The sequence below is a fragment of the Nothoprocta perdicaria genome, unplaced genomic scaffold, assembly GCF_003342845.1.
Source record: "Nothoprocta perdicaria isolate Ctin4 unplaced genomic scaffold, notPer1 scaffold_39, whole genome shotgun sequence".
NCBI lineage: Eukaryota > Metazoa > Chordata > Aves > Tinamiformes > Tinamidae > Nothoprocta > Nothoprocta perdicaria.
In genome coordinates, this window is record NW_020455632.1 from 4,978,973 (window position 1) to 5,040,094 (window position 61,122).

General features: G+C 37.2%; 1 protein-coding gene across 1 annotated transcript; it reads right to left on the reverse strand.

Annotated features, from left to right (window-relative positions):
- Positions 1 to 40,623: 40,623 nt before the first annotated feature.
- On the reverse strand, positions 40,624 to 59,072 carry KCNS3 (potassium voltage-gated channel modifier subfamily S member 3). Its single transcript, XM_026044911.1, has 3 exons — positions 59,035 to 59,072; positions 42,990 to 43,174; positions 40,624 to 42,305 (listed from the first exon to the last, which is right to left on the reverse strand). Exon 3 carries the CDS (start codon positions 42,254 to 42,256, stop codon positions 40,772 to 40,774), a length of 1,485 nt encoding a protein of 494 aa, XP_025900696.1. The 5' UTR covers positions 42,257 to 42,305; positions 42,990 to 43,174; positions 59,035 to 59,072; the 3' UTR covers positions 40,624 to 40,771.
- Positions 59,073 to 61,122: the final 2,050 nt, after the last annotated feature.

The window sequence follows — 61,122 nt, forward strand, 5'->3', positions numbered from 1 at the left end:
GCACCATCAGGTTCATGAGCAGCCTGTTGACTGTAGGACTGATCGCCTTCAAAATAAGATTTGAGTTCACAAATAGCATGATTATTCAAATGCCTTTAGAGAATAGGTTTCAGATGTCAGTACAGAAAATTCTCTGCTGCAGTGTAGGGTTCTTAGCTAGCTCTAAGGTACAAATGCACAATCATCATTCACCCCAGAAGATGGGAGAGGGCTTTCTACCTCGAGGAGTCTCCTCAGGTGGCGTCCTGACCTGAAGGGAGGAAACGAGTTCAGCCTGTCAACTAATTCAGAAGTTACAATGGAATCTTCCCTGTCTCCTCTTTCCTCTTCCCTTTTCCTTCCTCCCTCCTCCTTCTATAGCTCTCCTTAGTTCACCTTTTTTATACTTTCTTTCACATTTAGGTGGAGCTTGAGTGACTCAAGTCATACATATTTTCGTTATTGATTGATTTAAATAGCCTTTTGAGTTAATCAAAAATCTAGAGAGCATGCTCAATGAGGAGGGGTTATTCCTTGGAAGTGGGTAAATTTTGGAGTTGAGTATTGATATTATAATGAGATTAGAAAGAGGGAAAGTTTAAGCGAAGTCCATCAGAAGAGAYTGATCTACCACCATTGGTGGCCCAGCACCAGACATGCTATCATATGACCAGGTTGCCACCTCTGCAGGGGGTACAACAGAGTTTGACCATGGTGTCTTCCCTCCCTCCACCAACAGGAAATCCAACAAAGTTTGCCCATYGTGTCTCCATTTTGCTCTTGCTCCATTTTTTTACTCTTATTAGTGTGTGCTAGCAGAGCAGATTGTGTTGCCAAGGAAATGGCGGAGAAGTAGATTCTGCAATACCAACTATCCTGGAAGTGGTWACTGTCTCTCATCTCAAGCAAACCTCTTTAATGCCATAACTTCTGTTGGGTCATAGTTTTTCTCTAATATCTCTTCTCTTGAGTAATTTTCTCACACTAAAATTCATGCATTCTTACAAGTCCTAGATCAAAGGTGCTCCATAACGTAGTTTACTATCCCAAAGAATGAAAATGAAGTTCACAGAATTCTTTTCTTTCCCCACAAGTCTTCTCATTTAAAACACTGATCAAGTAGCAAACTCTTTCAAGTATTCTTGCAATGAATGTTTGAACAGGCTGCCCACAGAGGTTGTGGACTATCCTTCTTTGGAGATCTTCCAAACCTGCCTGGATGCCAGCCTGTGCTGTAGGTGTCCCTGCTGGAGCAGTGAGGTTGGACTAGATGATATATAGAGGGCCCTTCCAATCTCAACCATTCTGTAATTCTTTGCCTCTGTGTAATGCATATGTATCTCCCCAAATTCATCTTCTAGCATGCTCTGTCACTGTTTTTAAAAAGTCACTATTCTAGCTGCAACCATTTTTTTTTAATTTTTAAGAATGTTAAGTATGAGATGCATAGTTCGGTGAATTTGAATCAGTGAAAATAGATTTAAACTTGAGGTATTTAGATCGCAGTGTTAAATTTTGAAGGAGATAGCATAGGCTATTGAACTGGAATCCTAGACTTCAAAATTTTGAAATAATTTCTGTGTGAAGGCTGAATATCCTCCAAGAAGCCCCTAGTATAAACTGGTGTTAYTCCATGGATGACAGCTCTATATTATGCGTCAGTCTGAAAAAGTTACTAGTTTTCTATTTTTGATAGAAAATTATTCCTTTATTCCACTGAAAATTCTTTATGATGAAACCTTCAAGCAACCTTGATGTATGTCTCCTTGTAAGTATGGTCAATCCTAAGTGGTATGGCTGGGGCACTTGAAGTGATTATTACTTGTAGGAGTCCAGAAGCTATTTTTAAAACGTTTTTGGTAAGAAAGGCCAGTCATTTCCGGAAAAAAATGTCAGAGGCAGCATTCTCTTCCTTGGGGTTCTCTCAGGCTCTCTGGCAATGCTGGAACTGAAACAGAAGCTTAGTAGATGACTCCATATTTTTGACAGATGTAGTCATTTAGTATCTTTAAGAATATTTTAGGTATGATAATMTAAGGCATTGGTGTCAAATTGTTATAATTTATTATTGATAATTGCATAGTCTTGCCTGCAGTCTGGAAGTGTGCCCTGGCACATAGAAAGATAAGAATCATAGAACAGTGTTTGACCTCTGATCTGTCTTTAGCTTGGACCTTTTTCTAAAGATGTTTTATCATTAAAATGTCAGTTCATCTCCACTGTTACAGCAAGATGAGGAGCTTTGAATAGGATTCCTTCTGCCTACCTCAGCTACCCAAAGCTAGGCATCTAATCTGCTCCAGGTTTTCTCTAGAGATAATAGAGTTACCCTGTGGAAGTGCATATATAGCTTAGAACAAACATCTAATTTGAAACAACTCTTTAACTTAAAACAACTAATTTTGAGATTATTTTTATAGTAGTGCTTTTCTGAAGTGGTGATGAAGAACACTTCGCAGTCTTTAGCCAAAAAATGYAGAGATACGGGACATAGTTCCATGAAGATACTTGCATGTTTTGTTGTGGTAACTCATTTTTGGGGAGCTTTCCCTCAAATGGGATCTATGGTCATGGTGAACACTTCTGTTTTATATTATTTTGTGTATTTTTTTAGTTAATTAATTGAAAATCTCATCATACAGGAGATGAAACTTACAAAACGGAGGGTTGTTTTTTTGCCACAGGAAGCTAGGCTACCAGCCTGGCCATTAATTCTGATGGGCTATAAAATCCATAAATTTTCAAGTATTTTATTTTGTAAAATCAGCAGTAGAAGCTGTCATTACACTATCATATTCTCCTTTTATGTTGATGCTCTCCAAAGAAACATTTCTAAAAAATGATTACTCAGAAATACTTCTCTTTTTTTTCTTTCTCTTCTAGTAGAAACAAATTTGAAATCATGTCAATTAACAGGAATTTATTTCATGCTGTTCTCTCCAAAACAAGCAGGTTTACTGTTCACTTTTATACATGTTACATGCCTTAGAATGCACTGAACAAAAAGAGCAAGCTAATTTAACCCACTCAGCCAGTGGTGAAACATTATTGACCATGTGAAAAGCCATTATTATCCTCTACCAATCCTGTTATTTAAATGGTCTTTGACCTTTTGTATCAAGAAAATTCAAGAAGAACCTATGACAGCAGTATTGGAAGTTCCTCGCAAGACCTGCAGACAGAGAACAAAATAGTAAAGAATACTTAACTGCAGTGCTAAAACAGATGTTCTGCAAAATTAAATTCCAAAAGAGATGCAAGAGAATGCAGGTGAGGTCACATGGAGTTCAACATAGTTTTACTGAGTAAAGAGCAGAKACCTTTCTGTAGAGCCCTTTTGAGGAGACTGCAATATTTATTATCTATTTCACAAGGTCATAAAATATCCAATAATTCTTCCATTCTTAAATTGGCATTTGCTCCAAAATTCCCTAAGGATGCTGTTCCTCCTGAACAACACCTCTGCATATGGTGTGTTACATATGTGCTGAAGTCTGTGCCCTATCCAGACACAAATCTGTGTCTTGGGTTCTACTGAAAAAATTATTTACCTGCAAATAAAATATCACTTCCTACTTAAGGATTTCTGAMAAGCTCAGCTGAGCAGAAAGCTGTACAAGAACTGGAAATACACTCCAAATAGTCYCTTCTTTCTAATCCTCCTATACATTATCAGCCAAAATTTCTGCAGGCTATTTAGACTGTGGAGTTAGGATTTGTGAATGGGAGCAAATTACTACAAGTCAGTCCCACTCCATGTAGTTGCAGGCATATTATGTTGAAAACAAACATCTGCCATGTCCCATGTGAATAACCATCCTGGGAGGTGTCTACCCATATGTACCCCACCATGCAAACTGCAGCTCCTATCAACCTCTCTTTCCTCCTGCATTTCTTGCATTTCTTTGACATAGCATGCCAACAGGAGGGAGTGTGGGTGGCTCATTGCAGCTAGGATTTTGATCYGCTAGTGTCTCCACACTATTTTCTACCACTTCTTTCCTTCCAATTCCTTCCTTCCTTTCCCTTGGGAAAATTGAGATAGCAAAAATGCAATGCAGCCAAAATAATCTTTCTGTAGAGCAAACAAGTTAATCAGTTACCACCTACCACCAAATATGTCAGTTTGGCATGTATAACATGTATTAGTAGGAATACAAATATGAMTCTTCTTCACATCGAGCCTCAAAAAAAAAGAAAGAAAAAGAGAACTATAATAAAAAATGGATTAAGAAAAATATATCTGGAACTTTCTGAATTACTGATCAAGTATCCTGGAATATAACATGCACTATAATACAAACGCAGGCCAAAAACAAGAGCACATGCTCCTTGAGCATATCTGTGGGCAGGGCCTCTGATAACAGCACATACATTCAAACCCAACTGACTGATACTTCTGATGCCCTAAAAGAACTTTTTGTAGACTGTAAGAGGTCCCCATACAACAGGTTGTTTAGTGTAAGGGGCATTTACATGTTTTTAATATTTGTATATATATTTATGTAGATATATAATATAGAATTCTATATTGACTATATTTAATAYTATATTATAATATGCATCATTATTAATTTAATGTATTTTATATGTTTTTCTATATAAATATATTGCATTTTAAATGCTTCATTGAGGAGCATAGGTGACAATAAAGGTCACCAGTTTTTAAACTCTTAACTACGAGCAATTACATTCAAATTTTAACGTATTTACACGTTGGAYTGTGCTCTCAGTCCAAAGGAGACCTCATACTTTGCAGGGAATGACAAGGAAGCACGTTACCATGCTTCCAGRGGGACACAGGAGATTCACATTGAAAAAAAAAAGATTGCTAGTCGTTTTATCTCCTGACCACTGTGGAAAGAAACCAAAAGAATCTGTAGTAAGTACATACACGTAGACTAAGAGAGCTCTCTTCTGAGAAGAAAAGGCATATTTCTATTATACAGTGCTCAAAACTGTAGGAGGTGATGTAGCGGAAACCATGATCTAATTATGAGCCATACTTSTGTGGCACAGTCCCATTTTGCAATGAGATATGGTATTTTTTACTAGACCATGGCTGGGAATCCATGCCAGACTAAGACATTTAAATTTATTGTCTGCCTGTGGATTTCCTCATGTCAAGAGATGTCTAAGCTCTCAGTACGGTAACCATAGGAATGTTGTCATCTAATAAGAATAAGGGAGGGATTCTGTTGTTTAAACATAGCTGGCTAGTTCATTTGAGGATATGCATGCATATCCAGAAGATACAAACCTCCTCAACATAAACCTTGAGCATACCTGCCAGCCATTAGCAGATATTTCAGATGCCCAAAGATGTCTTAAATAGTGCTAGATGCCTCAGTTTAGGCACCTTTCGTGTTTCAGATGTTCTGGACAGACTTCTGAGTTCATACTTTCTTAACATTAGCTCACAAGCAGAAACCTATATGTAAACATCTGAAGATGTGTCACCTTAAGCTAAATCTCACCCTGATTTTTGATCAATATGATAGCACAGGTCATAGCAAGAACTGTACCTCAAATTCAGTTTCAAAGAGATTGGGGTCAGTAGGGGCTATGTGATTCTGTGATTCTGTGGCTGAGCTCTTTCTGCTGAGATGCCAGCATGAGGTGGCAGCACAATTAATGTGTCACTGACTGTGTCACTGACATCATATGAGGTTCAGTTCACTGAACTAGAAGTGGAGCTGAGTTTCGGAATCCACATTTAAACTTGAACATCATCAAGGAGAACCACATTTTTTGTGACTTGCTAAGTTTTCATTTCTTGTATTCTTTCTGTGGACTGCAGGATTTTGAGAATCCCACATTCCCTTTTTTTTAATACAATAGTCCTCAGAGCCATCCTGCAAGATAATGATACTGTTGTTATTGCTATTATTTCAGTTTTTAAGATGGAAAGTGGGCCATAGAGAGGCCATATTTTTAAGGTACTGCTTTGACTATAGACTCCCATAGCCTCCTGTGAGATTTTAAAATCACCTCTGCCTCTAATTTCAGTTGAAAAATTAGACATTTTATGTATAAGTGTTTCTGCAAATCTCGAGGGTCCCGTTTGCTGGTTCATTGCCAACCTGCTTAAAAATCAGCTGTGGTTTGCTCAAGGTGACACAGGATATTTGGATGCTAGTTCTCTCCTCTCTCATACTCCTCAGTTCAAAGTGATTTTGGCCATTTGTCCAATTTCCCCCACCCTCAGTCCCAAACTCAGCCTCGTAGTCTATCCTGCACTCACACACATGGTGGGAATCTCCTATTCACCTACTCTGTTTTGCCCCTGCATGCAGCAAAATTGCAAGTTGTGCTTTGCGGAGAAACATCTCTCTCTGTCTCTCAAAGAGCTACTGCTTATAGTTCTGCATTCACCTTGAATTTTTACCATTAAAAATCTACCCACATGAYGTCTTAGTACTGTGGGCTGTTATTCCCACATATTTAAGTTAATCACTTAAACACATCCTATGAAATGGGTACCACAACCTTTCTAAGTTTTTTTGACTAGAAACAGAAGATAGAGAAAATAATTAACMGAAGATTAGAGAAAATTCAGAGAAAAACTCTGAAACTAGTTTTTACAAACATGAAAACCGCTAAGAATATTCTTTTCTTTAAAGAAAAGAAATCAATTTCCTTCTAGTTTATTTTTAATAGCAAATTTATCATTAATTAATCTGAGTATGAATTTTAACTAAGCAAAATCGGAGTTCAATCCTAACTTAGCAAAAAAGACTTCAGAGACTCCTGTCCGGATGAATTTCAAATAAGGAAGGAATATATTTGGAATATTCATCAACAAACAAGTTGTAATCTGAATTGTTAATATTAAATTGAAGTTGTGAACAAATCCTTTTATTCTCAGACARATTTAGTTTTCTGTTTGACATGGACTGACATGCACATTTAAGACAACACTAATAAGMAAGAAGTGGTTCCATCCACCAATTAGGTAAAGTTTTCCTCTGGTTATGTAAGGATAACTTGGCCAGTTGCCTTTAAACTACTTCTCAAACACCTTGCATGTCTATTGCAATATATACAGAACAACAAGGCTTTCAGAAAACAGATCTGTTCTGAATGTCAGAAGTGAATAATTTCCTTGGTATCTTGCATGATTTTCCAAAGTTATAAAGTACTATATGGGAGAATTATGTGCTGTAATTTCCCTAGCTAGTAAATTCAAACTCTATCTCTGCATTTAAGTATGTTTTATAATAGGAAAGTGAACTTCATAATTCATCATCCTTCTCTCGCTTTATATGAGTTTAAAATTCCACTCAATCTTGAGTGATGTAGATAAGCAATACTAAAGTTGAAAGTTAGAAAGGGTTTTTTTGTTATATTCATAAGAACTGTTAAATACTTAGAAGATTTAGCCAATAAAAAGTAGCTTATGCAATGTGAATAGTTTAGGAGTCACAATGTAGTGCTCATATCCAGAAGAAAAGTATAGATATAACAGCTACATCACAAATGTCTATAAAGATCTTCTAAGGCCTGTGGATCCATACTAACAGACACTAAGAAGAGTATGTCAAAAGCATAGGCAAAAACCCAGTAGTTTGAAGGACTTGGAAGAAGTTGTAGCACTGTAGTTTATGTATCTTTTACCATTATATGAGTAATCTTAGTTTACATTCTGTACAACTATTTGAGAAAAGAATCAGAGAATTTGCTTCTGGGGTATATCATTTTTCATTTCACATCAAATTAGTTGCAGATTTGATTTTTGTGTGAAAAAAGATTTTAAATCCAAAAAGACCAGGTAGACAAATCATACTTTCTGTGTTATGTTTTTATTCATTTCACTGCGGTAAATTTTGAAACGAAATATCTGATCCAATATGGTCAAAAGGCAATCCTAAAAATATTCGAAATTCAAAAAAAAAAAAAAAAAGGAACATGGAATATTGTAACATACATGGAATATTGTAACATTTAATACCAAATGTATCCCTTCTCTTTGCCATAAGACTATAGGACTTCTGTCTTAAAACTTATATTTTGTCTAATTTACTTCTGACTTAACAGGAAAATTAGTCATGAGACCACGGAGCAATGGTCACTGGCTCTGCTTCAAGGAAAACACAGTGCTACCAGAAAAGAATCATACTGTGAAATATAKATAATTGCACATTTTTTGCTAAATACTTCTTGTTTGCTTATCCCCTCTAGAATAAATGATACTTTAAAAATGGGCAGTGATAGGATAGTTTAATTTAAAGTAGAAAGCAGCAGCTTCCAGTTTCCTTAGGAAACATTTTTGTACCAGCATTTATTCCTAGTAGGAAAAGTRCAAATCAGCATTTTTAGAAGATGCCATGAATACTGGCAATAGGAAAAAGTGAGATCCAGCCGAATTAATCCTTTTGAGGGAGAAGCAGCTAAGAGAAAGGTGGTGATAGCTAAGCCTACTGGCTCCTCCAAGGTAGCAGTTATGTGCTAAACCAGCACTTCCAAGGATTTCCCATACAACAGCCTCAGCACCCGCAGCAAGCATTGCTTGGCAGAATAGCAAKATCTGTTCATGTCTGGAGTTGTATTGCTGTAGTAGACATAAACATAGACATAAATGATAGATATAGTGGAAGTGGATTTTTTTTTCACAAGTCAAAAGTTCATCTTTCRTACAGTTCATATAGTCCAAAAGAACCCAATGGGAAGTCCAGCCGCTATCTATCTGGAATATATGGCCAGAGAGCAGGTGAAGATGCAAAATGTTCTTCAGTTTAAGTCACTAAGTCCAAGTATCTCTAAAGAATTAACAAACTTTTACCTCAAGTCACATACTCACCCAGCTAATCCATGAGTCACATGTAAGCTGTATATTTCTTCCACGATATATGGAGGATATGGTAAGTTGAGATGCAAGTAGATACAGTGATAAGAGTAAGATATGCAAAGAGATGCACAAAGCTGTTAATCACTTCTGTTCCCTGACAGATGTTTTCTTCTTATACATAGGATCTAGATAAATATCAACATATCTCCAGGATTTTCCAGGCAAACTTAAGAAAGATATGTGTTATATTTGTTGTTAAAAACATCTGACAGTTCTGCAAAAAGTCARATGAACCACCTAGTTGATTCTGTGAGCATTAATATTCATTATAAGCAATAAACTGATATTGCCCTGATTTAGAGCACTGACAGAAGGCTGGTGGCAACAGTCAAAGCTGGCCCATAATAAAATATCTTACTCTAACTCATGGACAGACACACACCACCAGCTTGTGGTTCATTAGCTCCTGCTGTTGATCTAATGCTACCCAGCTGACAAAAACTAAAAAAGGGTGAATATCTGCTTTGTTCCTGATGCCAGCACACCACTACATGAAATTATGGCATGGCATGCAATAAATATGTTGCTGTATTTTAAAATGTAGCTGCCTGAAGTGCTTAAACATATACACGAATTCTAAATAAATAGCCTAATATTTTATGGTGATTTTGCATGAGGAAGCTCCAGTAATTCAGTGGACATTTGCTGTTATATTTTGGCATCTAAAGCTAGGAAATTGTCTTTCTGACCCCTTCAGAACGTTTCAATTTGGTTGTGTGAGCTGGTGAAAATCATTACTTGAGGCTCTATGAAAATGGTTTTCATGCAACCTGGAATAAGTAGAGGCCCTGAGAAGGGCTAAGCAGATCCTTTCCACTGACAGATGGAAAAAGAAGCATGTTAGGAAACAGAAGTATGATCAGTGCTACTTCTACGCATGAAACAGTTATGTGTGCAGAGACCCCCCCAAGGGAGACACAATAATGTGCATAAGGCACACAGTCTGCTTTTATGTTGTCCTCCCACTCCTCCTATCTAAGGGTTTCATCCTTCCTGAAGAGTGTCCTGCTGACCATGAGGTAGTTGCTGCACACCAATGTGTACCTGCTTGCCGTGCTGCAGGAGAGGGTAAGGAGCTGAATCCAGCACATGTGCCATGAAATGCAGAGCTATTGCCATGGAAAGGACAAGGCAGATTGCTGAGGGCCACTGCTTCTCGCCCTAGTTAGCACTTAAGGCAATACATTGACAATAACAAAATGGCAAGCTACTTCCTGGATGACTTTTAACAGGTTAATCAGCCTGTGTTGAAAAGTGTAAATTAAACAGCCCTGGAGAATGCTCCCGAGCACAGGACCTTGACTCTCTACACAGCTAAATTGCCAGAATGACCCAAATTGATGTCAGGGTCTCACCATGGTGAGATGGTTCCTGGGCACCCTTTGAAAGACAGCATAAGCCAGGGACCATTACCAACAGCCATTTTTAATGTAGGTGCCCTGCTTGAAAGGTAAAAGAGCCTAGTGGTATTGAAGAAGACCATACACTGGCAGTTGACCTCAGTGCCAGAAAACAGCTCTGGCTACACTTAATAGCAAGTACAGTATATTGGCATAAAGGAGGGCAAGTGTGGGTCTTTAGCTCTGAGTGCAAGCTATGACTTTGACCTGAGTACACAAATTTCTTATAACATTCCAGGGTAGATTTATCAGCCTGAGATATTGCCAAATTACCCATTTCTCAGCTGAGAGTCTCAGACTGCAGGGTAGAAATCATTTCTGTGTGTGAGGGTGTATTCTGAATTTCTGCTCTGCAGAAAAGGGTTTAAGATTAACTAGGCCAAAGAATGACAGTAAAATTCACTGCCTTGGAGTTAATGTCCCACATTCCAGTTCTAGTTCTGAAGCATGTTTATTTATTTTATTCAGTGACTGTTTAATATTTAATACATAAATATTGCTTAGGACAAGAACAGAAATTTGCAACACCCCCTTTTTAGGCAAAATTCCTGATAACAGGATTAAAGACTCATGCTTACTTTTGCACTTTTGACCASTCCCGTGAATCTACAGTTATTTGCTTCAGGGAAAAGGGGAAAAATCCAAAAGACACTACAATGATCTCAAGTTCAGACACTCTCCCGATGACTGGTTTTGAACTTGTTCATGGAGGATGGGTTGCCTACAAATGGGATATAAATTAAGTGATTTATCCTAGTGATTCTAGTTATCCTAATGATTAAAGTTACTTAGTTGATTAGTAAGTCTAATAAAAGTAATGCTGTTGTAGTCATTCCCACAACACATCCTAGATAATATTCTGAATTGTTGTTCTTTCTTCTTTAGTTCTTTCAAGGAAGCAGGTAGCAAAGTTAATTAAAGGATCCTGATATGAACCTAAATTTATCCATCTTAAATTCTAACTGCATCCCCTTTAAAAATTCACTTGAGGCTTCTATATGTTTAGTGATCCCGTGTTTCTCTACCTCATTTTCTTATGTGGTCTATGGGTAACAGAATTTCCTTGATCATGGAAAGGATTTTAAGTACAGCTACTGAAAACTTGGCAGTTTTTCTCTACTGTGTTAAAGATAAACTTGGATATAATTTTCTCCAAGAMCATCAAAGCCCAACACTTTGCTGGAAATTCTGATGTTGATGATATCGTTTTAATCATAAAGACCTAATGGGAGACTCAGAATGGAATTCTCTCTCAAATAGGAAAGAAGCTAGAAAATATAGCAAAAGAAGAATGTAGAAGACCACACTAAAGTTGATTATTAAAAGAAATGGTCAGCTTTGTCCTTCAGATCCCCAGAGGCATATATCTTGACTCAAATAATAGCTTATTATTTTCGTTCTTGATTTTAATAGAGGGAAAGAATGAATTTCATGCAAAACTTATCTTTTCATGGTGCTACTTAAAGTAGGGCCTTACTCTCAATTGAAAGTATAATCATGATGAATGGAAATGATACAAAATTCAAATTCCAAGATGTGCATGTGGTAAAGGTTTTGGTGAAGCTATAAAAAATAGTAGCATCCCTCTATAAGAGACCACAAAACTACTCTCACAAGATCTCAGTCTTTAGCACTGGAAATTACCTTCTGAAACAATCCGAAGAAAAATTCTTCCAACCTATTCCAGCTTGATGATCAGACAAACATTGACTGCACAGAAAGCAGATTTTACTCTTTCTTAGTAAATAACTTGAAAGTAAAAACTAGAGTTAGATCCTATCTTTAAATAAAACTTGGAAAATTTTGGACTTGGAGAAGTTAGTCCCATAAGAATAACACTTTGAAGAAAACTGATTTTCTAAACTATACGTTGAGCCTTTCAGTTTAGTTCTGTTCCAATCTTGAGTTAGACCAGTATTTTGCCTCTTTCATACCATTAAAAAGTCATCTTTTAGAAAGGTTTAGATTTCCTAAACAGTTTACCTATGGAGCTTTAAGGTTCTTCACGAAACAATGTAAATCACAGGTGTCATAAATGAAACAGGCTCCTTCAGAGCATGGTACTTGCTAATCAGACCCTCAAGCAGGCATTAAAGAGGTTAAAGCTGGACAGAAATGTTCCGCTGTTGGCAAAATTAAGACATGTGCTTTGCTGATTTACATTGCTTGCACGACTCTTTCCCCTTTTTAAGTAAGGAAGACTGGGAGACGGTCCATCTGAATTAAGTTATTTTACTGTGAATTTCTGCCATATTTTGAGCATATTCCAAGCAGCAGTTGGATATAAATAGCTGAATAAACAAACAGCTACGCAAGTAGAGTTGAAAAGTCAGAGACCCACGAGATGATCCGTTGCCTCTACAGTACTTCCAGCCTCCCCCTTGCCAAATGAAATATGTGACAAATAACCTCCAATGTTTGTSTGCAAATAATGTTTACAATAAAATAATGATGAGACAGGACTCTCTATATCATATTTGTTTATGAATACTACTCATTTGGCTGTTTTTCCTAACTAAAATCATGTAGAAATAGTCAGTCCTGCATAGTGAATATGAATAATGAGAATGTTGTTAGAATATCAGTCATTTAATGCTTTCTACAAATGCAAATAAATCTAAATGTATTTCCCGATTACTGAGTAAATACATATTTTCACCAGGTTTTGATCCGAGGTTGTCTTCTCCAAATCACAGGAGACTGCTATTTTTTTTTAAACTGAGTAATTTTTTTTCCCTCTGGCCTTTAGTCTATGTGACCAAAATATTTAGATCTGCAAAGTGTTTCAGWACTCTGGGGAGCAGGATGATTTATGAGTCTTGCCTACAGCTTKTTCAGAGACCTAAGTCACTGCTGAAACTACTGGGAAGAATCACATTCACTTTAGTGTCTTGAAATTATTCTAGAAGTCAAGTTRCTTTCATTTATTTTATGGACAGCTTCACTTCAATAGTGTATTAGCAACATTTGAATGAATCGCATTGGTATTCTGTCACAAATGTGTGAAAGAGGTTAAAGTATATTTTGAAGACTCATTACCCAGAAGTCATTTTTATGATACTCTGAAATTCTGCTTGTCTATTTTGACATTATTTATGTGTTAAAACTTATCTATCTCAGTGGAAATTGCAATTTGTCCTTTAAATCTGCCAGCTGTTTTTAAGTCTTTGTAGTTCATTTTCAAACTTAAACRTAGGTCACTGTGTGTCTGTCTGCCCTGTGCCAGGTTTTCATGTCAACAAGAAAGTGATTTTTTCTTAAGACCATAATTTTTCATTGTTGTTTTCCTGAGTGATGGTTGCATTTATGAATCCTCTAAATGTGAATGCAGACTGAAACTGGAGACAGCTAATCTAGAAAGACTGGTTCAGCTACCATTTAATTGTAGTCTCATGGGATGAAATGAGCAGAAAGTACAGAGCAGAAAGGATGCCCAATATATTTACTGTAATGGACAAGAAACTTAATATTGGCTTTCTTTTTGAGCTCTTTCCAAGTACTTGTGATGTTTGACCTATCCATTAGTCATGTCTGCACTATGATCTCTGAAGTACCTTTTCTAGGAGGTAATATAATAACTCCAAAAACATAGATAGTCAAATAGTTAAAATACATAGTATTAGGCAAGAACTGGAGAAAAACATCAGTTGCTTCCAGAACCTAGGGATATAGGTATTTGTTTYCAGTCACTGTTGGCTAAGTATAATCTCTGTTTAATTATAAAGAACATTCATCTCTAATTAGGCAACTCTACTATTGGTACTAGCAGTCATTAGAAGTAATAAGGGATTCATTTTAACTTGAATGTTTTCTAGTTATTTCACATATTTTCCATATATTTTGTATATACTAACTTGCACCATACTATTTCTATTCCATTTGCTGGAGTCAATATATCTTAAAGATGATGATTTTTATTATAATAGAATTATAATAGCATAATAGCATCTGTCCCAGGACTTTTCCTTTGTAGTCAGAGATTCAGTTAAAACTTGTAGACACAGAAGTGCTTTTTAAGTCATAAGTACTCARAAATCACTTTGTCCTCTTATTATGAATATTACGCTAGAAACAAGAAGAAATGACAGTCCTCATTCTTTAATGAAATGACCCTGTTCTGAATCAGATATTCCTAGCAATGTGAATGATCCCTGACCCTCTGATAGTTTGAATCCATTTATAAAAGTTTCCTTTAGTTTATGACAGGCACAATATGGAGGACCTGACATCCAGTGTAGATGTGACTTTTTCCTCTCTTCCACCTGCCTGAAGTTCACATATCTGTATGAGAAACAAACTTGACAATATACCTTATTAAGAAAGTAAACCTATTTTTTTTTCTCAAAATGAGAAGTATTTCATGTCTGCAAAAGAGAATTTAATGTTCCTTTATTTTCATCGTTTTAATGTCATGACATTCACAGTGATGAGCCAATTTACTTAGGGCTTTGTTTACATCGGGTGAGAAAGGGACATAATGGCTAATGTGATATCACTCCATTGAGCTCTTCAGTTATTATCTTTTCCCATCAAATGCAGATCACTAACCATATTATGATTTTCTGTCTCTCTTTTATATGCATATATTGCAGTAAATCTTCTGAGACAGTTTAAGGAATGTGAATTTTAGATTTTATTTTGTTTCACTAATCTCATGACATAAATTTGACTCAGCTTAAATCAAGTACTCAGTTTGAGTGCCTTATTTTGCATACTGATCTTCCGGTTGTCAACAACAAGCTGAATGTATAACAAAATCAGTATCTAAATATTAAAATACCTGTTATTAATAATTGCAGTAGCACCCGYAAAGCCACATAAGTATAAATGCATACTGAAAGTATATTTGGTAAGCTGCTAAAGTACTTACAATGCTACTTGGAGGCGAGCAAAAGTTAGAAGAAATGAGATGAGATTTATAGCTATTGCAGTGAAATAAATATTTAAATATCACCTATAGCTTTGACACTGGATCAAGCAAATCCTCAAAATGGAACACGGTCTGAAGAATTGTGTTTTCTTACTTCATATGGCAATCTTATCTGACTATAATTCGGCCTTAGTTGACTTGAAAATTGCTTTAGGACACCATGAAGTTCCTGCAGTTGATAATAAAGCATATGCAAATTTTGCAACATTTCTGTTACTTGATTAGATTGTTCTGCATTGTTCATCACTCTCCATTCCTAGGCGCTAACATGGTCATTTAAGTTCCTCTGAAAACACAATGTACCTTTGAAGATTATAGCATCTACTCCACAGTAGTGAAGTCAAATGGTTCTTTTTGTTGTCTTAATATATTTCAAATAAAGAACCATCTTCAGAGAAATAAGGAAGCATAGATAAAATAGGCTGTCTTCCACATCTGTCTGAATAATAAAGCTATAAAATAGCAGAATGAAACAAACAAACAAAAAAAGAGTATTGAAAAGTTGTGGAATACAGAATAATAGCTTTGTTTTTTAAAGTCAGTGAGGGGCTTGAGTGTTTAAAGTGTTTAAAGTGAAATGAGCCATAATTATTTATCATGGGCTAGCACAGAACAAATTCTAAATAGAAAGCAATTTTCAATTAACTGGTCATGCTACAGTTACCTGAGGTTATGTTGCATAATCAATCATGAAGAAATGTTATTTGCCTACTGTTTATGATCCAGATGGTTCTAGTGCTCCTTTTAAAGTTAACACACTATTTAAAAATTTGAGGGAAAATAAAAAGACAAAAACAGCCTTCCATCATAAAAAAAGTATAGAAGAAGGCTATTGACTGTTGGCATGCAATGTGTAAACATGTTGGAGAGATGGTTTATAGATAGTGGTATCTAGCATTATCTTAAGTTATGGTACTATTCTTCTAAAGTAATTCCATGGTTAATTTTATAATGAAAATTATTCAACTTTCCTATTATTACTGCAGACTGTGAAAAGGTAAACAGATAATTAAACTGGCTTCTATAAAGAAGTATGTAGATGATCTATTATTCCCTCTTTCTTTACTAAAATATGATCAAAGTCTAGAGTCTATACTGCTTATTTGATGTCTTTCAGTATGTATGTTGAAGTAGTTTCCCTCACAGAGGAACCAAAGTTGCCATCGCACATCCCCATTCCCTTTATGCCCCCTTGCAAGGGGGCTGCAAAGCCCTCCCATGCTCTGCTGTCTGTGCTGCAGCATCCACAGCTCAAACACACGCTGAACACACCAGACATGCGGAGTGGGTAACGTTGCCATTTGCTCTCATCAAACAGTGACCCATCAAAAAAGCCAGAAATATCATCCAATAGTCATTTCAACCTTTGAGCTAAATACTAAAAGTAGATTGCCACTGAAGATTGCTAATTAACAATTTAGGATTTTTTTTCACCTTCTTTAGTAGTATTTTTATTGAAACCAATGGACACTTTTCATTTATAAAGTATCCTTAGTCAAGTGTGCATTATCATATAGGGTTAATGATGGTAATATTAACAGGGGCAAGAAGTGGTACAAGGAGAACTGTATCCTGTGAAACAGAGTAGTTTTTCAAGAAGTGCTAACCAGAGAAGGTTGTAGATGCATGTTAACAAACCCTATGGTCTCCTCCTGTTAACCAATGCCTTACTAACTAAGATGCAATACCTATCTGTATACATGGCTATTATTTATCAGACATCATTTATCTAAAAACTTATGTAAAAAATTCAAAATACTTGTGAAAGGAGTAGCTGGAATATATCTAATGTAGGATGCGTATGTGAGTTGCACAGTGTGTCTCCTGGAAAATGTTAGTAGCAATGTATTCTGTTCTACTGGAGCAGCTTCTGCAATACATCAGGAAGAGATATATTCACTTTGCCCACATCTACCAAAGGTATTAGTTGAAGGGAGTAATCACCTTTGCTTACCTGGAAATCATCAATTTCTAAGTGCATGATTCTTCAGCTAGCAGGTAACAAGCAACTTATGGGTAGTGTGCCTAGTGCATCAAATCACATGATAGCAGGAGGGATGTGTCACCTACCATGACCTATTCAATCAAGACACAGGGTTACTTGACAGAAAACAGTTTTATAAGATGAGCAACAGTGTTCATTCCCCATTTGCCCTTCTCTGTGTGTCCCTATGACTACCATTAAGAAATGCTGGAAGCATTTTGGAGAAAGAAAACCTATCTCTACATTCTTGATATTCCTGAAAACACCAGACAGTCATTTGCTTATCTTCTGCCATTAGCTATCACCACAGCTCCTTCCAGGCAACTTCTCAGGAAAAAGGCAGAAAATCTGACTTGACTCATAAAGTAGCAGGTTCTTATCTCCCAGCTGCTATCTAAGGTCACAGACAGGAAACACTTGATAGGAGTTAGCCGGTAATCCTCCCAGTACCATGGATTCCCTCATAAGACTGGATATAGCTGGAGTTTCAGTGGGAGAAATTCACTCATCTTCATTCCCTTCTTATTTTACTGCCTTCCAGGAATGGGGTAATAAAAATAGTTTGGGATGTTTATAAAAGCCTTTGAACATTGCTGGGAGTCAATAGCTGATATGACCCAAGACTCTCTGGGAAGAAGATGTTTTTTGGGGTGGTGATGTTAATCAAACCCCTTTGAAAATAAAAGTTTTGGCTTATGGCCAAAGCATCTGGTTAACCAACACTGTATCAACGTTCCAGTTATGAGAAGATGATGGGCTCAGGTTTACATATCCTTTTCTTCACTCCTTTTTTAATCAAATAAGCTCTGTAAAATTAGCTCACGTTTCTTGTAAAATATTGATTAGAATATTGAGACTCCTTTGATAAATGTAAGAAACTTCTTTCTCCTCATGTCTTGAGGTATATAAACCATGACAGAAAGAATTACATGATGCATAAAACACCAGAACAGCTTAGAAAAAAATGAAGATCTATAAAACTGTTTTGGTACCTAAATATCACTATGTTCAGTTTGGACTTTACCACAAAATTCCTTTTAATTGTGTAGAAATTCCATCTCTCTTAATTCCTACTTTCCCAAACATCTCTTGTACATAACTATCAATATATTACTATCAATTAAAAAGAAAGTCAATGTCAGGCAATTTTTTTCACATTGTCTATAATTACTACTTTTTATTCCRGTATCAATAATTATTACTACTACAATAAAATGCATAGTGAATACCACATACATTAGCATTGTGAAATAAGAAGATTATGGATACAAACAATTTTTTCTATTTTTCATATTTTATCAAAGATTTTCCAAAAATTTTCTATCAAGCCATTAATATGAAACTGAAAGTAATGGAAGATGGTGCTTAAGAACAGAAGATTACTTTATGCATATATGCTAAGTCAATTAATTAAACACACAGGTACTCATTCATACATATACTTTCTAATATACATATGCAAAAGTAAGAGTGTGCTGAGTGTGAACATGTAGAATTCCACTGGTAAAAATCACTCCTTTTTTTCTTTCATCGAGGATATTTCGATCAGAATATTCTGATATGCTTCCTTTTTAACATTCTCTGCTTTCAACTCAAAGAAGAAAACTGCAATTGCATTATTTTTCATTTGCAAAACATACGCAGCATTTTTGGTTCCAGAGATTGGGTTAGTATTTTGTCTTAGCAACAATTTAGTAAAGGCTATGATACAAGAATTCAGACCAAAAATTCCCTATCAAAAATAAAATATTCCTTCTGGAACCAATATAACTACACTTCAAATTATTCTAATCTAAAWGCAGTTTGTTGGGGAAAGACAAGAAATCATATTGCCTTAAGAGTTGTTTATAATAYTAAAATTTTAGACCTCAATTGAAAGTCATATTAAGAATGTAAAAGAGCCATTAAAATGATTTATTTGCCTACACTGCATTGTAGTTGTTTGACTTGGAAACATCTACATTCCTTAAGTTTCTCTCTCTTTGATGCAAATTCCACGGGTATCTTGAAAATTCTGTCTCTGTACAAACTGGGACAATGGAAGACTCTAGGAATGAATCCAGACTGCTGAACATGCACCTAAATTTGAAATGCCTAAGAGAAAAGATAAGGCTTTAGAGCAGTAAAACAATAGAGAAATGGAAGTATTGGAAAGCTCAGAGTGTAGTCTCAGTAGGAGACTTGAGTATTCTTTGCAACATCAGTGCGAAATTAAATAAAATAATATGAATTCATGATAATATGAATTCATATATGAATTCATTACTATTACCGCACTATTTGTGTTTAATCTATCAAGACAATTGGCATATTATTAAAGTCATTGAGATTCATTCTTTAGCAGAGAAAGAATTCAAAGAATTTCCTGTTTCTGCATCATCATAGCATCTTAGAGAAACATGTGTATGTGTTATAGAGGTCACCTACAATTAATTAAAAAGTTGCTTAGGTAGCTGCTGAATGAATCATAAAATCTAGCTTATGAGAAAAAGGAAATAATTGTGTATGATCATTTCAGATTGTAGTTAAAGGAAAATGTTTTATGTTACAGATGGCCTAGCACAGAAGACCTGCACAACAGAACAGGTTTACACTAACAAAGCATACTTTCCCCAAAAAATATTTCTTTCAGTTCTTTCCATTTTTTTCCTTGATGATATACTCTACATTCTGACATAAGCTCTCAACAGATTTTGCATAAAAAACTTATTCCTGAGACTTATTCATTGAGTCCTAAGTCCATATTGCCTTCAGGAGGGAGATGCATGTTTAGGATCAAGACTACCAAGTCCCATGACTCAGGGGAGTCTACACTCCGTCACTAAGGTTGGATTTTTTGTCTCTGGTTCATGTCACTATACTTCAAAAGGCTTAAACTCAGACTCACTAGTATTTCACTATCTTTTCTTTCAAGTCTTTCTGAAGTCCCCCTAGCCTGAATCCATCTGTGAATTTTCTGCCTATTGCAGATGATGATCACTGTCTTCCAAGAAAATCTATTTAGAAAGTGCTGAAGACCTTCTTGGCATCCTTACAGAACACATCATACAGGCACAGTGACAGCTTTTGGGCCTTCATTTCTGATACACAGAAGTGGGAGCTCAGAGCTTGCAGGGCCACTTACCCACAGAATTCACAGATTGATTCCAATATGAATTTCTTGTATATGGGAGGAGGGCAGCTACGTTAAGCAAGGAACTGGTTTCCCTCCCAGGACCTTCAGATTACCCTGTCTAACATTAGAAGGTTCCTAGTGACTGGTTTGCAGGACACAGGCTTTAGGGGGATGCCAGGTGCTCCTCAGCACTGGAAAAGAACATGAGAAGCAGACTGTGAAACTACAGTAACAACAGAGACAGTAAGAAAACCATGGACAGGTCAACACAAACCAGTCTGGCATCAGCCATTTATGATAAGATTAGTTAGGACAAGATTTTCCATCCCATTTCCYGAGTTTTCTTTGGCCTCAGAGACCCTTTATCAGTCAGTAAGACACTCAGTTGAGACTCAAACAGTCAAACACTAACTGTGGAAATTAAAACAAACCAAAAAAGTGCTGAGAGATCAGTTTGGAGCCAACATCTTTTTCTTCCAACTGATCTCTGAAGGCCTTGGCGAAGGTGTCATTATTTGTATGATCATTCTGTCCTAGTAAAACTTCCCTTATTCCACTGATTTTATCACAGGTCACATGTTGTGATGCTTGCTTCTTTTTCACTTATGCTTTTATTACCTTTGATGTAAATAGCATTTGCCTGTCTAACAGCCCCAGAATCTGCCTTGATAGTCCTGTGCTAGACCAGATTGCCAAGTGACTGAACCTCAAAGAAGTGTGATTAAAGATGGAGAATTCTCTTAAAAATACAGAGAAAAAAATACACAACAAAAGATGCAATGTTAACATTTTATTGTTGCTGAGGTAGCTTGCATTATTATGAAAGTTGCACAGTTGTCTAGTGATAAATTTCACTTTTATTGAGAGTGTATATAGTAGAAGCAAGGAAAGAGCAAGCAGGARCATTTATTCACCATGATATTCCATATTATACAATGGAAACAGCAAATGTCAACAACTGTGATACGGAGCAGTCTGCAGAGTTGCACAAAACCCAGAAGGTTAGTTACAGTTAGTGTGAATCATGAGAGGATCAGAAAAATCATGACTAGAGTGGGGGACRGGGGAGCATGTCAATTAATGTCAGTCTCCTCTTGACATGAGAGAATGACGCCTGCCAGTAGTGAAAGGTGAAATGGAGGTTCTTATAGGTTCTACAGGTGAATGCATACCAGGATCAAATCTGTCACTATTGTCCCCTTTATAGCACTTGTCCATTCAGGATGTGCAAAACAGCTCTGTTGCCATTTGAATGGGAAGGTGCTGCTGTGTCCAGGCACTAGAGAAGAGTGTATTTTATTGTATTTATGGTCACGAGTAACCAGTAGGGTACAGTCCAATCACAGATGGGTATTAGACCATGGAAGATACTCGTTCCATGAGGAAGATAAACACATTCTTAAAAAGGAGGGTAGGAATAAAATGAATATATATATATATATATATATATATATATATCTCATTCAGTCATATATGACTTAGGAAAGGAGGAAAATGAAAACTAAGTGAAAAGTAAAAAAACAGATATATTTTAGTTTCTTGGGTTTTTTTTGTGTGTTTTGTGCAAAGGAAATGATGCAGCTCATGTTAATTGAGTAAAATTAGCACTGAAAATATCCAAGCAGTAGGACAAGAATACGCAATTATATTTGACTACAGAACAAGAATACACAATCATTTTTCATCTCTTTTGTATGTTAAAGAAACATCTGCAATTCTTAGTATTTTTTGCTGCCAGTGCATTTTTGCTAAATGGAAAAATAAATAAAGGGTTACAAATGAGAATTTTAAATGACTTTTTTTTTCTCCATTCTAAGTTACAGAACATAAATATTTAAGCATTATTCACCTAATTGCTGGTAGTCCTGGTCAAGACAAAACATTGGCAGTAAAGCTCAATTCAAAAATTTACCTAAAAGCATTGCTGCCACATGAGTAAAAGCTGTCTCTCTTTGCTCTTCACAAACATCTTTTTATTCATGAACATCAAAAAAGCTTGTTTGTGCATAGAAATAGTCACATCAAGCAGCTCAAGAGACAAGCATTGCAGAACAGCTAACAAGTTTTATTTGCAAACTATCAATACAGATAAAGTATTGTATTTGTACAATCTGTAAACTATCAAAACAGATAAAGACTGACTTTTAAAAAGGAAAATTAGCATTCCCCACTGCTGTTTCTGAGATAAATAAAATGATAAGAAGTGGATCAATTTCTAAAAGGTTAAGCAGCTCTGATTACATATTTGAAGATCCACACTCTGACTACTGCTTTGGAAACTGAACTAGAAATATCCCCAAAATTTGCATCAGTTACTGATTGTTCTTAAACTGGAACTAATGCAGGAGTAGCACTTTTTTGATATTTCTGAACATCTGCTTTTTATCTCTATCTGAATGAAGAAATTCTTCAGCAAGAAAACAGTGGAGCAAAGACATCACACAGCAAGAGTTTTAAATCATGTAACTTCCTCCTCTTCTTAGCATCCCCTTTATTGATTTGTTCCTTTAACCTTTAAGCACTGAGCTTAAGCACATTTTAAATTCTAGATTTAATCAGATTTAATCAATGGATTTTTCATAGAGATTATGTGAAAGAATCCCATGGAAAAGAGATTGTCAGCCTGATGGAAGATGTACTGAAAGGCTGATTAAGTTGCCATCCCTTACAAACATRTTCAGTCAGTAGAGGACAGGTGACATTTGTGCAATATTGACATTTACTTCAGATTTCAAAACCAAAAGTAGCATTTGCATCCATACTCGAATACAGCTGTTTTTATTACTTGTTTGTTTATCAACCATACTATTGAAAAAACAGCTATAGGTGATATAGCTTATAAAGCTGTTAGGGGAAAACTGTTCATAAGTGCACTGCCATCTTCTGGGAGAATCTATCTCATTTTTAAGTCAGATGAGTTAGTTATTTCATCCAATTTCTATCTCACATAGTTATGGAGATGTTGATTTCCAACTAGTTGATAGTACAGCTAAAAGCTTTGCATTTTAGTTTTTTGATATCTTGATTCATTCAGCACCAAGAAATAATCACAATCACCAGTTTAGTTATGAATACTAATACATCCAGCTACTCAAGAAAATCTCTTATGTCCATCAAAAGGAAGATACTGTGGTACAACATCATTTTCATATGAAGTGTCATTAGTTCAAAATTTTACCTGATATGAGTACAAGTCCATCTCCTATCCAGTAATCCAAAGGAYAACAAATGCTTGGGTTTCTTGTGTAGTGATAATTTTTGTTTTATTTTGTTTTGTTTTGCTTTTTTGCCTACTGATACACACTGTCCCTCTCAAGCAGGCTGCAACTAACCTGATTCAAAACATCTTTTACTTACAGATGATCACAAAATCAGCATCATAAAGTGGTGAGTTTCTGTAAAAGTAATTTAACAGTGCTATTAAAAAGCTACATGCTGCATATCAAAAGCAAACAGTCCAATCACTTCAAATTTTTGTTTTCAAAATAATTCTTTTCCATAGATAGATGTTTGGAAATAGCCCGAAATATTTTTCAGAAATTGCATTATCTGTTAGACTGAACATCAATCTGCTAATAGATATCAAGCCTCAACTACCCTTATAAAGGAAGTTTCAGAGTTTCAACCTGAAAGTCCTACAGTGTCAAGGTAAGTAAGTAGCAAAGATAATTTTATTCCACACTATATGTTTAAATGCTAATAAACCAAACAACCTATGTTTAAACTGGAACATCTGTTTCAATAAGTGTCMAAGACTCCAAATAACAAAATATTTTGCTTCTTATATTGCTAAACCATGTACATACCAATTGTGATCAACTATACCAAATACAAGCAATAAATACTACACAATTCATTCATCACTGAAGTCGTTACATCCCTTAACTTTTACTCTTTTCTACATCTCTTTATCATAGACATTTTTTTTTCAGAGTAAAGAGTGTATAAAGGATAATTTGCTAATCAGTGTGGGTCTCATATTTGATATTTATGTTAATAAGTCATTCCAAAGCTAGTTTGGCAGTTAATGCACTCTACAAAGAATTGCACTCATTAAAGCATAACTTTTTCCTGATAGATGCAGGTGAGCCCAGGACATGGTACAAAGATTTCAGATAGGTCAGTGATCCCTTCTCTGCTCCAACCTCGCCATGGTTCAGACAGTGACAAATACACAACATAGTTTGCATTTGTTTTGCTGATGTATGTGACTTTTTTTTTTTTTTTTTTTTAATWTTCTCTCCCATGGAGCTTAGCTGTGACTTTGCACTGACCATGGAGGGCAAAAATTAATTGAAAGCAATTAGGCTATAACAAGGCTGACTAATGAACTCAGCCCACTCACTGACAAATATATTTAGGCTCTGTGTTTCTAGGAATATCTGTAGTATTCAAAAGATGTTAAATAGAGGTATTTCCACTCTTTGCTTACCCTGCAACTTAATTTGATCACACTGAGAAACACTTGGGAGCGTCACAAATGTGAATATAAACTAATGAAAAATGCTGCTTGATCCAAAGTGCAAACTTGCCAATCCTCTTCCAACTCTCCTACTGCTAACCACCCAGCTAGAAGGACCTTGCAGAGAATGGCCATTACCAGGCCCAAGAGAGCTTCACTGACAATATCAGCAACAAAATGTATCTTCAGCACTTACAAGGAAAGCTTATGCATATAAATAGGAGTTCACAGAAGGAAGCAAATGTTTCCTTTTCACAGTCCTTCAGGTCTGTAAGTATCATTTGGAAAAAATAGAGCAGACTCACAGTTACAGTACAGAGGTGCCAATGTGTGCTTTGGGGAGGGGAGACAATTAGGAGACCAGGAATGAGAAGCTACCTCTTGGACTGTGATGCATAGAAATTGAATTATGATTTACAGACTCATACTTGCTCCTATGAAAGAGAAATGAAACAATATATCATTTGAAACTGGGGCCAGATGCATTTCCAAGACCCAGGTAGGTTCCCAGMACTGTAGCTGAAAAAAATAATAAATGGAATAACTTTCTGACTAGACAAAATGAATCTGTGGTTTTATGAAAACCAGAAGTCACAAGATGATAAAGTAAAAGAATAGCTGTAAAGCTGTTTGACTGCTGCTATGCCATATAGTCCTGGGTTAAAAAAGAAAAGACAAAATAGTTTTGGGGATAAGCTACAGTGAAGCAGGGAGACTGAGGCATGCAGTAGGTAGACTGTATCCCACCACAGCCCTTTCCTGCAAAAGCCAACATGCTCTGCGGGCTGACGTTGCCTCCAGAAAAGTGGCAGGGATCACAACAACCTGCAACAACGGGTCATTCCAAGTGCAGCTTTACTAGCAGCAGTTTATCCATGCAGAACAGAAGCAGGAGGACAAGGAAGGTCTGTGGTGCAGAGCTACTAGAACTCACTGAGCATAACTGTGAATAGCTTTCCTTCCACTTGCTTCTCTTGCTTTTTTCTTTTACTTTTTTTCTGTAGATTTCTGAGGATCTTTGCAACAGCAGAGAAAAGGAAGAAATTCTTCTACTCTAAACAGCAGTAAACAAGTGAAGTTCTAAAAATGTGTATGTCATAGAATTATTGCAAACTTATTTTCTGGTCTATGGGGAAAATTAATTTAGAAGGTCACTGCTTCTAGACTACACCTCCCAGCCCAAAAAGTCATTCCCAGAGGAAAAAGTGGTTCAGCAGCTCCCTCCAACCCTTGGCCCCATGTCCCCAGCTCTTGCACTTTGGCCTGGCAGAGGTTTCCCCTGGGCTTCCATGTCTCTCTCACAGCCATCTCACTTGTCCCAAAGAAACCTTTCTCTGGCCAGGAACCAGGCGAGCGCTGCTTTTGCTAGCAGCCTCTGAGGAGAAGCACTCTGCTGTTCTTCAAGCATGGATGAGAAGAAACCTTCACGTTGTTCCTATACACATCTGAGAACTCAAAAAAGGTTCTCAAGTCTGGCTTTGTTCCAGTCCGAGCCCATTTCAGGTTTTGTGTTGCTGATAGTAGCACATCTGTCCATCCTTCACAGCCACCAGAGCTGCAGCCTATCCTAATTTTCCCACAAAACTGCTTCTAGAAATTCCCATAGCAGCATAACCTTTCTGTGTCCTTTTCACTGACAACTACAAAGTCTTCACTGACACTGAGGCCAAGAGAAAGAATATACATATGAAACACTGTTYGAATATCTGATCATGAAACAGAGAGTCTCCTGTTTCTACCATTTTTATGGAAAATTAGAGTTTTGGCAGCTTATTTACAATACAACAGCAATCGCTTTAATACATTTCATTTTTCTTGAAATACACTATTCTTGCAAATAACATTATTCTTCCTTCACATTGCTTCTCGGGCACTGGAAGAGTTCTTCTAGAAGTCCTGTAAGTATTTCACTATCTTCTTTAAGAAAATTTTATACTGCCCTTGCTATCAACATTTAGTAGAAAAAGGATTTTTTTTTTAAAGTTACATGCCATACAAAGGAAAATTAACAGCTTGCTTCTATCATATCAAAAAATGAAAAGTTAAATACTTCTGGCAACCTAAGAACACAGATGTCATGTACYCTTACCTCAGAAGTAACTCCTGGTAATCTGAATCAAAAGATTAAAAAAGAAAACCAGAAACCTTTAAAGTAAAAAGTCTGCAGTCCAGAAAAAGAATGAAATGATAATAAGGAATCTTTTCTCATTTCTAAGTAGCCTGAGTTAATATGATACTTTGTATTTCTGATTAGGTTTATTTTAAAATATTTATAAGAAAAGAAATTTCATACCAATATTTAATACATAACTGAACTTGAAAAATAAGATGAATTATTTAGTTGCCAAACCATTGTACTGAGCTTAAACTGTACTGTAATTTGAAATACAGTGGATTAGGTTACTAAATTTGACAACAAACCTATCACATGGAGAGTAAGATAGAAACAAAAACAAACACAGATGAGCAAACTTTTTGAGACTTTAAGATCTATACAAAATTCTTCAGATGTTTTCAAGCACAATTTCTGCTAGCACATGCAGTTGGGTTTCTAATTTTATTACCAGAATAGTGGTTGCATCAACAAGCCATATAGCATACCGCTATACAAGCCATATGCGGTATTAAAGCCAAATTTTCAAGGAAACATGTTAATAATCATGAAGATCATGTCAGATTTATACACGGGTGATATGCTGGGAAAATCTCCCACTTGGCTGCTGTTATTAGCATACTTGCAATTAGTTTGTAGGGGAAAAAAAAAATGGCTAAGCATGGTTTCATGAAGATTGAGAACTTTGTCTCCAAAATAAACCAAAGTGTAATGTCATCTGAATTTGTGCTTGGAAAGGATTGTCACCACTTTTTAGAAATCTGTTCCTAATACTATTTCTATGGAAGAGTYCAGAATAAATAAGGATATTCTGATACAAATAATTCCAAAATCCACAGTATATGTTAAAGATGTACATTTAATCCAGAACTAAGTGAAAATTCTTGGTTTTAAGAATTAATTGAAGATTCCCTTACTGGAAGTTTCAAGCTATTGGAAGTATCAAGACATGAAAATAATGCATCAAAAATCATGGTTCTCCAACAAAACTGAGCAATACATTTTTGTTGAGATTTGATTTTATATGACTTTTCTATGTTTACCAGGAATGTTTGGGGTTTTTTTCTTTTTAATAAGTTGGGATAAATGCTTCAAAAATTATTTCTTTGCACCCTCAGAATTTAGAAAAAAGTCATTTCAAGTCTTTACAAAGGCATAAACCAGAATCCAGTTTCACTAGTGTTTGCTGACTGAAGCCCATAATGAACAACGAGAGTTTTGAGTTTTCTCTATGCTCCATTTCCTGTAGGATTAGCTGATACTTCTGAACCAGCAACAGATGATCTGCAGTAACCGTTCACAAGGAGATAAAGCCATAAATAGATTCAAAAACATTCATCTAAAAGCAAAACAACTCTCAAATCAGCTAAGCAACATGATAGGTTTGCTTGGTGCACATTAAAATGTGAGTATTCAATCTTCCCTCAATTTAGAGCCTATGCTATTTTCTCAAATAATTCATGCAATAAAATCAACAAGAGCTATAGTAACTATAAATAAATAAATATCATATCATATCTACGCTAGCTACGGATAAAAGCTGCTTATAGTCCACTGCTGGAAAAAATATGAAGATCAGTTTTATTGTGACTTTCAAATAGGAGTGGAGTGCTTACTCAGCTCATATCTCATGATCAGTGGCAAACACAATTTTTTCAGTATTAAGAAAGTCTACATAATATAAATATCTATTAATAATGAGTGCTGTTACACCCATGACATGGATAAATATAGAAGAAACTTACAAATAGGAAAGACTGCAGATAACTGTCCAAATAGAGTGTGCCGAAAGTTAAATGTTATTAGTGCTTTCATGAAATTAAAGTTATCTTTCACCAGCAGAACTTTCTCTAAAGAGTTAGCAAGCAACTGGAAACATCAATCATTGTACCAGCATTCCTCCAAAGATAGTATCCTTCAAAGTCACTATTCCCAGAACACAAGCTTTTTAACATCTTTTCTTACGTTCTTGAACAGTTGTGGTAGTAAAGAAGTGTCCAAAGATTTGGATGGCCCCATTTATTAATCTCAGGCCTTGTCCTTCTGCCAATCACTCACATGTCAGAGTGGTTTATTTTTGTCTCCTCTAATCAAAGAGGAAGGACTGCAGATATGCATTGCTGGGAATTATGAGCACGGTCTTGCTTTGGTTTATGTTGAAGGGTGAATAAGAAGGGGGAGTCTGGGAGGCTTCCATAGAAGAATACCACCATAATCCTGTTTTTTTTTTTCACTCACGTTTAAGTAGCTGCTTGAATTTAACCTATGCATCTTCAAGCTTTATACCATTTACGATAAACCGTTCCAGAGCACAACTGAGATCAGTGTTAAATACAATGAGAATTCATCATTCACACAGCAGATGATGAAGCGCTATAAACCGCAGACCTTAAAAGTCTGGCATCTATTCAGAAATTAATTGAAATATTTGGTTCAAGTTTTGTCCTTAGAAATCACTCAAAATGGAATAGTGTTCTGTAAGGAAATAAAAGGGTTTAGATTAAAWGTATAAATTGTGCTTATATTCACTATATCATCATACTGAATTAAATTATATGTATTAAAAAAGGAAAGAAAAGAAAAATATGGCTGTGTCATCTAAGGAAAAACAGAATTAATTCCACTGAAATAAACAGAGTTAAAGGGTTAAGGAAGAAGGTGCAAAATAGCAGCAGGAATAATAATGCAAGCTGATGTATTCAAAAGAGCCCAGTGAAATCAGATATCTGTGTGCAGAGCCTGATAGAAAATAAAATTTCCTGTTGCCATGGAAATTGAAAGAAAACCAAAATCATTCTCAATCTCAATGGAAGTGAGGGATTTTAAAATTTCCTCGGGAAGAAAGTTTTGGGGAAAAAATAAATCACTGTAGATAGATGTAGATCCACCAGAATGCATTGCTTCTGACAGATGAAATGTTTTATGTGTGTATGGATAAAAATTTCATTTCAAAAATTGAGTTCACCTCTATTTTTAGTGAAAATACTAAGAGCTATAAAATAACACGTATATTTAATGCACATAAAAATAACTTTTCAGCATTACGTGCAATTCTGTGCGTAACAAATCAAATGGACCACAGATAAGATGATTAAATATTGCTGCTTTGCACTTCGACTTTTAAAATCAGATTTGAAATATAATGATTAGCACATCCATTCAAGGGTGCTACTTGGAAGATAAATCAAATTTATGTAGTGCTCACACATCAAAATGAGCTCTACCGGCAGAATTAGGCAAATAAGGCAAGGACTGATAGCAGCCTTGGCATTTTGCTCATGACAGACTGTCACTGTATCACAACCATGCTACCAAGGACCCATTAATTCAGTAGGAAGATATCTCACTCTCTATTGACACATTCCTGGGCCTTGTCTCTGAAGAACCTTCCTCCTTTTACACTAGGGAGAGCATAAGAAACGTTAGTGGGCACCATACAAAATATCAGCCTCTTAAGCCTCAGATACAGCTATAACAGCTATTATATGTAGCTATTCAAATATTTTTTAATATCATGCTCAAGGTTCAAAACTGCCTTGGGATGGTGAAGGCCTTCATGACAAAGGAACATGGCAAAATTCTTACTGAAGCCACTGAATCAGAGCCTCAGCGGGGTACATTTTCCCATCACCATAAATCTGACAATTTATACTTTATTAAAGTGTGGGATTCCTGACACAGTTACGCACTCACTAAAATAAATAAATAAATAAATAAATAAATGAGTCAGGTCCCCTTCAAGAGTCTGGGATAATCTGAGGACTCTCTGATTTACAGCTCCAAACTCACCTCTACCCACTTGATTTTGGTGATGAGATCTTTTTTTCCTTAAACTTGGATTATTTCAACAACCTGCTCTGTCTTCAGAGTTCTGCCAGCACAACTGAGTAATCATGCACTGAAGGCTGGGCAAGGGGCCATAATGGAGCATGAGGAACTCTTAAGCCACACCACCTCCATCTTTATCCTCTCCAGCTTGAGTTCACTTCCCTCATTGCCTAAACTATGCAGAGAAGCATCTGCTTTGTCTTTTTGCAAAAGTCTTTCACTTATATAGGGTTGTTATATCTTCCCAAGTCTTCTCTTCTCTAGACTAAACAGCATAAATATTAAATAACAGTACTATAATGTTCTCTCTCTTGAGCCTATCTATCCACTTTAGGTCTCTGCTTCTACTTACTAAACACTAAGCAGTTACTGGTTGATGCTAGTTTATTTACTGGAAGGAGTTATTTTCAAAACATATTCACCAATTATTCCAGAGGAATATAACTATCCATTTGTAATAATTACTTAAAAGAAAAAAATGTTTTACTCCACTGATCAACTTGCAGATTCCTGTCAAAGGAATCACATGAGCAGACGGTATTCAATGGGCTTTTCAGGAGGGATTTTTTGTTTTAGAGTTTAGGCTTCACAATGAAGTTCTTCCTCATAAACTTACGATAGGCCAATTTCCTTTTTCAGGACGTGATTTTCTTGTAATTGTTTTTTACTTTAAGTCCTGAACAAACTCTTTCTCTWTACAGCCCCCTATTTTGGAACCAAATGTTACAAACACAATAAGGGAAGGCAATGGATTAGCTACAGCAACAATGGAGGTGACTTGGGTTTTTTTGCTCACTCTGAATTCTCCAAGGAACATAAGCATTTTCCAAAGAATACTGCTGAAGTCAGATGAAAACAATTTTTGTGAATAAGAAATTCATTGAAAAAGGCTGTGACAGGGAGACCAACTTTTATTTCTGAATCCAGCCCATTTATTGGGAATTTCCCACAAAACAAACCAACCAAACAAATAAAACAAAAAAAAAAAAAGTCAGGAGGGATTTGGGAACAGTGCACATTTCATTGTGAAATTTTCTAAGAGCATCTTGTTTCCAAAGTTGCTGAAATATTGCATTTCAACATATTCTAAACAAGCAAAAAAACCTTTTTCATTGTGAAACTTCTTTTTTATTTCAAAACTGACCTAAATTTAATCAGAAACAAAAGAATTAATCTCTCAAAATCAAAGGAAATATTGAGTCAAAGAAAACAAAAATGTTAAGGGAGGAGTCTTCTTAAGTTATGGATTTTGAATAAGTTCATTCAGCAACCAAATAGAAAAACCTATTATATGCTCTAGGCTACATTATTTATTATAGAAATAAAGCAAAACAACATAGGGAGGGCGTTTTCCCCCCATATTAATAACATTTCCTCTTCCATTTACCCCTTAGACATTTCATTAAAGGCAACTCATTTTAAATAGCTTGGCCAAAACTAAATTCAGGAACTTTTCTAGCAAGATCTGACTTTTTTGCCTTCCTCCATAGTTCATGAAATCATCCCCCAATAACCTGATCTCTTCTGCAAAACCATCAGGATTTTTGACCATAACATTCCTCTTCAGGGAGGAAGACAACTGGTGAACTACATAAATTAAACACCAGAAAAGAGAGGCAAAAGCTGTGATGGAAACCAGAGGCTCTGGATGGCAGAATGGTTGGCGCAGGATCACATGGAACATTACTTAGAGCTACAAGGAAAGATCACAGTTCTCCAAATCCAGTCCTCCCACCATGACAGCTGATACCTCTGAGCCTGTTCAGATCGGTCCCTCCTGATCCACGCATACCTACATTGCTATACACAAAATTTTCATTTCCCAGCAGAAGTTGGATTGACTCTCAGTTCTTTCACTACTGTTGTTCCCAAACAGCTGTAACAAGAAGCTTAAATGTACCTTCCTCCAGCACTTGAACTCTTCATGCTGCCAAAGGTATCTATTAATTAAGGTGTCAAAACCAGACAAGATTGATCAGAGTGAATGGTTTCTCTATATTGAGCTTTCACAAATCCTCCCTCTTCAGCTTTTTTTCTTGACCACTTAATTAACAATTGGTTCATCATCTCACTTGCCAAGAGAAAGTTATCTCAATTACCAAGAAAGTACACAGAGATAGGAAAGTCAGCAATTTTTGCTTCTTCTCCTTTATTTTTTTTTTTTTTAATTCACATGGGTATATACAATTTCTTTTAGATGATTTAATCTAATAAAAGTTCAGTGATAGGACAAGGGGTTATGGGTACAAGTGGAAACATTCCCACTTGTGGAGTTCCATCTCCAGGGAGTTCCATCTTTGTATGAGGAAGAACTTCTTCACTGTGAGAGTAACAGAGCCCTGGGACAGGCTGCTCAGAGWGGTTGCGGAGTCTCCTTCTCTGGAGATCTTCCAAACTCACCTGGATGCCACCCTGTGCCATGTGCTGTAGGTGTCCCTGCTTGAGTGGGGGGGTTGGACAAGATGATCTCTAAAGGTCCATTTCAAACTCAACCATTCTGTGATCAAACTCAACCATTCTGTGATTCTGTGACTCTGTGAAAAGTCATTCTGATAACTATGGAAATATTTGGCAACAAGAGTTATTGCCAAATAACTCAAAGAAATTGCAAACAAAACCCAAAAATTGTATGTCTTTTTTTTTCTAGAAATAAAAGCAATGTATTTTTGTTTTAATAGTCAACTCTGCAAAACTAAATAAACAATTAGGTATTATTTATTACACCAAGGGTATAATGCAAGAGATTTTGTAAGGTAAACTAGATTTCTAATTGAGAAAGTTGCCAGCATTTAAAAGCGCCTGGAAAAAAAAAATGAAATTAAACATCAGAAAGAGGATTTTGTCAATACAAAGCTTTTTTTTCCCCGATCTCATTTCCTTTGCCCTTTCTTTCAGTTTTCTGAGGAGCTGTGAACACTGCAGGGATAAGCAGAACACACACCGCATGCCTAAAAGGGGACTAAGTGTTGATAAGCCATCTTTGGTGCTACAAGGTGCATAAGAATCTACAAGGATCATAAGAAAAACACCAGAAAGTCCTGCCAAAGTCAATGTACCTCCCATGTTACATACACAAGGCTTCATCGAGTCTGCATGTCTGCAGGAAAAAAGATGCACTTTGCTAAAGCTGTGCTACAGGACAGCACTCTTCCTTAGAAGATGTTTTTCTCTAGSACTTGAGGACAGGCAAAGTTTAAAGACATTGGACAAGACTTCCAGACAAGGCAACTTGGTAGCAGGTCTACTCTTGAGACACAGTGCTAGTCATCAGCCCCTTTCTCATGCTCCATTACTTCCCTCCAGCTGCTCTTAGTGCATCTGATTCTGGGACAACAGAAGCACTAAAACTTTGGAAAATTGATATCTGCTTCAAAAGGACATTGAGGATAGTTGCAAGGAAGGCTGCAGCTTAGTCCTCTTTTTAACCTGTCATCCCAAACATGAAGTGCTCCTAGGTTTCATGGCATGTCTGGGATGGAGACTCCTTCCTGTGACCTCAAATTTCTCTTTCCATCTCTAACATTTTTTCTTATATAGACCTACAGTGATCTCAACAGACTCTTTCTTCATTGAAGAATGGTCCAAATTCCACAAGGCCACTCTCATTTTTTCCCTGTSGCTACTCTCATGGCCAAGTAGGAAAGTCCGGGGGAAAAAGAAATCTTTGAGCCACTTTTTCCTTTTGTGTTTATACCCCAGGAATACTTGTGATTCCTAAGACCCTTCCTGACATCTTTAAACTTTGTGAGGTTACATAAGACATTAAGTGAAGMACCTGGAAGTTTTCAGCCGATGACAACACAGTGAAAGCAAGCAAACAAAAATGAACACTTTGCTCAAAAAGCCCTTGGCAAAGACACAGTTTCTCTACTGCCTGCTCATGCTGCATTGCTTAATGGGATCACTTTGCATGCACTGCACACCACTGTAATGCAGCAGCACCTCCAGGAGCACCAGCATGGGAGATGAAAAGAGGTTACTTTTTGTGCCAGATTTTTAAAAGCCTACACAATAATGCTTTGACAGCTGTCCAATCAGTACGTATACATCTAGATATACATAATACCCAAAGCACTAGCCTTCCATTTACCGAGGTAGTCTAAGAGCCAAAAAAACATTACCACCCCAAAAGCTACAACTAGAACAGAACCAGATGCATACCTGCATTTCTGWCTATTAACCTTTTAGCCACTGAATGCTGCCAAAAGGAAGTACTGTAGCTTGAGAGGTATGAATTATGTCATATCTATGCATGAGTGTCAACAAGAATGTGATTAATTTTCAAAGGCTATGATAACATATATGACACTTCTCCAGTATTAAATGTCATGCTCTACTGCTTTTCTTCATTTTCTGTTGCCTAAAAAAGTTTCCAGATAAATAATAATTTTTTATTATTTGATTCTTCAGTAAGTACAAAAATTATAGTGTGTGGTGCCAAGGGCATAAAAACAAAACTACAAAATAAATTATAAAAATTAAAACACTTCCCTGAGTGAGGCTCCTCCATTCTCATACCCATCTCCTCAAAGGCTGGGCTGGGCACAGACAGAATGGTCCCTAGTAAGTGATGGAGCATGGAAAGGTGGAGCTCAAATATCTACACTTAGGCAATGTCCTTTGTTCCCTCGAGAAACCTCCAAACTTAAACCTACACTAGCAGTCAAACAGCACTACCTATTTCAGGGACTGTTCCAAGCTTAGAACCTTTTCCAGCTTCACAACTGTAATGCAAGGACTTCATTATTATATTGATATTAATGGGGACTAGGGCAGATTTTACAGCACATGGCACAGTAAAAATACTTTATATTGCCTATAGGAAGACAAGAAATAATGCAAATGTGGGACACAAAAGAACTGTCAGCATATTGTGCCTGCCTTTTTTTTTTTTTTTCCCAGTACTGTTTTGCTCCATCCAGTGATTTATTATACGTGCTTTTAGATTACTTCAGGAGAGTGAATTTTAATTTGCAGGTTATTCCAAACTCTAACAGACAGTTAGCAAAGTTTTTGGGGTTAGTCCAAGTTTTCTCGTATGGGAAATTATTTTTAGTAACATTGCCCTGGATCATTCCCTACCAAGTGACTATCCCTGTTCAGCATAGCATTCTCCAGCCTTCAGAGCATATTCTTGTGCTGGCTCYATGTCACCCAAGCTGAGATTCTTATGTCAGAACACTGTTCTTCCTACACATACAATGTCCAGGGAAGAGGATAATCAGGTTCCTACCTCTGGCAGACTGGAACTCATCTACCTAAATGCCAGGCATCTACTCTAAGTAATTCATAGAGGCTTTCTCTATATTCAGCAGAGATGCCCAATCCAYCTTCTGTTAGGGCCCTCCTACAGGAATGTACTATTCTCAGAGGAAGTCTGTTTTTTTTCCTCCATTGGAGAAACCAAAAAACTAGCCACATAATAGCTGAAGTTAGCAGAGATGAATATTGCCCATGGTGCCTTTCTGTCTCCACTGATTAATGAGATCCTAGGACAATGACACTAAATTAGGCCATACAAATCTGTAACATAGTCATATGCTAGTTATAATAGGCTTTTCAGCAGAAATCACAGTGAATGTCATAAAAGAGTTGGCAACTTAGACATTATATATGCCATTAAACAGCAGAAGATTAACTGAAGTTTAAACCATTGTAATACAATGTCTATCTTGAAACAGTTTTGAAGAAACAGAACAGATTACTTAGAAAAATCACCACACAAAAATGCATAGTATTGGTTTTAATCTACAAAACACAAAAYCAGTTAAGATTTCCCCTTTCCTAGTGCCAAATTACCAGAGTTGAAATCAGATAGACCCCCTTCAGCTAAGTACCAGAGGCAGGTTCTTCTCCATAAACAGCCCTCAACTTGGGAACCCATTCCCTTGGCCAGGGAATTTGTCCAGTTCATCCAGTCCACCAGTTCATGGGAAGACTGGGTGTGAAGCAAAGTCTCTTTGTCCCACTGGTATACGGGATTTGGCGAAAACTGATGTGTATGTGGAGACCCCTTGACATTATGCTTTTTTGCTAATCAAAGAGTGCCCCCACTCAACATATTCATTAAGAAGAAATGACATGTACGTGTTTTATCAATCTAATTATATTATATCCCTCCACAAGCTCTGTCTAGAGGGCATATATGCAATTATATATAAGTTATATCTCTTCAGGAGCTCTGGCTTTTGCTCCCTATCTGTAACAACTATCAACTTAAAGCAGAATAAATTGCTACTCTCTGTATGACCTTAGCTGTGCCAGTTAGATAGAAGGACAGTGACTTTTTTTCTGTTACACTCTTCGGACCATAGGCCCATTATGAAAAATTAACCACAACTGCATAAGAAATTAAAAAAAAAAAAAAAGAAATCTCAGCAAGTCATGACATTTTTCTATGCTTGGAAGAGATGCTGCAATTACTGTGGAGCAGGAAAGTGCTGAGATGGTTTTAATGACATCTGCTGTCTCTTGACTGACAAAGCATAAATGTTTCAGAAATATAAGCAACAGCAGTGCAGCTATAGAACAGCAGACAGCAACATTTACTGACTGCAACAGAGCTACTGCTATCAGGCACAAATTGCACATCGAGCACAGAGTTATTTTGATTTTGTTTTAGAAACGTCYTCTTTTGGATGAAGAGGTATTAACAGCTTCACAAACACTGTCAGTTAATCAGAAGCTATTAGAGACGCTCTCCACAGCTTAGCAGTTTTCTGTCACTTGCTCTAGTTGTTATGGAACGTGGGGAAATGAATAAATGTATTAATACACAGAGTACTGTCAGGAGATCTTGGCGCAGTGCAAGCTTGTTTGCTGCACTTACCAGTTAGATCTGCCTGAGACTTCCAGCAATCCCCGACAGAAACCCCTTCACATGGAAATCAGCACCAAGTTGGCTTTCAAATGATAATRCTTCACATTATGGGGCCTGACACTAAATTCTACCTAGCCATTGAGTGATATTTCATTTGCAAGCCCACCACAGATGTGCATTTATTAAGATCATGTTTACACTCAGTCATTGATTTTTGCCACATTGTGACTTTTCTTAAAAAAAAAGCACAGCCCATAAGAGTTCTAATTGTTGCTTACATAAGCAGCACAATTCCTCGCTGATTTCCTCCCAGCTAAGTTTTGCATGCTGCCAGCTACAGGAAGGAAAAGTGCCCTTGTGGATTCAGGAAAGGTCTTTCTGGACAGAAACATAACTTCTGCATCCCAGACTGTGTGAGAAAGAGAGGCTACAGTGGTGGCCTGGGTGCAAAAGAGGTGCAAAAGGGAAGAAGTACAGGGAAGATACTTTATAAGGACTCTTTCTACCAGCTTCTGGCTCTCTTCCTTTCTTCTAGGGCCATATCGGGCCTTTCTACYTTTCTTTTTCTATTGACAACCCCATATCTTCATCCATTTCCCTTTTCTTGGTCTTCTTGGTGTTCTATTCACCTTGTTTTCTCCACACACGAATGGTAGCAGGGACTCACCATGGCTCTCAGCATGGCAGAGGCTGTGGGAACCATGGTGTTACACAGTGTTACAACCTGGTAACAGGAAGCTCTTCAAAATAGGGAAGTGCAACACAGTGCAATGGTGTTTTCCTGGAGCAAAACACCRCAAAGATGGAAGCTACTGTGTAAGTACTGGGTACGGAAAGGAGAGTGCTTGCCATCAAGTCAAAGAAGCTAATAATATGCCAGGAAACTGTTTTGTATAAAGACAAATAAATCTCTCCCATTCAAAATGGAATGCATATCCGAACAATAACYGCTCCTGCGCTTTGATATCTGAAGTGGAGCAGCTGGGTGGAGAAAATCCAGGCAGTATTTCTAAAGTGAAGCACATCCATTAAGGGAATACAGACAGAGTAAAGACAAACTACCTTTCATGGATAATCTACCTTCCATTAATACYGATAATGTCTCTTGATAATATGTAGCTCTAGACCAAGCAAGAAAGATAAATTAAATAGAACACAATTATTTCTTACTGTCACCTCTTGCTAGCCAGTTATTTTACTAAAAAAAAAATAATAATAGAAACAACAGTTTCTCAATATTGATTCTAACACACTTGGTTCTGTTACTCAAGATCCATGACACTTTTTAGTAGACTGCAGGTTACTGGACTAATGTTCTGCCCTGAGGGGAGTATCTTCTGGCAYAGAGCTCATATCTTCATGTTCCCAGTTATACCTTTGGGAAACCAAGGTACTGGATTTACACCAGCAAAGGAAGTGATTTGAAAAGAGTCAAGAGCTTATCCCAGAAGTCAAATTACTGCATAGACTGCATGACACATGGATGCTTTAAATCTTGGTATGTTCCAAAAGAAATACCTCACTTTGCCACTTAATCTATCTATGTATAAGGAAGGTCAGAAGAATTTAAATATCTCCTAACAACCTTAAGAATTKCTTATGTGATTGATCAAGAACTTATCAATTTCATGATAAATTTTCAACATCTCAGTATCATTTAATACAAAAGTTGCATATACAATGATCCTTGGGTAATGCTTAAAATGTAAGATGAGATTTTTTTTAATAGCAGTTTTTTTCAACTATCAACTTTAAACTATCAACTATTCACTGCTTTTGAATGTTAGCAACAATGTAATCTACTTTTATATGGAGTTTACCAAGATAATTTCTTTGGACATAAGTGTAATTTTTATGCTGTTATTCTGCTGGTTCCTATTGTATTCATATGCATATTTAATATTTTATATGATTGCACCTTTGAAATTATAATTGGTCACTAAGAATGAAAACCATTTAGGCTAACTTTCCCTTCTAGTTTTCTTGCTGTAACTATTAGAAGAATTAGCCTTAACTAGCTGTGAAGCATTATGTATACAAGCCAAATTCTAAAGTTTCTCTAAAGTTTAAAATATTATCCTCAAGAATCACTATTTTGGTGTACAACAGTTTTGTGGGACAATACATTTATAGATACAGGTTGATGCATTCCACCTTTTTCTGCTTCCCTGTTCTGGAGAGGGCCTAGGTCTCTGTGCCTTAGCAAACATCAGTTCCCTTCAGCTACTCGGCGTATTTTGCAATAGAATTCCTGAAATACACCTAAAGAATCATCCYTGTGGATGATTCACAATCAGAGGCTAAAACAGATTGCCATCACCAAAAAAAATAAACAGAAAACTCATCCCTAAGAGAGGAGCTTTAGCAAAAGTAGCTGAACAGAGGTAACCTATAGCAAAGAAGTAGAGCAGGCAGCAGAGAGCAAGAGCTTCTAGAGACCACTGAAGAGGTTTGCTTCAGGGCCTACATAAAAAAAAAAAACCTTTGGGTAGGCCACCAGGTTTTCTGAAAGAAGGATCCTCTCCAGGCACCAGAATTGCTCAGGTTCACAATGAAAAGGCAGAAAAAGGTGGGTAAAAAGTACAGTAAGTTCCTGTTCTGCTCTAGGCTTTGCACTGGGACCACTATTTTACATCCTTTCTGAACTCATAGATTTGACCATGCTAGATGTGGGACACTGGAAAAAATATAGGCACAATGGGCTTAATTTACTTTAACACACTAAAAATGCATTGTGCTTTTGGAAAGAAATTCATAAATATTACGCTTCCATGGAGTAAAAAACAATATGTACCAATACATTTTCTGCCTAGACTCAGGAAGCTGATTCCCAACCTCGAGATTATTTATAGGTGTTAGAGAGCACAATTTTATGTGGACATAATTCCTTCTTATATTCAGATATATCTGCAGGTAAAAACTGCGCTGACTTATGCCATAGTTCTTATATATTTGTAATACATCTCTACCTGAACAACAGACAGYACACTCTGCATCAGATTGCTGCAAGGGAAAAAAAACCATTTAATACCATTTTCATGACTTTTTTTTTTTCCCCAAAAAATGCATAACATTAGTTGTGTAAAAACTTTACTACCATATGAGGCATATTTTAAAGCCTCATATAAACAATGAAGCTTGTATGGCATCCTCAGAGCAAAGAATGTCCAAATATGGCTGAGAATTAAGTACCCTGAGAATTAACTGCTCTTAATAAATTCACGGAAGTTTRTAAGTCCACATTAACTGAGAATCAGAAAACAGAAATAAAGAGAAGAGAAATAGATTCAACTCATTTTCCTGTACCATTCTCTAAAGATGTTGTGTTACAAACTTCCTCCATATCTTGGATGCTGGAGGCATCTGTTGAATCTTGGTCGCTGGCTACAATTCCTACCGAAGAAAGRCTAGAAATGAAGGAATGCATCTTTTTTGCATAAATATCCCTAATGTTAAAATATGGAAGGTCATTACATTTCTCCTTGTGATCGTTGTTGCACTGATCTGGATCAATATCTTTTTGTTTTTGATAGTACTTAGAAAACTTATTGAAAATAATGGTGATTGGAAGCGCCACCACTAATATCCCACAGATAATGCAAAGGGTGCCAAGCAGTTTTCCAGGAAGAGTGACAGGGTAAGTGTCCCCATAACCAACAGTGGTCATGCTGATGGTTGCCCACCACCAGCAAACTGGGATGCTGTGCAGTTCTGATGAGTCATCATCTTTTTCCACTGAATAGACAAGAACAGAAAAAATAGAAATCCCAACAGACAGAAACAAAAGCAGAAGCCCAACTTCCTGATAGCTATGTCTCAAAGTGGCGCCTAAAGACCGCAGTCCTACAGAGTGCCTGGCCAGTTTCAGGATGCGAAATATCCTCATTAACCGGAGAATCTGAACCACTTTCCCCATGTTTTCAATATCTTCACTTTCTTCTTCCTTTGTGTCCACTGCCAAAGTGGCATAAAATGGGATAATAGAGACAAAATCAATGATGTTCAGTGGTTTCTTCCAGAACTTCTTTTGACTTGGTGCTGTGATGAGCCTGATCACTAATTCAGCAGTGAACCAGATGATGCAGGCAATCTCCACGGCTTCTAGCACAGGGTCTTCAATCTCCCTGTCATTGGCATCCAGTCTCTGAAACTCAGGCATACTGTGGATGCACATGGCAACAATTGATGCCAGGACAACACTCAAGGAGGACACAGCAATTAATTTGGCAGACAAGCAGTATGCAGGATTTTCCATTCTGACCCATATCTTCTTTCTTATTTCACCAAAACACAGATTATCAAATTTCTCCAGCTCTTTATCAAATATGGATGATTCTTCATTAGAAGAATCTATACTTCTATCATTACTTTTCTGATCCCAGTCTTTCTCAGGACCTTCCTCTTTCCTTTCTTGGTACCGATTGCTGCAGCAGGAATCAATAAATAGCTCATTTATCCCCCAGTACTCTATTTCTTGGCAGAATGAAAAGACACAAAGTTCCTCCATGACGTGAAGTTTGCCTGTATAGTAAAAATTCAGAACGTATCGGAACAATGAAGGATTCCTGTCAAAGTAATATTCCTTGTCTGCAACGCTATAATCATCACAGAGTTCTAGAATTGCCTCTTCTGAATGGCATTTGAGAAGTTTCCCAAGTCTAGTATGAGGAAATCGGAGCAAGGTGCTTTGATCCACTGATTGCTTAAAGCCACCCACATTCAAATTGATAAGTTCTGCATCTTTGCCAGGTCTGCGGAAAAATTCACCATAAACCATTTTGCACAGAACAGTTCCACTGCCGGTGCCCAGTAAGATTACATTGAACCTACAAAAAATATAAGATATTATTAGAGCATTTAATTCAGTTTTGCTCATGTGACACATTTTTTTTGCTCATGTGACACATTCTTTTTTCCATCTCCAGTTACTTTGAAATGGTGTAACAAAAGAGAAATGAAATGACAAATACATTTTCAGCATTTCACAGAAGTAAGCTTAAATTAGTTTAATGGTTTATTAAATCAGTTCTAGCAAATTTGAAAGAAATACATTATGGGTTTTTTTTCTAGCAGAGAAGAATTTATGAATAAGCTAGTCTGTACACTATTATCATGTTGAAACTAATACTCATTAGATAGGTTTACTGAAACAATCTTAGAAATGTTTGGTTAAAAGATAGAAAACTAGCCAATTTATCAAAACACTCAGAGCAAAACTTTGAAGTATTTCACAATTATAGAGTCAGTAGACCTGCATTGATTTATATGAAGTGGCAATTTGTAGTTCGCTGCTTTCAATTTATTTACATGAATATGGACTGCAATTATTTCTGTCATGATATTAATCCATTTCCTTTTTGAGTCATACACAGAAGACTATTTTGTATTCTTGAAAAYGTGTCAAATTAGCATTTGTAACTTTTCAATTCCTGAATTTGGAGATTTTTATAGCCAAAAAATCTCTGTTGTATCTCCGTCCAACATATTTTACTTCCTGCCTTCTTACTCACACGGAGTGTCACAATCCTCTTAAGTCCTTGGTCAGTTCCAGAAGCTCTTCACATTCTCCCACTGCATGGCCATAGCCACTGTGGCAGTGCTGACAAGTTGGTGCTGAAATGTCATTTGTGGAAACAGAAGCTTCCAGAGATGGAACTTCCACAAAAAATTTGCCTCAGCAAGTAACTGTGGATACCTGCAGACAGACAGAAGCAATTGACATTTTAATGTTTCCATGTTTTRCTGTAAGTTAAATTATTCAGTTGAAACTGAATTAAGACAGATCTAGCTATTAGCAAACTGGTTACCTTTTCCTGGAGAATTTAGGTCCCACTTTCCTCCTAAGAAACCTTCTACAAATGGAAGTTCTTACCCTTGYCATGAGATTACATAAATTCTGACAAATCTTTTTCTCTGATACTTAATCGTTAATTGATGTATAAGCTAATATATTTCAACTTAATATGGAAGCAAATTAATTTTAAATGTGACAAGAGAGCTGCTAACAGATGGGCTTTCATCACGCAATGAAAGTTCTTTGGTGTTCATTAATGTCTTGGGGTAAGCTACTCAAGAATCWGTAATTTCTATACCTCTCTACCTTTCAATTCCTCTTGCAATAGTACCAGTTAAGATTCAGAGAGTTAGGACCTCTTACAATTTGAATACTTTTGCTGCTCCTTAGGGTCTCTTGATTCCATTAAGGAAGGTCATTGAGATATTTCATATTTCCATATTCATAGTGTGTGCACCTTGGTTGCACCCCTGCTGCATATCAGAAAGAGACACAGAAGGACCAGCTCTTCTTTAGGGAAAAGAAACCTGAGCATTTACCTCAAACAGGAGTCACTGTGTACTTTAATAGGCACTAGAATGGATAGCGGAAACACCAGGCCTCAAGAGTGAGCCCCAGTTTACACCAAATAAAGTAGGAAGCAAAATTAAAAAGAAAATAGCAATCCTATTTATTTTTACCTAGAACAATTCAGCTACAATTTAGCCTTCGGGTACGTATATAAACGGACTATTTCCCTTGAGCCATCTAGTCCCACTCTATGAATTTATAAAGATATCGAGTGTTTGCATTCTGTAACTCCAGAAAAATGACAAGAGCCAAGGACTCTTGCGGAGAAAGGAAGACTTAACAGAAACAAGTAAATCTGTCAATCTGAATCAACTGAATACTCTGTACTGAGATAAGTCTGCATCTCCTCCACCGCCAGTTACAGCTTTATCAGTCAGTCAAGGTAATTTGGTATTCACAAAACATCCCGCATAACACCTGATCTTCAAAGGAGCAGCATCTCCATCCAAATGACCTGAAGCTAAGTATTTCTGTCTGAGCATCGTTTTGCCACTATAATGCATCTCTTTGGGAGAAGTGAACCCAGAGAAATAAGATCACTGGGAGCTCATGGTAGCAGAGGAGAGCATCAGGGAACTATTTAAGACACTCCAGGTTTTAATACTGACGCTTCAGTGGGAAGTTACAGAGGATTTTCTGACCCACAATATTCTTACTTCACCTTTAACTCTTTAATTGCAACTTTTTGGAGGGGATTGTCACAAATTTAACTAGAGATCAGCACTGTTCTCTCTTTTCACTAGTTTCTTTGCACTGTTTTCCCATAGCTCAACACACAATTAGGAATGCAGGATCTGAAGCTTCAAAAGTTGGTATTCTACTACTTCTAATTACCAGCATTCATTGTAATCAAAGATACTGAGAACCTAAYGAGCATTGAAAAACCGAGCCCAGAAGATGCTGAAATTATGTATTTGTTCTAGTAATTAGCCTTTTAAAAACAGATCTGTATCCACAGTGAGCTTCATTTGTGAGCTTTATTTATATAGCGAAAGAAAAATAACCTTCTGAAAAATATGAAAAAAACACTTTTTTTTGGCTACATTACAAACTCCTTTAAACAACTCCTACTAAGTCTGAATTACTTGAAAACATAAATTCTGTGTATACCTGTCCTGCTAAGATACGGAGGAAGAGGGAGAACACTGTCTGAGACATATTGATTTCTAATTACCTAAGACAGAAAATATACCATTTAACAGAATGGTAAACTGGGTAGAGAAACATGATTTATCTACTAAATTCATACCTTYGTATGTAGTCTGAAATACTCTCTATCTAAAAGAGTTATTGTAAGAYTCAGTGGCTCCAAGCCGCTCCAAGCATTTTCCTTCAGCTCCCTTCCCAGCAGCAGGGGCAGGTGGAAAACCAAGAAAACCTCCTGCCCAACTAGACCCAAGCCACAGGAGAGTGCTCAGCCCATTCAAGTACTCATCTCCACAAGCAGAGAGCAGAGACACAACTACAGGGAAAGAACCCCAATTTCCTCTTTAAAGACAACCAGTCCAGTTCCTCCAGGGCTACTRGTCCCACTAATAGACCTTTCTTCTGGTCAGACAGGGAGGGAAACTGGATGAGGCCATTGACATTGTGTTAGTCTGAGGTTCTGCCTACCTGCGTTGCATGGCCAGACACATAACAAATATGTGTGTGTGTGCCTCCTGGGAATATACTCCCAGCCCAGCTCCTGGCTAGAGCTGGAAACACGGAGCTGCAGCAGCTTCTGACCAATGGCAAACAGGTTTGGTTACCTACTGAAGGGCATGCTGGAAGACAGCACGACACTCAGCAGCAGCCAAACTGTTTTTCACAGAAGTGTAAATCCACTCCAAATTTTTCAAGAACTGAAGTGACTCTAGATGACTGTCGAGAAGTACTCAAAAACAAACCAGCTCTATTTGTTGATGAATTTCTAGTGGGTAAAATCTCTGCCTCACTTTCCATTAGCACTAGCATAATAATATGAAAAGCAGTTAAGATCTAAGAATTTGTGGAGGTGGGAAGGGAGAAATCTGACCATAACAAAAACAACAGGCAAGACAAACTGGGACAAATCTCCACTATACTTACATCAGAACTGAGAAGCAAGCAACCAACCAACCAAACAAAGCAAAATTACAAAAAAAACTCTGCTTACTCAGAAATGGATGAAACAAATAAAGGAAGAATTAGTGCTCAGCAAATCCCTAGCACACTAGACTGACTTACTGTTGAGACAGCAATATAAACCCATATTGATTATGAAGACGATATTTTTAATGGTGCCTCCACGTAATTGCTCTCTATAATAAATCCAGTAAGCAAGAATTTACTGCTTTGTTTTTACACTGTAACTGTAATTTGTTCATGATCAAGAGAGAAAATGAAACCTGCTTCAGAAAAMCATGATCTGGAGCCTGCTTACTATTAAGGGATTTTTAGATTAAGACAAGAAGACACAGAAAATTTTCAAGAAAATGAGGCAGTGGTGAGCTTCATAATTTGAAGAATTTCTTGTTTGGCTTGCACAACCTTGATCCATGAACCATGGACAAAGACATTGTTGTGCCAAGCATCATCCAAACAATTTGTGGCATTTAAGCAAGTGACTAGAGCTGCAGGGTTAGGGCCCCAGATGACAAACTCTCTCAGCGCAATACACTAGCTGCTCAAGAGAGCCCTTTTCCCCTTCAGTGCTCTCTTTTATTCAAGCACAAAACTGTGCCCAGCTGGAAACAAAGCTTTCCAGGAGTGCCAAAGTCTGTGTCATGAACATCCTAAGAACCCAGAGCTACACAACTCTCTACTTGAAGTGCAGCATTAACATTTTTCATCTTGTCTTCTGTAAACAAAAAGTATTCATATATGATATAATAAACTGCTAACCATTCCAAAGCACACACTTCTTGCCTGGAGAGGGGATAAGAAAGTAAGCAAACACATACCAGATGTTAGTTWTTGGTTGCTCTAACTGCTTCAGTCATTTTGATGAGCTACTGGATAAGAACTTGTATAGAATAGAAAACGAAATGGAACAAAACAAAACAAAACAAACAAAAAAAATGCTGCAAATAAACCCAGCAAATAAAAGTTCCAAATGTTAAGCTTGAGGGCCAAATAAAAGCTAATCGTAAGGAAAGCTGCATGGAGAGGATATAAACATCAGACTAAAAAACAAAGCAACAGGATCCAACCCTTCCCACTCCAATTTGGAGATGGTCTCTAGCCAGTGCCTCTGCAGCCACACATTGTTCACGAAGTCCCAGGCCCATTGTCTTCCCGGGAGAGGAGAGAGCAGATCCCTGCAGATCTCTCTTCAAGCACGCTGCAAAGTCCCTGCAGCTTACAGAAAGAGAGGCAAAGGCTGCTCTTTGGAGAGAGCTGGGCTACAAAAGACAAGCATAGCTCTGAGTGATGTGGTTTTCAGCATCTTCTCGAACAACTCCCTAGAAGTTTTTTCGGGGGGCTGTGGATCCCCATTACTGCAAATTTAAATATACAGACAACAAAGGTTCACTTTCTCAGTTGCCTCCAACAGATTCTTACACGAAATCTCCATGCTCTGTGAGCTACTACACATCTTTTTCAGTGTTTCACACTTATCCATGGTGATAGCTCAGCTACTGGGACAGTTTCAGCTTTGGTTAACATTAATCTACCTGTGATTATCAAGACACAAAGGGAAAGTTTAATTGATTTACAGTTGGACAGACTATGCTGTGCTTTTCTACTTAAAACGTTCAAGCACAGCAAGACCTAAAGATWTCCTACCAATTTACCTTGTAGTTACATATACGTGAGTCTCTATATATGTGTGAGTCTATAGCCTCACATGCCACCTGATCCCTAATAGCACTTCATATACCTCTCCAGATTAAGAAAACTTCACATTTCAGGGTGCTTTCCTCTAAACTGAAGGCATATAAAACAAAGAAGGGCAAAGTCCTGGCCAAGACATGTTCACGGACTAAACAGTCTGTTTCCTTTGAAAAAAATAGACTAGATCAGCCTATAGAAGAACAGGCAACTCTCTTTAATTCTAAAAGCAATTTGTATAGCTGAAGGATATCTTTTCCCAAAGCATCTAGTGATGTCTGAGGCTTTCAATTTTCGGGTTCCCAATTCAGAAAACTGAGTTTTGAGCAACTTCTCTCTTGGACATCAAAATATCACTAGGCATTAGATTTTGCTACCTAATGATACTGACAATTACTTAGGCTCTAAATTTTGGTTAATTTCCTGATAGTTAAACCCTAAGAAATGCTGAAAATCACCCTAGGGTTTATGTAGATAAACCGTAGCTTTAGACATCTAAGAACCTTGTAAAAGCTGAGATATGCCCCTAACAAAGGGCAAAAAATCAAAGTCTCGCTGATTTTGGAAGTGTTTGAATTTAGAAACACTCAACACAGAGCAAATAAATGTCTACAAAGGCACTGTGTATGCTTTAATACTCACTAAATGAGTAATTACTGAGTGAGCAATACATATAAATGCAGATATAATTTCCTTGATCAATCACAATTATAGGTTTGGACCGAAATTCAGTTAGTATGACTTAAGTTACTGCCTGTCAGCCAAGCCATCATAACTGCTTGTGCACACATAATTAAGTTTGAAAAATACAAGGCAATAATCTTTGGTGCAAATCTCTTTCATTGTGATATAAGCTGTAATCACCAACTCTTCTTTGTAATATTAGATTCAGTAAGCTCACCATAAAATCATTTTACAAATGATCCAGGCAGATAGGGCTTAACTTAAGAAGTCATCTAGCTGAAATAACAAGACCATCTGAAGAAACCATTCTGTGGTTATGGACATCCTGTGAGGCAAAGAGGATAAATTCATCAGCTACATTATTTGCTCAGCTGTAATTTATTTTGTGTATTCCATTGGCAGTAACTTCTGTTATCCAGTATATTACATTAACATGCTATAAAAATAATAGAATTATGCCACTACACTTTTCTTGAAATGGAGTCAGTACAATATCCCAGAAAACCTTAGGTAAATAAAGTTTGGGTTGAAATCTCCAGGGCCAAATTCTGTTCCAATAGTATTTCCATGCAATCCTACTCGGCCAGATTCATCCATGGTACAATTCTATTGATGTCAACAGAGTGTCTCAGAAAATGAACTTGAGCCAAAAGTTTACGCATCTTTGCAATCAAATGGAGAGCAAAAAATGAGAGACAATCATTTGGAAACAAAGGTTGCTGCTAGAAGCAGTGCTGTCAATAAAATATGAAATCATTTAAATATATGTACCTGTGGAAAAATAGTCCTCAAAGCAAAATATATTTCCTCTCAAAAGGAAAAAAAAAAATCTTCCTCAAGACTGCATTGGAGAAAGAAAAAATGGAACTACCGTAACTCTGTAACTCACGCTGAAAGGATACAAGCAGAAAATGAGAATAAGCAACTCTAGTTCATGGTTCATATAAGTGAGACACACATTTTCAGAAAGTGCTGCTGGTGAAGTCCATCCTGCACTGATGAGACTTCTCTCATAGATGACTAATGTAGCTAAGGTATCTAGATTGCATATGACTAAAATTAGGTAGAAAAATCCCAATAAAAAATTCTGCTGATTTTCATAATGAGAATGCTGGCAAGAATAAGAGATATCCCATGGGCTGGGCATAAGCAATAGGCAAAGCAAAGCAGTGGTAGATGTAGAGTACTACATTAATCTACTGATATCACAGAAGATTCTTTGGGCACATTGTCTGTGATCTGAATTGCTTTCTCACCTAAGCAGAAGAAGTGAGATCTAATTCAACTCCATTATCAGGATATCATCTTGTAGAATGGAAAAAAAAAAGTATATTCTTCCTAATTTGAAAAGTTCCTGGAGATAACACACTTCATAACAAGTCTTGCATCCTGCAATGTTCCCAATGGCACTATAGTTTAGATTCTGTTTGGAAAAAAAATTAAAAAATCATTATCCACCTTAACTAAATGGAATTGACAGATTAAAATGTGTTTGCTTAAAAATCTATCTGTAAATCGCTACTAATTAAGAAAGAGTTACAATGCTGCAGTTATGACACCTGTCAGCTTCTAAAGATAGAGGAAGCCATTRAGCATTTCCTCGAGCTATRTTGTCCCAATTACCTGAACTCCACAGGATGAGCAAGATGAGAACTCCACAAGATGAGCAGAATTCCACAGCACTATTACGAATAGGACAGCATTGCTACAGTTTCATGGGAGAAGAAATTCTTTCTCCTCAGGTTAACTTTTTGACAATAATCTTGTTTGACAGGTTACCTAAATGACACCTGATTCTATCAAGAGCACAATTTCAAAACAAGAAGTGTTCTTTGAAGTGAATATTGCAACTTGTGAGCCAAAGGATTTCTGCAATGTTGACAGCTCTACAGATTCCTTTCCATACATTAATGTTCTGTACCCCATTTTTCACTGAACCTGTTTTTACTCACTTTCTTTCTCCAACAAGCACAAAGAATAAAAATATACTATTGTTATGCTTATTGTGGTAATATGCAGTAGCAGTAGTGGTCAAAGGGTTCTGTTGCATGATCCCAACATGAGGCACTTTCCATAAAGGAAAAATTTYATGAAATAAAAGTACACCAATATATTTCTTAAAAATAATCTTGAATTCTCATTTTGGTTATTGATTRTGTTGTCTATAGAGATTTTTGGTCTATAAGAGATCAAGTCTATAGAGATCCTTGGTAAAACTGGGGCTCTGTTCTGATGACATTGTCAGTTTGGCTTTGAAAGGTTAACTCCCAAGGAAATAAAACAAGCAGATAGCCAGGCAAGGAGAGTGGTGCACCTGAGGTCGCCCAGCAGATGAGCTATACACATGGGAATGCAACACACATTCCCTGACCCTCACACCAGCACTCTACTCTAGCTACTAAACAGCTGCTATCTACTAGTGGATACGAAACATTTGTACCCTGAAACACAGGACGATGCTGTTGGGTCTGGAACTAGCTATCAAAGGCAATCTGTCAGGCTAGCCTTACAGCAGACATCTCTAACACAGTCATTCACTGCAGCCGCCTCCCCAGCTGAAAGCACAGGCTCCAACTGGACTGAGTGGCAGGATCAGCAGCCATTAATAGGCATGATAGGCATAATATCCAATAAAACTACCCAATCCAGCTGTTACTGATCCTACGTGAGCTCACATCTTCAAATATTTTCTCATTAAAAAAAAWGAAACATGATATTTAGCCAGTGTGGAATCCTTAGATATTATTCCTTCATTGACAGTACGGAGTCATTTCCTGAGTTAGCAGCTGCATTGAGAAAGTATGTGCTGACAGATCTGAAAAACTGCACAGTTTATTCAACTATTACACCCCCTCCAGACCTAACGTAAAGGGATGAACAGTYAGACATGGTATTTTTCTCTAACACATAGGCCTATGTACCATTTAAGATACTCCAGAGTTTTCAGGCAGTGTTAATGGTTCGCAGGGCTTTAYGCAAAGGCAAATTACACCTTCAATGAACTACCAAAACTCTTCCATGTTAAGGAAAGGTATATGGGCTTTGGGGAGACCTAGAAGATTCTTGCTTCTTGTGGAAGAAAAACAGAGAGTTAAAATCAAGGTTTAGCTCACTACCAGGAAGATTTAACTGATATTCAAAACCTTCTAATCATTATTTGATCCCAGGTTTCCTGATAGTAAGTGGTAACTGGCTAGCTACCCTTCTTTCTCATTCTGGAGTCTGAAGAATTGCCCTTCACTTCATCGGACAGATGACTCCTCACACTGCAGAACTGTTGAACATATGGTCTCCTATATTGTCTATTCTCTCTCCTAATCATTTCTTTTATTTTAGAAGCAAACTATATTTCTTAAGCATACAAAAGACCAAACAGCCTTGTTTGGACAATGGTCCATTTCACTGGGTGACTCATCATCTGCTTTACAAGCGTATGCACCCTAGAAAGTAGGGCTTTTCTACCTTATGACAGGAAGGGACGCCACTGAACACAAAACTCACAACTATGTGATAGCACATCATAACAGAAAAATTTGCTATGACCCTGCTGAAATCAACCCTATCTCTGCTAGCAATCACACCTTCACGAGCACTCAGCCACAACACCCAAGTTCCCCAAAGGGCAATTCAGTCACAGAGAGCATGATACTAAACCATTGAGCTGGCTACCCATAACTTTGCAACTCTTGTCAGTTTTATCCTATAAAGCCTTAATTTTTGGATAACCTGCTTCAGAACTATCTTTTCTCTCCACACAATATTGCCACGGTTGTATCTCAGTCACTTTATCTTTTATTAATAAATAAAGTAATTCCTGTTTTAAAATATTTTAAAAAATAGTTCAGGAATGGACCTTGAAGAGTCATATAATTCAATCCCTCCCTTTTCTCAAGGAAGGATCAGTTATACCTAAACAAGTTTCGACAGATGTTTATTTAATCTACCATGATAAAGACTGCCCAGARAGGCTGTGGAATCCAGTGCAGTGCTTGAATATCCTTGTCCCCACAAAGTTGTTTTCCTAACATCTGTTTAAATGTCTAGTGCTGCAGTTCAGCCACAGGAGYGTACGTAGTCAAAGAACAGATTTGGAATGGAATGGAAAGGAATCAGTGATGATGCATTGTAGGAAAAGGATATTTCCAAATTCGCCTTACCAATTCAGTTTCTTACAGTTTCTTCCTATATTTCTAATTTTACAAGGAATACAGGATAGCTAAAGTTACTTTTCAGATGATTGAAGAAATTATATAAATCTCAAAAACAATCAAAGATGTTCCTTACTACAATAAAAATCTTCAAGATATTTACATGGTCTCTTAGGCAACAAGAACACACAAAATTGTTATTGTGGATATTTTGGATGAAACCTTTGACTGAAAAACTATAAAAACCTTTGTGTTTGAAGCTTGTTTATTTCTGTAGAAGAGGCTGTCTTGTTCAAGGAAAACAATCTCTCGACTTACAGACAACTCTGAAATGGAGTACCATATCTCACTGATGTAAGTTCTGCAGTCTGCTGACTGATGTAAGTTCTGCAGTCTGCTGAGACCCAATGATCATTTGTAAAGCACCCAAGCCACTTTCACGTGTGCATGACATGAGGCCACATGTTAAGGGATGCCATATGGAGACAGTTGGAGAGGATATCTGCAAGAAGGGCATATCTGAGTGTAAAAACCTGTGAATGCAAAATGAGTATACAGTTTTCCAGTATTTAAAACAGTTGACTGGGTACATTACAAATGAAGCCAGCTAACTATGTCCAACAGGCAGTATTTCAGAATGGGAGAATGTACAACTGTTGCAGGAACATGAGATGCAGCATGGGCTCTGGGATATGAGGCAACTGTGCAAGCTCACCCATATTTCATTGTCCAGAAGCCTCACATTTCTTGACGCACAGATTTTGAAGCATTTTGAGGTGTATTCTCATGCGAGTCCACTGGTTCACATCTCACTGCTGTGTATCTCTGAGAAGAGCTAGGCTCTATCTATCTCCTCCATACCCACCCTGAAGGTAGTTGTAGATGGGAGATATCCTCTGAACCTTATCTTCTCTGGGCTGAATAATTGCCATCTCTGTCTGCCCTTCTCTGTATGCTCCAGCCACCTGATCATTTTGATGGTCCTCCACTGGACTCACTCCAGACACTGTCAGCGTCTTTCAGTGGGGAGCCCAGAACTGGACACAGTCTTCCASATGTGCTCAGGAAAGAGGAATAATCACTTCCCTGGACCTGACGGCTATTGTCTTGCTATCTTAGCTCAGGTTATGGTTGGAAGGGCACAATGATGATTCATGTTCACCTTGTTTCTTACCAGGATGCCTGTGTCCTTCTCTGCAGAGCTGCTTACTATATGGTCAGCTCCCCATCCTGTACCACCGCAGGGGTTATTGCAGATAGAGAACACTGCATTTCTTTTTGCTGAAGTTCATAAGATTACTGTGAGCCCATTCTTGGGGCTGTCAGGATCCTTTGGAACATATCTCTCCAGGGTATTTATCAGCTAAACCATTCCTCACAAACCAAAGGTGCTTTTTCTGTGTACTTGGCTGGTCCCACATAGCACTTAGTAAAAAAAAGACATTTGCCAGAAAATGTGGGAAGCAAGTACATGACAGGATAGGATTTAAAATTACATCACTGCACCAGTGTTTAATTAAATATTCACAGAAATAGCTAAGACATTGTCCTTGTATGTAAGTGCAAAAAGGAATACTCGGCAAATATGTTTTTCACCAAAAAAGCTTAATCCTATCAATAGGATTTATCTCAGCCATCTGTCACTATTATCATCAATCATCCTTTTAGGAAGTGTTGAGTAGTTATTAACACTGGAATTTAGAATAATGCTGCATATTGGCACAACTCGTGAGGTAAATGAGCTGGATTTAGCCAATATTAAATCCKGTGTTTGCACAGTCTTAAGTAATAGTCACTTAGTTGATCCAGAATTCAGTATCAAATCCTTTAAAGTTATTGAGAGATAACTTTTACTACTGCCTTCAATGGCAGAAAGTGTAGGAGTGAGTACTAAACCAAAACACACTAAAAATTTGAAGGAATTTCAGAAGCCCAAAGTAGCCTTTCTCCTCCTTAGTCTTCCAACCTCTGATTTACAAGTATGTTTATCTAAAATAACCCAGAGAAATTTGAAGAGAAGGTTGAAAGCAGATCTTATCAATACATTTAAATATCTGAAGGGAGGGTATAAATAGGTTGGAGCTAGACATCAGTGGTGAGGTAGGAGAGGTAACAGGCACAAGCTGAAATACAGGAAATACAGAGACAGCCATCCGAACGTAAGGAAAAATGTTTTACGAGAGTGGCTGAGCACTACAGCAGGTTGTCTGGAGAAGTTACAGAGTCACCATCCTTGGAAATATTCAAAAGCCATMTGGACATTGTCCTCGAGAACCTGCTCAAGGTGACCTTGCTTGAGCAGGGTGAAGATGAACCAGAAGATCTTTAAATGTCCCTTCCAACCTTAACTATTCTGCAATTTTGTGATATGTTTCCCAAAAAAAAAAAAAAAGGCAGGAGAGAAAGCCATGGTCCTAGGGAGGGAAAGCCATGTTCCTACAGGTGGCTAAAATCCTAATCCCACAAAACTGGCAGATGTTTTTGCTGAGGACTTAGGTTTTCCTAGATGTTTGCCTGGGCTGAATTTCAGCTATACAGATTTATGATTTTCCACAAAAAGTCCCAAGGATTTCACRGGGAGTCCACAGTGTGGAAGCAGTTCATACAGATAGATCCAGAAAGAGATCTGAGAACTTGACTGCCAAAAGAAAACTCTCCCACCAAAAGGAGAAAAATCTTCCATCACTTTTATTGTTACAGCAGTATTCAGTGTTCAACAGAACACAGTTATGTTCCTATTTCACCATCCATATTCATGAGGACAAGACCACACAGTCCTTCATGGGGTCAATTCTTTCCAAGGTTCAGTTTGAGCTGAGAATATAGATTTAAGAGACTGTCCCTAGCATTAAAGTAAGGAAAAAATTCAGACACAGTTAGCTTTAGTTAAGCACATCTGATGAAACCAATTTAAGAACAATACATATTTAAGTTTTAATGCAAAGTATCGCTGAAGCCACTTTAAAAAAATCCAATTTGGCTTCAACCTGTAGAGTTCATCTAGAATTCACTGTGAGGAAGTGAGCAACACTTTAAATGGCATTTCATTCCTTTGGTCTACATGTGAATGAGGTGTTTCAGTATGTCTTCAATAAAACCTAAGAGAGACAAAGGATGACAGAATGAAGACAAGTTTCAAAGGGAGCAAACAGCATCCGATGGTGCATCACAGCAGGACACCACAGAACAATTCTGTCTTCAGGAAAGGAAGAGGTGCAAAGGCTTCCTCCTCTTGCTTTATTTGTGTAGCTGTTTCCCACAAGCCCCAAAGGCCCCTAAGTTATTTAAAGTTCAGTATAAAGTTCAGCTTTTATATCTGAACATCTGAATGGTTGATACCAGCTAAAATCACTAGGATTTATCACTAAGAGACAAATGCCTGAATGCCTCTGAAGATCCAAGTCTTAGCTCAATGGCCAGCAACTGCCAGAGATGCCAACTGGGATTCAATCCAAAAGTTTCAGATAAAGTTGGATGTACAAGCAAAGCCACTTACTTTAAAATTACACTGGGCTTCTCATAAGCTTGTGAATAAACTTGTTTTTAAGCATTTCCTTGAATTAGAGCTTTTGTTCAGCAGCAAGGGCACCTGATAGCTTAGGTAGGCAAAAACACATCCTCTGCCTCCAAAACTTGGGCCCTGGGAAAGCTGATTTCAGGGACAGAAGTTGGATGGAGCACTCCAAACAGARAGGCAGGAATGAGCATTTTACAGCAATGGTTTGGAGATTTGGTTCTCCTCCTTTTTATGTTTCACATGCTTAAATGTGACCTACAATACATTTCATTTGAGTATTAAATAAACTGTGTGGCCCAAAGGGCTGCATTGTCCTTAGTTTCATGTTCAGACTCTATCATCCTAACAAATTAATCAAAATTTGAAGGGAGAAAAAATCTTTGCCTGACATAACATATCTCACAGAAAACATTAAGAGCGAACCACAACTCCCTGAAAGGAACAGTTTACAAAAATGTTCAAGGCCGTAAATACCATTGGTGTTTCTGTAACACTGAGCATTGAGCTAAAATACCAGCAAGGACCCATGCTACACCCTAACCTCAAGTTTCTATCATTTTCTTGAGTGAGTTACAAACAGCAGGATTGATCCATACTGGCTGTCCTTTCCAGGGCGAACACTGCTTATCCTAGGAACTGGGAGGCATGCAAAGCTTCCAAGCATAACAAAAATATACAGGGCAGAATCCTTCTTTGTCCATTTTATTTCGGAAAAAGGCATCTGACACTAAAAGGTCTTGCTAAAATCACCATTCAGTGCTTGTCACTAGCTGGGGCTAAGCCATGCTGCAGCAATAAGTTTTTTATTTTCAAAATCAAAACCTAACTTATGGCCCTGTTTTCTCTTCTTTCAACCAGCAATAAACTAAATTCATAAAATTACAAAGCAGCTTTGAAATTGTAATCCAGTTAAATCAGCAGTTAAAATGATTCAGATAACTGAAGAATTTTAATTAAAAAAAAAAAGGAGAAAAGATACAATAAAACCTTCAATAAAAAAAGAAGTCTTCTTTGGGACAGATCCAATTTCCAACACTTTTACAAACATACTGATGACAATAATCATACACTAGAGTAATATTGCATTTTCATCACGGTAGCTTGCAAACTTTGAAGTCAACCCTTTTCCCACCAAAGCCAAGAGCAAAGCACAGGATTGCTGTGTGCAGTATGCTTTCTCCTGATATCATGGAGGTTTCTGAACTGATGCCACAAGAAGCAGCATCAGCTTTTGTGAGCTCAAGTAGGGGAGGTGGCAGAGAAGCACCAAGCCATCAGAGGAGCTATGCCTCGAGTTTTATCAAAGGCCATATCCAGATTTTATCCAGGCCATATCTTAGCTCCTCCATGCACATCAAAGCTGTTTAAAGAATATTCCCAAGGCAGTTTCCTGTCTTCCAAAGGTAGCAAGCTTGTTCTTACGTCAACACCAACAAGCAGTTTGCTAGGCTCAGAGAAAAAGAACAAAAAAAATCTAGAAAATCTCACTTGTATGGGGCCAGTAAATYGCCAACAAAAAGTTTTACAAGTCTGTTACACACAAGACACTCTCTGCCCATCAACCTCCTAGCACTTTATTAACTTCAACTTAAAACTGAGCCATTATTGTGAGGTGAGTGCCTTGAGCTCCATACTTTGGAAACAGAACTGGAGATGTGAGAACTGTCATGTTCAAGGTCACATAGCAGGTCAACATGTTCTACTTCCACATTTCCAAACCCATAAAGCTTCTTTCTTTGCTTTTCTTTTTTTGAGAAGTTAAAGAGAAGGACTAACACCTCTTTGCACAGGCTGAGTTCTGAGTCTGTCATTAGAAACACATTGAACTAGAATTATAAAACATGTACAAGAAATAAACATATTTTAAGACGTCAATTGGCATCTAAATTGAGTTCAGGGAAAAAAAAAAGAAAAAAAAAGAAAAGTGTACAAAAGAGGAAGAAAAAAGAGAAGCAAAATTCTCACTACGTAAGATAATAAATAACCTGTCCTCCCTAAACCTGCCACACTCTGCTTTGTCCATGTGCCTTGTATGGATTTTTACTGAAAGCCTGGTAAGAGAAAAACATGCCCAAAAAAAGGGGAAAAAAAAGTTCATTTATTAGCTTTTACCCCTATAACAGTCGAGTTGTCCTAGCACAGAGAGAACACAACTCCAGCATCCATGCCCTGCCAGCACAACCCCTCCCAGGGCAAGAGAAGGGACATACCAGGGGTAAAAGCATGTAACACTGCCTGACTGTCATCGCCACTTGTACTAATTTTGCTGGATCCAGAGGTCAGGCAGCTCTCCACGCCCAAGGTCAATCTTTAAGATATAAATCTACTTGGAAGAGATGGCAACAGACCTAGAGTAAACTTCCAGGCATGGGAAAGTAAAATTGTAAATAGGATAAGACATTGCAGGATGAAGAAGGAGACAAAGTGGATAAGGGATGGAGAACATAAAACTATAGTAAAGGTAGTTAAGAATATCTAGCAGGAGAGGCATCAGTCAGGGAAATACGCTTTTGTCACCAACATTTTAGCCACACCGTGCTTATTGTAGACTTATCCTTGCAGAATTATGCATCAAATCCAATGTCTCAGGTTTTGTAACACTGTAAATGGTCTGGATCCAGAGTAAACAAAAAGTTGGATCAAGAATTATGGTCACAATGGGAACATAAGGAATATAGCTCTTCCTTGCAGAAGACAAATTCCACTTGAAAACAAGATCATAAATGCAGAATGAAATCCTTCAAAAACTATGGATCAACATAGYCAACATCATCCTCCTTTTCAAGCAGGATACATAAAGTCTTCCACAACAAAACAAAGAACAAAATCAAACCACTGTCACACAGAGAAGCTCCCTTCTAAGAAAAGATGAGAAAGGCAAAAAAAAATAGAGTAGAACAGATGCAAATATTGAAAGAAAAGTATAAATGGGAGGAATATTAGAATATGTAAAAAATATAAAGGACCAGAAGGAAATAGGACACAGCAGAGAATAAGTGGTAAAGAAAAGAAGCAAACTGGAGTTAAGCCATGGAGCAAATTTTCACCTGACATTAACTGGTGTAGATTCAAGTCAACAGGTCAGGGATAGTTTCTGCCAGCTGAGTATTTGATCCTCTACACACAAGAAGCAGTCAGAAAGCAGCTTGTCTGGATTGAGGGTGTTTTTCTCTCCTCTGAAAGAAGCAGCACCGAAGAAAAGTAAGATGACCCTATAAATTAAAAATGAAGAAACAAATTCTAAAAAAGAAAAATAAGCTAAACAGAACAAATAGATGGAGAGCAAGAAAGATAAACAAAGAGATAGGGTAAAGGCAAGTTGAGAAAAAAATATCCACAGGTTAGTGGAATATATTTTATTTATTCATAAGATCTGTTTTATTATGTGTCCTTGGCAGGCATCCCATAATTGAAAATTTGCAAAGAAGGAAATGATGCAAGTTTAGAGACTTGAACCTTGTTTCTAGTCATTAGCCTTGGACAAAACTTTTGAATGCACATGCCTCAGCAGCACATAGACAAGTTCTTTAAACCTGGAGCAGGAGGCGAACTCCAAACAAATGGCCTTAACCTGAGAGGGATTCTAGGAAGAGAAAAAGCAATACGTAAGTATCTCTGAGATCTGTTTTAAAGCAGCCAGAGTAGGCTATTAGGAAAGGCACTGCCCAATAGGGCAGACCCTCAGTGAACCAGATGTCCCAGAGCACCTGCTCTCTCTGCTGAACTGCACTTCATGATGAAGCTAAAACTAGTCCCTAGTCTTGGTGCTGGGTACTAATGACTGATCTTATCTTGCCTTTAGCTTTAATTCCACAATAAAGGTGACAGTGGTGACTTAAATCCAAATATACCATGTGTTAAGATTGAAGGAGACGTTAGTCTTCCTGCGTTGGGAAATCTGCTAAACACTCAAAGGAGTGAGTAAAGAAATGATTCTCTTTTAGGATCTCTGTCTGTGTAAGGGGAACATTTTAGGAAAATGCCTGACTGCATTTGTCTCAAAAATAATCCTAAGGATCATACTGGAGTTTGCATTAATATAACTAAAAATCCCTATTTTTCCTTTTTCCAGTGTCTGCACTCACCCATAGGAAGTTGAAGGGCTGGAAAACCTTAGTGTTAAATTTTCTCCGGAAAACCTTAGTGTTAACTGAGACTGATAACACCACAGATACTTTTAGACACAGGCATTAAAGGAAGAAGTAACACTTGCTTCTCTTTGAAAACACCTTTAATGTCCTCTACTATAAATGCATGCATGTTATGTTTATTTTAAGATCAACATAAACAAGCCTTTTCAGCCTGTATAAAGGAGGTCCAATAGTCAAAGCATTCCTGGAGCTTAAGAAATTTGGATACCCTTTCTGGACCTCTGCCACTTTACATGGTAAAAATGGAAATAATTACAGTGTACCTCTTTATTAAAAAAAAAAGAGAAAGCTTTAAAATCTACAAATAACAAGCACCATATAAAAACCAGCTATGATTACTGTCAACTGAAGTTCTTTCATCATCATTTAGCTACTTCCATATAAATCATATGCACAATTTCAAAACATAAGATCTTTCACCTYTCCACAGTACTGTTTCAGCAAAACATTAGGTACAGAACCCGAGATACTTCTTCCCTATTAGTCATTTGCCTTCCTTTTCCCCCAAATAACACCTTTTTGAGCAGTGAAATCTAGAAAACTAAATAATACAAAGGAAGGACAGTGCCCACTTGCCTCCCCTGTGCTCTGAGGTTAATCTGAATAACTTATGCCATCTATTGGCCTAGACCAACGGCAGATGCTCTGACAAGAACTTTAATTCTGGGAAAGAGACAGTATTAAAAGGGATCTGTCGGTAGATCTGTAAATTCTGCTAATGGAATCAATACACAGCCGCTGCTCAGATCTCGAGGTGCCTCTTCCCCAGCAGATACTCGGCTCCCAGAATAGCCAGCAATTGTGCTTTACATTAGGCAAAAGAGAGTGGCTTCTGCCACAAGACCGCCTCAGAGCTCCAAGAAAACACAGAAAGAGAGCAGTGACGTATTTTACGGTCTTACAGAGCACCTTGGATTAGTATTCAATATAAAGAAATAGAAAAAAAAGGAAAAGAAAAAGAAAAAGAAAAAGAAAAAGAAAAAG